This window comes from Mustela nigripes, chromosome 7 (genome assembly GCF_022355385.1).
Source record: "Mustela nigripes isolate SB6536 chromosome 7, MUSNIG.SB6536, whole genome shotgun sequence".
In the NCBI taxonomy this organism is placed as follows: domain Eukaryota; kingdom Metazoa; phylum Chordata; class Mammalia; order Carnivora; family Mustelidae; genus Mustela; species Mustela nigripes.
In genome coordinates this window covers 53,444,815-53,505,762 of record NC_081563.1, presented here as the reverse complement: position 1 = coordinate 53,505,762, position 60,948 = coordinate 53,444,815, and the positions used below count along the sequence as shown (strand labels likewise).

At 38.7% G+C, this 60,948-nt stretch overlaps 2 protein-coding genes across 2 annotated transcripts; both read left to right on the top strand.

The window, feature by feature from the left end:
- The first annotated feature begins 1,832 nt into the window (after window positions 1–1,832).
- GMCL1 (germ cell-less 1, spermatogenesis associated) lies at window positions 1,833–41,687 on the top strand. The gene is made up of 14 exons (XM_059405925.1): window positions 1,833–2,334; window positions 8,152–8,275; window positions 10,074–10,170; window positions 11,289–11,386; window positions 13,960–14,072; window positions 14,707–14,772; window positions 16,887–16,971; window positions 19,897–19,987; window positions 21,702–21,839; window positions 24,503–24,572; window positions 27,558–27,633; window positions 32,120–32,265; window positions 34,866–34,953; window positions 40,423–41,687. The coding sequence occupies exons 1-14, from the start codon at window positions 2,075–2,077 to the stop codon at window positions 40,549–40,551; spliced, it is 1,581 nt and encodes a 526-aa protein (XP_059261908.1). The 5' UTR covers window positions 1,833–2,074; the 3' UTR covers window positions 40,552–41,687.
- Window positions 41,688–47,988: 6,301 nt separating this feature from the next.
- On the top strand, window positions 47,989–59,078 carry SNRNP27 (small nuclear ribonucleoprotein U4/U6.U5 subunit 27). Its single transcript, XM_059407775.1, has 6 exons — window positions 47,989–48,076; window positions 49,094–49,214; window positions 50,048–50,160; window positions 52,011–52,090; window positions 57,083–57,147; window positions 58,147–59,078. Exons 1-6 carry the CDS (start codon window positions 48,043–48,045, stop codon window positions 58,199–58,201), a joined length of 468 nt encoding a protein of 155 aa, XP_059263758.1. The 5' UTR covers window positions 47,989–48,042; the 3' UTR covers window positions 58,202–59,078.
- Window positions 59,079–60,948: the final 1,870 nt, after the last annotated feature.

The window sequence follows — 60,948 nt, the reverse complement described above, 5'->3', positions numbered from 1 at the left end:
CCAGCAGGAATAAAGAATAAGGTGAACTTCTCTTCTTTCTCTACCTTAGTTTCCTTCCACACCCAGCCCAAACTTAGCCAGTGTTGTAGCAGGAGGGAGCAGTGTTGTAAACGGGAGCAGGGAAGGTCTTACCTGACTGTTGTAGAGGATCAACACTGTTTAACAAAGGCAAGTATTTAACGCTGATTTTTAGGGGCATTCTTCTGGATTCCTTTATCAACCTCATCACCAGGGAACTACTCCTCTTTTGTTCATTTAGCAAGGCAAATGTATTCTCCTTTTCCAGCCCCTACGAACAGCAACCCCCTCAAGTGTTCTTTGCTGAAGTCAGTGTGTCCTTCCACCCAGTTCTCTAGGACAGAATCCAAGATGATCCGAGGCTGGCTATCTTCTGGTGGCCCACACTTCTAACATGGGAGACACTTGCACATCCTTTATGCCGACAAATTCTGGGCACAAACACTGATCCCCTTGCTGCGGACATTCTCTGTCCCTCTCTTCCCCACCTCCCACCAACTTGCCTCAACCAGCCTCTACCTTTCAGATTTCTCAGGAACGAGTCAGACACCCGTGCACTGGGGCCCCAACTACACATACTGCTGATGGGAGTATAAATTGGCAGAATCATTTCAGAGAACAATTTGGCAATAGCTAATAAAGTTGTAAAGTTCCTAGGGAATCCACTTCTAAGAATTTATTTGGTGAATCTTTGCACATGGTGTTAATTGCTACTCTGTAAGAACATTAAAGTAGAAGCAACCTAACTTCCAAATTATGGGTTAGTGACACAACGAACAGTGAAGATTAACTGGAGATTTGTCAATTGGATAAGTCTTGAAAGTATAATTTTGAGAAATGAGAAAGGTGCAGAATGATAGGTACAGTATGATTCCTCTTAATTACATGCCTAAATGTTCTAAGGAACGCATTTACTTACCGGTATAAGAACATTGCATGGGAAAAATGATACACACTTTCCTTAGGGTGTGGTTACAGCGGAGGAGAGACAGACTGGGATGGAGGAGGATCTCGTTCTCTATTTTATTTAAAAGAATGCAGTTTTAATTTTAAATTCCATCATACTTGTGGGTCCATAGGTGTTTACCGTGTTACTCTGAGTAATTCATTGAAAATACTTTATTTAAAAAGTAGCAGAAGGGAGTCAGGGAGTGAAAGCTGGCTGTCCAGAGTCCATAGCAACGGCTGTACACTCCAGACAGACAGCTGTAAATTTTGCTCGGGCCTCCCGAAGGCACTGTAAGCCCTGCGGGTGCCGGTACCAGACCCTACCCAGACGTTCCACTGCCGCTAGGAGAGAAGGTAAGGAGTGCAGGGAGCACTTGCCATAACCCGTCTAGGGCAGCAGAAGGCTGATGTTTAAGAAACACAACAGCCTAGCAAACTCCACCTTACAGGGCCTCCTCCCTGAGGAAGCCTGCCAAATCTCTGCAAGGCGTGATCCTAGCGAGTGGTGAGCCCTTCTAAGGAAGAGTCCAAACAGCACCGTCCTTTTTGTCCCTTGCCTAGCACAGAACCTACTAGGTTAGGTATTCGGAACTCAAGGAACTTTTGCAGAGTGAATCAATGAGGGGGGGGAGGGGCTCCCGGTCGGGCGAATACAATGGGGTGTGTAGAATAAGGCGAACCTCTAGGTTGGCCCCAACGTTCCCGGTAGTGTGAGTCCCAAGCTGACAGCACCACAGCAAGGGCCTACGCGATTCCCGGTTCTAGCGCGCCGGGTACTTTTCGGCGCAGCCCCACCCACCACGCACGCTCGCCTTTCCCCGCCCCTTCCGGAGGCTCGCCGTGCGCACGCGCCCTCCCGTCCGCGCTTTGTTGCGAAAGCAAGGGGGCGAGGTCCTGCGGTCCCGGCGCGCCGCGCGCATAGGCGCGGCGGGCGGGGCGGAGGATGGACGCGGTAGCGTCCGCTGCAACGGTTGGGGCTGCGCGTGAGAAGGTGGCGGTATAGGCACCCGGGCTGGTTGGAGGCCGGCGACGGCCTGGGCATGGCGGGAGACGGTCTCCGTTGGGCTCCCTGAGGTGCGCTCCCTGAAGTCCCGGGGAGCCGTGGTCCATGGGCTCGCTGAGCAGCCGAGTGCTGCGCCACCCGGGACGAGCCCGAGCCCAGCAGGAGCCGGGTTCTGGGGCGGGGGGCTCGACTCGCAGGCCGGAGGCTGGCGGCGATGCGGCCGGCCACGGCTTCTGTTACTGCCCGGGCAGCCGCAAGCGCAAGCGGAGCAGCGGGGCCTTCTGCTACTGTCACCCCGACTCCGAGACTGACGAGGATGAGGAGGAAGGGGACGAGCAGCAGCGGCTCCTCAACACCCCGCGCAGGTAAGTGCAGGGACGCGTCCGCACCTGTTGGGCGGTTCCAGGGCCGCGCCTGCGGATAAGCCCGGCGCCGGCTGCACTTCGGGGTGCGGTGCTGGCCAGCGGGTGAGGACCAGATGCGCCCTTGACCGGGAAGCGTGGGAGCCAGCCCGATGCGCGGCGGATGGGGAGCGCCTTAGGAGACGCCTGGCGTTCTGGATTATAAACCACAGAAGCTGCCCGAGTGGCATTACAGCCCCAGGATGAGACTGGTAAACGCCAAGCCTCATTAAACCTCAGACTGGAACGGCTGGCTGGCCTTTGTCCTGAGTGGGTGGCAGGAGAATGAGTTGTTTTGCATCCGGTTACCTTAAGCCTCCCCCCGCTGTCTTCCACCAGTGTAAAGGGAAGTGATCACATACATGAGGAGTTCTCTTTAACTGTAAAGGCGAAGTTTATCAATACTGTACATGTGTTCCTTACCAGGAACAAAGTCAGAGTCTCTAGTACTTGAACGCTGGCCGTGGGTGTGTGTCAGTCAGTGCTGCAACTTGCTTAACCTTTTTTTCAAAGAGTTGAAAAACAGGGTGTTTACTTGTGAATTAGAAAATCAGAATGTAGCTTATGCGTAGAATGTTTTCACATAAAGCAATCTGGTTGCCTTTTTTTTTTTTTAAAGATAATCATTGGGGTCACATAAATGTAATTTATTAAATGAAAGTTTAGAAAAATATTTTTAAAAGTTTGCTACACAAGTGTAACTTAACTATTGTAAAATAAAAGTATTATGGATTATGTCTGTTAATAGTTTGATATCTAAACAATCTTTTTCATAAGTTTTATATATGAGTGCTTGTATTTATTTACAAAAATGAACACCACCTTCACCTCCCCCCTCCCCCTTCACCCCCACCACCTTTGTGGAGAGTCAGTCTAATATAAGGAGCTCAGATTCTGAGTTCTAGTCTGGACTCTGTGCTTAATAGCTTTAATTCCTCATAAGTAAAGTGGAGTTGATAATACTTGGCTTTTAGGGTTTGACGAATACTTGATTGTGTATAATGCGCGGTCCCTGATGTTGAAGCACTCAGTAAATAATTATGTCTCCTTGATAATTTGGCACCCTTTATCATTACAAAATGTCTCTCTTTGTCCCTAGTAAATTTCCATTATTACTTTCTTTTGATAAGTGTTTAAAAGGTACATCTTTTCCATTTTCCTTTTTTACCTGTATCTTTATAATAGATATCTTGGAGAGAGCATGTAATTGGGGTTTTTTTTTAATCCTTTAGGATAATCTCTGCCATTTAATTATTTTTTTAGACCACTTATATTTAATGCCATTATTGAAATCTATGTCAGGATCCATTCAAAAAAGAAATTATGCTGTAATTTGAACAGGGAAATTTTAATATAACCATTATTTGCAAGTAACGGGGAATTAACTACTGAAGGTAAACTACTGAGGTAAAGAGATCTCTAAAAATATACAGGAATAGAGGATTTAAAGGTGCAATCACAACTTCTCAGACTGAAACAGAATACCCAAGAAAGAAACAAATTTGGAATATAGCCATCTTTCCCCACCAGAGATTCAGATACTGGAGATGGTATGGCTATAGCCCACACTAGACGGTAGAGAAGTTTGCTGTGATGTGGTAGGCCAAGGTGAGAAAGCAGGCAGCTGCCTGTTGGGATGCCAGCAAACTTGCCTGGAGCCTTTCTGGCCCACAGAGCCAAAAATATTTACTCTCCAGACCTTTATAGAAAAGCTTTGCCAACCCCTGAACTACGCGAGTTGGCTAGAATGGAAAGTCTTTAAAGCAAATACTTACTAGAAAATACATGGAGAATTTAGTATGTTTTGTTATCAGTGGAAGAGGCCTGGTTATTCAGCCTGGCATGGATGAGGAGTGTAAGAAAATATTAAGACCTAGAAATATGTGTGTTGGCACCAGTTATGCTCCCTGAGGTTGTCTGATGCACTCTGCCATCTCAGCCAACTACACCATGAAAAACTGTGGCTTCCAAGCCAAACTTCCACTTCATTCACACCTTTTGACAACTGTATTTTTTACTTTTATGTTAGATAACTATTAAAACTCGGCTGTTCTGTACCCAGATCTTCTGTGTTTGCTGTGCCTAGACTGTCTTTAAATTTTGAAACCAGTAAACAGTATTTGTTGTTAGAATTATGTAAATACTGTTCACCTCAAAGTCAAATAGTGTGATAGGATTATAAATGATACCTTCCTGGGTGCAGTGTCAAAACTCCTTGTTTTTCTATTGGAGACATTTTCTAACCTCACGTTTAAGTGCCATCTTTTTTCTACGTTCCATCAAGTGCTCAAATTCAGGCCCTGTTTTCATTTGTATCTTATTGCAATAGTTCCCATTTTCCTGGTTTCTAACTGCCTCCCCACTTCTCACCATTGACAAAAGAGTAATATTCCTTCATAATATATTCAGGTTTTCCTGTCTTTCCAAACTTAGTTTCATGGTGTTCTCCTCCAAACCCAAGACCCCTGCTCTTGAGTCCCTTCATCTTCCTGTTCCATTCTGGATCCATTGCTCTCCAGGTCTGAGCTTATCCTGGGACTTAATTTTACCACATCTCTAGGATTGGATCTACTGTTTCTGTAGTCTTTTTTTCTGTAGTCTTTTCTTTTCTGCGTCTTTTCTTTCTCGGTCATTTTAGAGAACTGCATCCTCCTGTATCTTCCTCAGAAGGATGCAAAAGGAGGTAATTCGGGCTTATCTAAATGTGAATTTAGGGGACGCCTGGGTGGCTCAGTTGGTTAAGCAGCTGCCTTCGGCTCAGGTCATGATCCCAGCGTCCTGGGATTGAGTCCCGCATCCGGCTCCTTGCTCGGCCACGAACCTGCTTCTCCCTCTGCCTCTGCCTGCCATTCTGTCTGCCTGTGCTTGCTCTCTCGCCCTCTCTCTCTGATAAATAAATAAAATCTTAAAAATAAATAAATAAATAAATAAATGTGAATTTAGACTTTCACCTTATTCATCCTTTGAGTATAGATATTTACAATAACTTCATATATAACTTCATACCATTGAGGACATTACTTCATTGTCTTCTAGCCTACAGTGTGGATGAGAAATTGGATTCTGGTCTAATTCTTTTTTCTTTGTAGGTGACCTTTTTTTCTCTGGAAATTTTGGGGTTTTTTTCTTTGGTATTTTGGAATTTAACTAGAGTGTGCTTAAGTGTGGGTTTTTTAATGCCTCAATACTTGGTTGATCCTTACAATCTGGACACTAGTTTGGAGAAATTTTCTTCCATTAATCTCTTCCATGATTTCCTTTTTCCTGTTATCTTTGTTTTTTCTTTCTTGTGGACTCCTCTTAACCAGATTCTGGGTTTCTTGGATTCTACCTCTCTCTTTTCGTTTTTTTTTTTTTTTCTTTTTTCTTTTTAGTTTTTTTTTTTGTTGTTGTTGTTTTATATTCTGGGAAATTTCCTTAACTTTCTCAGTCAGCCTCTGTTTTGGCTTTGTAATTTTAGTAACCATGTTTTTAGTCTCTAAGAGCTCTTTTTTCCCTTGTTTCCTTTATCGTAGTATCCAGTTGTTTTATAAATCTCAGATATTTAGCTACACTAATTTTAGAGTGTTTTAAGTTCTCTCTTCCCTGAATTAATATATTTCCTCTGGGGCCAGTTTCTCTCTTTTTAATAGTCCTCAGTGCTCCTAATTCTCTTCATGTTGTGTCATCCTTGCTTGTCTTTTTATATTTAAGAATGAAAAACGTGTGTGTGTGTGTGTGTGTGTGTGTTTTAATTGAGTAAACCTATTTCTACTAAGCCTTCCCTTTAAGTAGGAAGACTGACTACTAAATTGGATGATGGGGTGAGTGAGTTTGTTCAGAGCAGAGATTCCCAAACTTTTTTTGTTCACAGCACAGCAATTTTTTCCATGGTTCCTCTGGTCCTAAAGAAGTATCTCATAGTTAGGTTCAAACTACTGCTTAATAGTAGTAGATAGCATGGTATCTGAAAGATGCATTGCTGCCCTCGAATATAAAATATTCTACACGCATCCCTGAGTTTGCTGTGGTGCTCCAGGTGCTTCGACACATAGTTTGGGGACCATGATTCAGGGTGAATGTGTCAAGAGCTCACAGGCTACAGATTTCTCAAACACCAGAATGAGGATTGCTTTGTCGGGTGCCAACACCTACACTAAAATCTTGGCTTTTCCTGAGAGATTTGTCCTCTCCTTCTTAGAAGAGCCTTGGAATCTTTATGTCTGAATTATCTGTACTCTGGTTGTCTGTATTCTTTGTTCATACACTGTGGAAGAGGCCATTAAAGGAACACGTTTCCCCATTTTCAGCCTCACTTTTACCCTTTTGCTTCTCCTGAGACCCCTCCCCTCAACCCACACAGGCTTCTGAAGGGCAGATGGGCTTCAGCCTCCATCCTAGACCTTCATGATGCATTCCGGGCTGTGGCTTCTGCTGCTCTTTTCAGGTGATAAGCCCACCCTTACTTTCTGCTGTTATGGGCTTAATCCTTTCTGTTCTTTTAATCTTTTATGTAATTTGGGGATGGTGCCATCAGGGACTGGAAGCTATATTGCCCCATTTATTTCTCAAAGTAACCCAGTAAGGTGGTTACTACTAATATCTTCTTTATATCTGGGGTAACTGAGCTATGGTGGAGCTGGGACTCAAACCCAAGTCTCTCCACTACCAAAGCATGTGCTCTTTTTACTGTCTGTTGGAAAGACTTGTCAAACACATTGGTTCAAAATATCATCTGAAACACTTCATTTTCTTAAAGATTAAAATTTTTTAACTACCAAGAAAACTTGTCAGGATTGGCCAGGAATATAAAAAGGTGTTCATCGGCCTCTGCCTAGGGCTTTTCTTATTCATTGGACCATCTTGAACAATGATTATCAGACTTTAAAAAATATATAATTCATCTTTTAAATGAAATCTTAACGCAGAAATCCCTAAGTTGTGATGCTGTTCTAGTTGAAGTTAGGTGAGGATGCCCAGGGTTTGTTCCCCAGCTCTCCCTGGCGGCCCTGAAGACACTTCTCCATTGAGCATAGTTTTGAAAACCTTTTATGTAAGGCTGCAAATCATTGGTCTAACGGGGGGAAAAAATGTTGTTTAACTAGTTTAAAATGTTTTGGTACCAAAATAAGATTAAATCTAAATTATTCTAAAAATTACTTGGGTAGGTAAAATTTTTACTCTTGTTCTCAGTTTTGCAGTTGCATAGAAGTATCATTGTAGTTGTATTGAGATCCTCCATAGTACTATTCTCTAAACGAGGAGGTAAGCAAAAATCACTGTGCTGATCTACAGGTAATTCACTTAGTTCAACAATCACGATTTGCAAAAATGATGCACAATGAAAGGTCCCATCTAGCCATTAACCCTCTTAGGAATAGAGTACCCTATTAGATAACTACTGTTATTAGTTTCTTAGGTACTAATGTAAATTTGAATATTACATGCTTCTGTCCTTTTACGCAGAGGATAAGTTGGCTCTATTTCTTAGAAATTGAACAAAAGGAATATTTTGAGTTGCAGAATCAGTAAAACATTCAGTTTTACACATATATAAAATTTGCTTTTCGGGGCGCCTGGGTGGCTCAGTGGGTTAAGCCGCTGCCTTCAGCTCAGGTCATGATCTCAGAGTCCTGGGATCGAGTCCCGCGTCAGGCTCTCTGCTTAGCAGAGAGCCTGCTTCCCTCTCTCTCTCTCTGCCTGCCTCTCCATCTACTTGTGATTTCTCTCTGTCAAATAAATAAATAAAATCTTTAGAAAAAAAAAATTAAAAAAAAATAAAATTTGCTTTTCTTTTAACAGGAAAAAATTAAAGAGTACATCCAAGTACATTTATCAGACATTATTTTTGAATGGTGAAAATAGTGACATTAAGATTTGTGCTCTAGGAGAAGAGTGGAACTTACACAAAATATATTTATGTCAAGTAAGTATTTTATTTTTCTGTTTGAGTAAACAAGGTAGTTACTTAAAAATAGCTCAAACTCTTTCAAGTCATGTTCTTTCTAATTGCATTTCATAGCAGTCTCTTTGTACGGACAGTAGTTGTTTATAAGTCCTGTCATCTGATTTCAAAATCTTGTTTTATCAGAAATACAGCACACAGTTAGTATAGTCTAGAAAACAGATTTTGAATTTTCCTTGTCAACCAGACCAGCAAATATCTTTTGATCATTACTACAGTAAGGTTCTTATTTTGGTACCTTTTGTTGACAAAAGGGAAAAAAGTTAGGGAAAAATGTCTAAAGTTAAGATGGCTGAATTTTTTTTTAAATGTAATTATTTAAACTAGATGAACTTAGCCAAAATGTTATTTTGTAGATATGGTTGAAAATTAATAGAAAGTTCTTGACACTTACACTTCTTTCCTTCTGGAAAATGCAGTTAAATTAAAGACCTAGCAAATACAGAGTAATTCATTTAGCTGATATACCTATTTGGTTTGTGTGCTGAAAATATTACCAACTTTGGTAATATTGTCACCCCAATTTAAAGGTTCAGAACTCTGAAAATGAAAGAAAATTTTGCTCTATTGGCTCAAATATTTTACTCATTTATTCTTTCATCAAATCTATCTATTCTTTCTTCAAATCATTGTTCTAGGCACTGGGAATAGAACAGTGAACAATTCAGTTTTTATCCTATGGAGTTTATATTTTCTCTCTTCTTCACCGTTTGACAGTAATTACTGGTAAGACAGTATAGTATAAGATTTTCAGTAGAAATATTTTAAAAGAACTTTTTCTATAAGAATTTAATCATAGCGGTTTTTATTTAATTTTTTTGAACAAGTTTACTTTGGCTTGAAATATATAGCTCAGGGAATATATCAGAATATTGGTCTCAACTTGAGGATAGGGTACATAACTTTTTTTTTTAATCACTGAAAGCAGTTTTGTGGATTTAAGGATGAGAATGCCTCAGTGAAGGCTTTCCCTCTCAAGAGCAACTATATTGATTATAGTATAAACCACATGCTGAAATATAGTAAGCCCCTAAGGACAGAAACAATGTCTGTTTTGTTTACTGCTATATTCACAGTGCCTTATACATACTAAGTATTCAGTAAAATTAGTTACTCTTTGATGTATTCCAAAGTATTCAAATTATGGAAGGTGCTATCTAGAAGGTAACTAAAGGCTTCATCCATTCTGGTACCTTTCCAAGAATTTAGGTCCATTCTGGAATTTTCTGACTAGATTAAACTTTAGATTAATCCTGATTTCTGGGGATCATCCCATTTATAGCCACCAACAGTCAGGATTTAACAGTAGGAAGGTTCTTAGTCTTCACTTCTTCTCAGTGCATGATCTTGTATTTACATTATGTGTTGTCATAGGTTTATGAGAGTCTTAAATATATGCTGTATTTTCTAAGCTTAAATTTAGAATGCCATTGAGAAGGAAAACATACCTGTAATAGACTTAGAAATTGAACTAAGTAAAAAAACTAATGTAAGGTTCAAAAGTAATATAGGAATTCAGTTCAGATAGTAATATGAGAATTTGGTTTAATTTTCATTAAATTGATACTAAACAAAGTATTTTGACATACCTAAAATATCCTTAATTTCATTATCCTATAGACAAATTTAGCTATTCTTTTTCTCCTAAAATAATATGGATTCATTTTGTTAGAAGAATTACTTGGAATTAGAAATGGGAAAATAATTTGGAAGACACAGAAAGTACTGGATAATTGGGTGTTTTGTTTTGTTTTTTAAGTCTGGCTACTTTTCTAGTATGTTCAGTGGTTCTTGGAAAGAATCCAGCATGAATATTATTGAACTGGAGATTCCGGACCAGAATATTGATATAGAAGGTAACCATCACTATAATTACTATTATTTAAAAATTATAACATAACCTTTTTATGCTTTTGGTAGAAAATAAATATTTTCTTCCAACCTTATAGGCTAGAAGAAAGCTTCATTTAATACCCCAGAGTGTCAGCTTTGTATTCATTTTCTCAGCTCCATAGTTTTTACCAATTCTGTTCTATCTGTTCCTAATCTACTTGTAGGCCTTATCAATCTGTTTACTGTTTACTGTTCATAATTATATTTGCCTGGGATACGGAGGATGTAGGGTGAAGGAGGGAAGAGTATGACTCTTTTTAAAAATCACATAGAAAAGCTGGTTAAAAAAAAAAAAAGGAAAGAAAAGAAAAGCTGGTATATAGTGTTTATTGATTATTTCCCATGTATGAAGACTTTCTCTGGGAACAAGAGGGTATGAATCATGTAATCAGTGTTTAAGAGCTCTGAGTTCTTAGATGAGGAAGCTGAGAGGCCCAGAGGATTTAGGGACTTATTTTAGGCCTCAGCAGTTTAGTGAGCCTCAGTGGTCCTGTCACTCTCCTAATTCCTGTTCCACTTCTCGTTCTCTGCTCCCCTCTTTGATTGCCCAAGTGTAAGTACCCAGTACTCACAACATAGGCAAAGAGAAAAGTTAAGGATATTTATAAAACACATGCAAGAGTGACAGTGGAGAGAAGGAAGGACAGGCCTAGATAGCTGTGGTGGCTCAGGGAGAGTGTTTCATGGAGTGGACCAGGTGCTATTCCCCACTCCCCAAGAAGGAAGCACTGAAACATCAGGGTTAAGATCATCATGGGGTCTGTGTTGCTTAATGATTGGTCTACTCAGGGTATCTTTATAAAACTTTTTCCAAGAGTATCTTAATATCAAGATTAGTTGTAGAAGAATTCAACTCTGTTAGGTAGAATAAATGGCAATTTGTAACATTGTTATTAAATTAGCACCATTAATCAGTTACCGTTCCTAGCATTTTAAATAGTGATACTTCTCTTAACCTTTTATGTATATACTACATTTTGATATATGTCTTCAAGTATAAAGATGGTCATTATTGTTATTTTTGTAATACTTTTATAGATGTCACTGTTATTTCATTCCCTGGGTCTACTTTGGCTTTCAGCACTGCAGGTTGCCTTTGGGTCGCTATATAGAGATGATGTCTTAATAAAGCCCAGTCGAGTTATTGCCATTTTGGCAGCAGCTTGTATGTTGCAGTTGGTGAGTATGCACATTCTTTAAAGAAAGGATCACAGTTGGATCTTTGTTTCAAAGTATATATTCTAGGGGCACCTGGGTGGCTCAGTGGGTTAAAGCCCCTGCTTTTGGCTCAGGTCATGATCCTGGGGTCCTGGGATCAAGCCCCGTGTCGGGCTCTCTGCTCAGCAGGGAGCCTGCTTCCCTTCCTCTCTCTCTGCCTGTGTCTCTGCCTACTTGTGATCTTTCTCTGTGTCAAATAAATAAATAAAAAATCTTAAAAAAAAAAAAAGTATCTATTCTAAAAACAAAAAGCTTAGCTTTTTATAATTTTTAAAAATAAAAATGAAATGTGTAAATATGTCATTTGTGATAAGTCACTTAAAATGCTTAACCCCCAAAAATATAAAGTAAAATGCTCAGTGAAAACCGATTTATTATAACTCAGGGGGTCATCCCGTCTGTGTAAGATGAATGCAAGCTATTTCAGTGTAGATACCTTAGAATTACTATAATGTAAGAGTTTACTTGTTTAAGTCCATTTACATATCTCTATTCATTAATGATTTATCTTGACTGTTATTAAGCAGATCACTTACGATTACAAATTTATTTAGGTCATGGGTTTGAAAAACATTGAGTGCCCACTTTGTCAACTTTTTCTTAATTATGAAATAATTGTGGTAAACCACGTAAATATATATAATCCATTGGTAGAATGACAGATTTGTTCTTTCAACAGAAGTATATTGAGCAATGTGTCAAACTAGGCATAGGAATTTAAAGGTAAATTAAGACATAGTACCCGCCTTCAGGAAACTCACAATATAATGTGTGTGTGAAATGGGGGAGGGAGTGTTGATAAATAGACCCAAAGATAAAGTGAGAATTGCCCAGTATTATAGATACGATAATAAACATTCTGTAGGATTTAGCAGATGAACAGAGGGAGTGGTTAGTTTAGCTTGGTGGTACAAAGGAGGAGGTTGAGTTTTGAAAACTGAAAACGTATTTATCTTGCAAAAAAGAGGGGAAGGAAGCATTTTCTACAGAGCAAATTAATACTAAGAGATGTGAAACAGTAGAGGATCAGAGAATCTGAGTGGAACATGGCTCTAGCACAGAGATAAGAAGCTCCAGCACAATAAAAGAAGGGTTGCAGAGAGCATAACAGAGGCCAGACTGTGAAAATCCCTCTATACTTTAGACTTTATATGTAGGTACGCAAGTGAGGGATGGGACAGAGGGAAGAGAATCCTCAAGCGGACTCTCTTCTAAGCACAGGACCCCATGGGGCTTGATCCCATGACCCATGAGACCATGACCTGAACTGAAAACAAGAGTTGGACACCCAACCAACTGAGCCACCCATGTTCCCCTTTTGGAAAAGGGGAACAATCAAAAGTTTTAGATCAAATCAAAAAGTTTTAGAAAGTTTACTTCAGAAGTTTTAGAAAGAATGCTTCAGAAATAACGTAAAGGATGTATTGAAGAAAAATGAGTACATTAGAGACAAAATCTTATTGCAGTAGTCCAAGTGAGCGTCTAAAGTAGGGCAGTAGCAATAAGCATGGGGAGGAAAAACGGGATCAAAGAAAGATTAATCAAGGGTAATCCACTGGACTTGGTGACAAGGTGTTAAGAGGAAAGTGGAGGAGGTTAAGAGGGGAGTAGTCTCAAATAACTTTCAGGTAAGTTTAAAATCCTTAAGGTCGGTCAGTATTTTATTTTGATCTTTAGAAAAAGTTCACTAAGTTTCCTTTTCTGTGACATTTGTATACTTATTTATTTGAAGTATTAGTAAATAGCTTGCTCAATATACTTAGCTGGGATCATTTAATTTTTTAAATTTGTCATCCTTTCAGTACTTATTTTTAACAAGTACACTTTATTTTCTAACATTAGTCCTTTTGGTTTTATCATAAACCTATTTTCTGCATCATCTTTATGACTTAACGTACTAACTTAATAATATACTTGCATGATGAATATGTTTCAGAAGTTTAGGTAAAAAGTGACATTCTTTCCATATATTGAATAAAATTAGTTCATTTGAAATCTTACATATAAACATTTCAGATTAATATTTTAGTGTAAATAGTAATGTATTTGTTTTAGGTGCATCTCTTAGAAGTTGATAAGTATTTTATACTTTAATAAACACTTTCTGATGATTCATACTGTTTACTTGTCTATCACATGGTCACCTGAGTATGTTAAAAGATCTTAATTTTAAAAGAACAGGCAAACCAGACATAATGCTGCTTAAATTTGCAAAGTTCCCAGAGAGGGGAAGAATAAAAAAGAAAGAGAATAGCAATATTCAGCTCTACTTTACTGCCTTACTGCTTTTACCCCCTCCATTCTGTTTTTCAATTCCAAGTATTTAGTTGAATACTTGCTGGATTTTTTTTTTTTTCAGTATTTTTATTGGACTTAAAAATTTAGGCTTGCTGCACTTAATGAGTTTTCTTTCTTTTCTTTCCTTCTTCCTTTTTTTTTTCTTTTTTTTTACTTTTTAATATGTAAAAGCACATATTCAGAGCTAATTTTTCCCACGTGAAATGGGCCTTTCCAGTGCTTATTTATATTTACAGGATGGTTTAATACAGCAGTGTGGTGAGACAATGAAGGAAACAATTAATGTGAAAACTGTATGTGGCTATTACACATCAGCAGGGACCTATGGATTAGATTCTGTAAAGAAAAAGTGAGTTACCTTTTTTATTTTTCCTCCCATCCCACTTGTGGGAATTTGGCTGCTTTCGTTTCTTAAGAGAATGTATAGCTATAAGAAAGAAAAAAAAAATAGGGGACTAGAATTTTGTTATAAAAAGTTCTTTTTTACATTTGGATGAATTAGTAAATTCCTTGAAAGTGTTGTCTTTGTAAATGACCATGGGTAGGTTATACATGCTTATACGTGGCTTAGAAAAACTCTGGTCACTCCATGTATTTTCTATTAATAGTTTTTAAGTAATAGGCATCATAGACATATTTATCAGCACACCTACTGGCAATGTTTTTAACTCCTGAGTATTATAGTACCCATTTTCAAATTAGAAAGAAAGTAATAGAAGTGTGAAGGCCCCTGCATAAATGATGTAACACCAACTTGAAATGTTTTCTTAATTAGAAATGCTCTTATTAATATAAAGAGAATATTTCCTTAATAACTGCTGACAAAAACAATACTAAATTTTTGGTTGTTAAATTTAAAAATTTGAGCATGTTCTGGCAAGACTAATTGTTTTTATTTTAACTGTAAGTCCTACTACATAAGACATAAACACAGGATTTTTTTTATGTATCATGTAATAAATAATGCCATGTTTTAATTTCAGGTGCCTAGAATGGCTTCTCAACAATTTGATGACTCACCAGAATGTTGAACTTTTTAAGGAACTCAGGTATTTTAATTTTTAATAACATTGTAATTAATCACGCTAAAATAATGGTTATTTGTTAAAGTATGCATTTGCTTTATACAAAAATATATTACTTACGAAAAGTGAATAATTTCATGAAAGGTATCTTGACATCTATGAACTGAAGAAATGCTTCATGAATTTGTCATAAATAATATGTGTATTATGTCTACTATTTTAACTAATTTTGATTGAATAATTCACTGTTACTATAAAACTATAGAAAAATGTCAAGTGTTACCTTACCTTTGCTATGCTCTGAGAGAATCTAAAAGTTTGTTTTTTGTGTGTTTTCTTTTGTTTTTTAAAGATTTTATTTATTTGACAGAGAGCAAGAGAGACAGCCAGAGAGGGAACACAAGCAGGGGGAGTGGGAGAGGGACAAGCAGGCTTCCTGCAGAGCAGGGAGCCCAACTCAGGGCTCAATCTCGGACCCTGGGATTATGACCTGATATAAAGGCAGCTGCTTAATGACTGAGCCACCCAGGTGCGCTGAGAATCTAAAAGTTTAAAAACCTTCTTTACCATTTCAAAATTTAAGTTTTAAAGATTTTATTTTTAGTAATCAGACCCAGTGTGGGGCTTGAACTCAGAGCCCTGAGATCAAGAGTTGCATGCTCCAACTGAGCCAGTCAGGCACCCCTGCAAAATTAAGGAAGTTGTTTTAAACTTTCTGCTAGGCCTGATGAAGTCAAATTCACAATGAGGTTGGCCTTTTGAATAACATCGGCTGATAATTCCTTCCTGCCTTCCTTCAACAAACACTTCTTGAATGTCCGCTATATACGAAGGTACTCTGTTAGGTGCTGTGAAGGATGCAGAGGTGATTATGTCATGGTTTCTGCTCTCGAAGAGATGAGTCCTGTGATGTCAACTTCACTGATTTGTTGGGGTTTTTTTTGTGGGTTGTTTTTTGTTGTTGTTGTTTTTCTTGCAAGGGTGGGTAGGGAAGTGGTGGGGGAAAAGATAAACATTTTTACATTTAAATACAATATGGAATAGAGAGAATTCAAGTTTCTTTGAGCTTTAAAGATGAAATACAAGAAATCATAGAAATGTTATTTTTTTGGCTAAGACCCATTTCCTGGATTCCTGGGTCCTTTCCTTTCCTCTGCCCTTACGAGGTAACGGGTAAAAAAGTTTGAGAAGTATTTTTCTGCAAAAAAAATCATTACCTAATAATGGCAAGGTATAAACAAAGCTCTGCATTATGTTTGGTTTGAAAATCATCAGGGTACCTGGGTGGTTCAGTTGGTTAAGTGTCTGCTTTCAGCTCAGGTCATGATCCCAGAGTCCTAGGATCAAGCCCCACATCTGGCTCCTTGCTCAGTGGGGAGGCTGCTTCTCCTCCCTCTGCCTGTCACTCTCCCAGGTTGTTCTCCATCTCTCTCTCTGTCAAATAAATAAAATCTTAAAAAAAAAAAAAGAAAGAAAGAAAAGAATTGGGAACAGTTTAATCTTTTTCCTTTTTTAAATTTCTCATTGAGGTCTTTCAAAAAGAAGATAAATTGTAGTGGCCATCTTAAAAACCTAGAGGTTCTTCTGGTTTTTACGGCTTAAAGGAAGGGGGAGAAACAGCTGGTGATACCAAGTTTAAACTAATACATATTTCTTGATATTGCTCTTTAAAAGTGATGAAAACATGCTTTAAGACTAAGCAATTCTCTTAACCCTCAATGTTAAAGGTTACTTTGAACATACAGATGTTTCAGTGAATTTTGATGAATGCCTTTTTTTTTTTTTTTTTTTTTTTTTTTTAAACAATGAATGGGCCGGAAAGGCAAAATAGGAACACTGCCACTCTATCAGGGCATAACAAAAGATACCTCATTGAGACCTTTTTTTGACTTGTTTAATCAGCAGATCAAAGTTCTTTGTTTTCCTGTCAGTTCAAAGAAAGACCTTTCAGAGGATTCTCTCTGAATTAAAATATCCTTGTGCTCAGATAGGTTATTTCTGTCTAAGATTCTTTGTGTTGGGCAAAAAGACTGATGTCATTTTCTTTTCATAAGAAAGACTTAAATTTTTTAGTTCCACCAAGATGTTTTAGCCGTGCATGAGGATAAACTCACTATACCTCTCTTTTTCTTTTCTAGTATAAATGTCATGAAACAGCTCATTGGTTCATCTAACTTATTTGTGATGCAAGTGGAGATGGATGTGTACACAGCTCTTAAAAAGGTATTGACATAATAGTATGTAAGGGCATCACCTCAGCATTACTTATAATAGTGAAAAACTGGACACAGCTGGTGTCCAGTGATAAAGGTATGGTGTAAATATAAGAAATGCTAAAGGAAATATGCCAGAATGTTTAAAAAAAACTTTGTTTGCTAACATGAGTGATTTTAATTTCATTCTTTATACTTGTCAACCTTTAAAGTACAATAGCCAGTTATTTTACCAGCAAAATGGATTTATTTGGGAATAGTAGAGCAGTTGGACTTTGGGACATGTAAGCTGTAACAAACCATAAGCAAGTCCAGACCTCAAGGGAGAGGGACACTACTTTATCAAGAGAAAGAGGAAGTTGGGAGGGGCTGCTTTGAATGAATCAAAATCCCTTGGAGAAAAGCTAGAGTTGCATGTTGCCTGTATCTTCTTATTGACTGAGCTTGTTGCTGGCCAAGAAGAAATTCTTCCTTTCTCCTACTAGAATGGTAGAGTTGGCTTCTTCCTATTGGGAATGCAAGGTACCTCTCTTACTGTTGGGTCTGCAGTTGATATCAAGCTGTGGGCCATGAGAGCTTGCATCCTATTTCCTTTGCTTGGTTTTACATACTTTTCTATTCTAGAAGTATGTTTCTGTTTTTTTCCCACATGTTTTTCAACAACAAGCATGCTGTTATGTTATTTACATAGTCAGAAATGTTAAATGTTTTATATGGTTTTCAGAAATGTTTTCAAAGTTGAATTAATGACTTCATGATGAAATTTTCACTTTTTCTAGAAAATGGTAAAATTCTTTAAAGACCTTATTTGCACTTCAGGCATATGTTTCATTTCATACTTTTGTATCATCCTTTTTTTTTTTCGTTTTTATAAATTATTTTTATTAACATATAATGTATTGTTTGCCCCAGGGGTTACAGGTCTGTGAATCATCAGGCTTACACATTTCACAGCACTCACCATAGCACATACCCTCCCCAATGTCCATAACCCAGCCACCCTGTCCCTAACCCCAACCCCACAGCAACCCTCAGTTTGTTTCATGAGATTAAGAGTGTCTTATGGTTTGTCTCCCTCCCGATCCCATCTTGTTTCATTTTTTCCTTCCCTGCCCCCCCGCAACCCCCTGCCCTGCCTCTCAAATTCCTCATATCAGAGAGATCATATGATAATTGTCTGAAAGGTTTTAACATCTTTAAAGTGATTTTATTTTCACAACTCTGAAGTGACAAATCAGCTATCTTTCTTGTTCTGTAGATGATAGGACTTAGAACTCTTACAGTTACTAAGTGGCAGACTTGAGGTAGAACCCAGGTTTGTGAGTCCTAGTTCATTGCTTTTCCCACTGAATAATTTTGCTTTTAGCCTTTTGTCACCAGCAACAGAGTCTCCATTTAACACAGCTTCAAAATCTGAGAATGAGGGACACCTCGGTGGTTCAGTGGGTTAAAACCTCTGCCTTCGGCTTAGGTCATGATCCCAGGGTCTTGGGATCAAGCCCCGAGTGTCGGCTGGCTCTCTGCTCAGCAGGGAGCCTGCTTCCTCCTTTCTTTGCCTGCCTCTCTGCCTACTTGTGATATACTCTCTGTCAAATAAATAAATAAAATCTTTTAAAAAAAAAACTGAGAATGAGACACGTTCTAAGTTGTATCATTGCAATTGCTTATTTTGTGGTTGAGATGACATTTTATTAATGTTGTGTTTTGGGGCACCTGGGTGGCTCAGTGGGTTAAGTCTCCGTCCTCGACTCAGGTCATGATTTCAGGGTCCTGGGATCAAACCCCGCATCGGGCTCTCTACTCAGCCCTGCTCCCCCGCCCCCGCCCCCCACCTGCTGCCTCACTGCCCTCTTGTGATCTCTGTCAAATAAATAAATAAAGTCTTTAAAAAAAAGAAGAAAAAGGTTGTGTTCGTCACATCCCACCCCCACCCCCTACCCGCGCCGCAGGGGAGTTTAGTAACTGAGTTGGAGGGGTAGACAGGCCATTTCTGTCTCTGAGCCAGTGGTGGCATTCATTGTTTCCTATTGTTGTAATTGCTCTTATGCCAGTAGTGATAAGTGCTTACTGTGTGCCAGGCACGATCAAAGTAAGTTACACATAATAATTCTTTTAATGTCCTATGAGGTATCATGTTCATTTTATAAATGAAGAAATTAAGGCCCAGAAAAATCAAGTAATTTGCCCAGCTGTAATTGGCAGGGGAAGGATTTAAAAACCCATGCCCCTAACTGGTCTGTATACTACCTCAACAGTAATAAAACAATAAGAAACTCCTTTTTCCTTTTTAAATAAATTATTATCAAATTATTTATTAAATTAATATTAAGTAATTAGGATTATTTTATAACCTTAATGATACTTAGCAAAATTGAGTTAATAGATGAGTAGAATAAATGAGTGTAAAATCACTAATGTAATATATATTAAATCTTTAGCATTTTAATTGTGTAACTATACTGCGTTTGAGGCCTTAAATACTTCAGGAATTCATTTATTCTTTATCACACAGTTTTAGTTTTTATCATTGGACCACGACTAAAACGACTAAAGGACTGTGGAACTTTGGACCATGATGAAAGGGAGTGAGGGGCAAAGGGAGAGCGAGGGAGAAGGAGCGAGGAAGAGAGAGAATTTAAGCAGGCTCAATACAGTGTGGAGCCCAATGTAGGGCTCAGTTTCACAACCCTAAGATCATGACCTGAGCCGAAGTGAAGAGTCAGATGCTTAACCAGCTGAGCTACCCAGGTGCCCCAGAGCTATGATGAATTTAAAGCTTGTAAGCATTCATAGAACAGTCCTACTTCTTTCAGTTTCATGTACTAGAAATTAATTTTTTTAGATATTACATTTTAAGGTGGAAGCAGTATGAATGTAAAATCGTAACATGATGAAATCTTATAATTTCTTTCTTAAATTTGCTTTTTTAACGTAGTGGATGTTCCTTCAACTTGTGCCTTCATGGAATGGATCTTTAAAACAACTGTTGACTGAGACAGATGTCTGGTTTTCTAAGAGGAGAAAAGGTATGCTTGAAATTTTTATTAAGCACTTATTTTGAGAGTCTTTTTAATTGAAATTTATTAAAATCGGGTCCTAACTTATTGGTAGACCTAGAGAATTTTAGATCTGGTGAAGACTTCAAGCAGTTATCTAATTCAGCCCCTAATTTAAATTGAGAAAAGTAAAGCTGGATAAGAAAAAAAATGCCTTGCATGTATTAACTGAATTATTATTCCTTGAACTAACACCATAGTTTGACTCCCCAAAGTATCACCTTTCCTATTTTATCACCAACAGGTGTTTGTCCACACTGAATTTTTTGTAACACATTAACCCTGTCTATCAGGCAACAGTTCTTAACAAAGGGGGGGTCCCATCTACAGGCTTCAGTTTGTAACTAACCCCCAAAAGTGTATGCAGAACTTTATGTGTATGCTTGTGTTGCATCTGTTTTGCAAGGTGAGAACTTCTATAATTTTTGTCAGATTCTCGGAGAAGACTGATCTGAATAAATTCATAAAGATCTACTGCCATTAAATTCTTACTGGGATAGAGGTGGAACATGCAATGTATTTATTTTTTATTTTGCTAAAACAGATAATAGGGAAGGAACTTCAGGTGCAAAGAAGTGGGTAAATCATAATCCTTAGTTCATGATTTTCTTAGTTCACAGTCATTTTTAGCCCATGCATGGCTACATTTTTTTTTTTATTATTTTTAGTAATATATTGAACCCCTACAAACTCATCTTCAAGGACTAGAACATTTGTAACTTCAGTCTACTCCTGTGCTTCTTTCCTGTTGTGTCTCTCTGACTTTCCCAACCACTATCTTGAATTTTGTGTTTATTATTCCCTTAAAAAAAAAATGTTATTGCATAACGAATGTATGTCTTAATATACTGGTCTCTGAAAAAAATAATCCCTGATTTGCAGCGTTTTAAAATTTCCATGATACAAATTCTCACAGTGTGGCCAGTTCCAAGCTACCACTATGACATTATTGGCACTGAATGCCTAGTTGAGAGATGAAATGCACCCATCAGCTCCTATAAGCCAGTGCAATCCATCTCCAGCATACCATTAGACAGTATATCATTCGATTTTAGTTGGTATATTTTAGTTGCTCTTTCAATACATATGTTGCAGATCAATGGCTATAGTGTCTTTGCATCTTATTTTGTATTTTAAGAGAATTAATGTATTAGCTAGTAGTGTTTATCATAAAACAAAAATTAGATGAACCCCAAGAGACAAATCCATGTCCTGCGTAATCTTATGAAGACCATTATATTTGGCATTTGAGCCCTGGAGTTTCACTGGAGTGTTCAGTCCCTGGGAAGAGGGTTTCTAGAGAGATACTGTAATCCTAACTACTGTTCTCAAACCATCCTTTCCCAAACCTGCGGCACTGGAAGCTCCAAACCCCAGAACTAGGTGTACACCTGAATTCCTAGCCCAGAGGCCACTTGGGACCAAAATTAATTTCCTGGGGCTTCTTCCTAAATCTCTAAGTTTTTATCCATATACCACAGGTTTATATAATCTTTGAAAACTAGTTTATTTGTGTTCTAATCGACATACATGTGTGTATATCTGTGTGTATGAGCATGTGCTTGCACGTGTGTGTGTGTGTCTGTGTGTGTCTGTGTGTGTATCTCTCCCTGCCCATAAAAACATTTAGGAATAAAATAGATTTGAAAACAATGCCTATTGAATTTAAACTGTTTTTTAATAGATTTTGAAGGTATGACCTTCCTTGAAACCGAACAAGGAAAACCATTTGTGTCAGTATTCAGACATTTAAGGTTACAGTATATTATCAGTGATTTGGCCTCTGCAAGAATTATTGAACAAGATTCTCTAGTACCTTCAGGTAAGAGAACATGACTTAATTATGACTTTAAGTATTATCTTTCTGATTATAATAGTAATACATGTCATAGAAAAGTGTAAAAAGAGAATAGAAATTACCTTTAATCCCAAAAAGATTACACATTTTTGTACCAAAGTGAAATCATACTACATAGGTAATTTTCTGTGTTCACATTCTATATTGAGTATTTTCCCTTTAGGCACTACCGAGGCTATTTAAATGACTCTAGTTTTTGTGATACAGTTTTGTTTTGTTTTAAATATGAGCAAAGAGAAACTAATCCCATCATCTAGAATGAGTATCTTGATGAATTCTTCTAGTCCTCTTTATTAATATGTATACATTGAAATAAAAACAAAAGTATACTATGTACCAAGTTTATATATTATTATGGGTGTTCTTTAATCTGATTAAAGTGTAATAGTACACTATTTTAGACCAGACTTTTACTTTATTTTTTGAATGGGCCATATGCAGTTTATTAATATGCAAAATAAGTTTGATTTATTTTCTGAGATGCTTCACTAGGATTGTTTTGGACCCAACTTGACTTTCCCTTCTATTATTTTTTCTGGATTTTTACCTCTAGACCAGACTTTTTTAAAAATGAGTGTTGAGGGGTGCCTGGGTGGCTCAGTGGGTTAAAGCCTCTGCCTTCAGCTCGGATCATGATCTCAGGGTCCTACGATCGAGTCCCGAGTCAGGCTATCTGCTCAGCGGGGAGGCTGCTTCCTTCTCTCTCTCTCTCTGCCTGCCTCTCTGCCTATTTGTGATCGCTTTCTGTCAAATAAATAAATAAAATCTTAAAAAAAAAAAAAAAGAGTGTTGAAGTATTTCAAGTATACTTATACAACATTTGGTTGGGAATAAGTAAAAGAAGAAAAATAAATACGGTACTGGGGCACCTGGGTGGCTCAGTGGGTTAAGCCTCTGCCTTCAGCTCAGGTCATGATCCCAGGGTCCTGGGCTCGAGCCCCTCGTCAGGCTCCCTGCTTAGCAGGGAGCCTGCTTCCCTTCCTCTCTCTCTGCCTGCCTCTCTGCGTACTTGTGATCTATGTCTGTCAAATAAATAAAATCTTTTTAAAAAATAAAATAAATAAATATGGTACTAAGCCAAGTCTACCTATATTATTAATAAATTTCTTTAAAATTTCAGTTTTACATAGACTTGTGCAAAAAATGGTTTGCTTTATTAAAGGAAAAAAATTATAACTTTTATTCCATTTAGACTGAATTAAAATCTCTTTTTAATATGTTGCCTAAATCTAATATGCCAGAATTATTTTTTAAAGAATTATTTATTTTAGAGAGTGAGCTAATAGGCAGGAGGGCCAAAGGGAGGGGAAGAGAGAATCTCAGGCCGACTTCACGCAGAGTGCCAAGGTAGAGCTCTCTCTCACAACCCTGAGATTACAGTCTGAGCTGGAACCAAGAGTTGGATGCTTAAACCAACTGTGCCATGCAGGCACCCCCCAAAATTATATTTTGAGTGTGCATGATATATCTGATAATTTATCTCCCACTAATTAGATAATTTAATAAAACAATTTATTCAGTTTTCTATAAAAGTTACATAAAAACTGAAAATATTACTTTAGGTATGTTTCTTATAAAAATTAATATGATCTATGAAAAGGAAATGCAAGAATCTACTTTTAACTAAAAATTTAAGTCCTAATTTGTATGCATGTAATCTGGGGCACCTTGGATGGCTGAGTAGGTTAAGCATCTGCCTTCGACCAAGGTCATGATCCTAAGTTCCTGGGATCGAGCCCCACATTGGGCTCCCTGCTCAGTGAGGAGCCTGCTTCTCCTTCTCCCTCTGTTGCTCTCCCTGCTTGTACACTCTCTACCCCACCCCACCCCTGGTCAAATAAATAAATAAATAAAATCTTTTAGAAAATAATAAATGCATGTAATCTAAGTAGGGTTTATCCTAAAGGAGAGCAAAATAGCCTTTACCACACTAAAATCATTAAGCCCAGGGACGCCTGGGTGGCTCAGTTGGTTGGACGACTGCCTTCGGCTCAGGTCATGATCCTGGAGTCCCGGGATCGAGTCCCGCATCGGGCTCCCAGCTCCATGGAGAGTCTGCTTCTCCCTCTGACCTTCTCCTCGTTCATGCTCTCTCTCACTGTCTCTCTCTCAAGTAAATAAATAAAATCTTTAAAAAAAAAAAAAAAGCAATAAATAAAGCTGGTAGTTTTTATTTTATAAAATGCTATAACAATATGGGCTTAATGATTTTTTTTTTTTTTTAAGATTTTATTCTGGGATCATGACCTGAGCCGAAGGCAATCGTCCAACCAACTGAGCCACCCAGGCGTCCCTATTGCTATTTTAAACTTGAGTTTAGAAATGGTCGGGGCGCCTGGGTGGCTCAGTGGGTTAAGTCTCTGCCTTCGGGCTCAGGTCATGATCTCAGGGTCCTGGGATCGAGCCCCACATCGGGCTCTCTGCTTAGCCAGGAGCCTGCTTCGAAGCCTCCCCAACCCCTCTCTGCCTGCCTATCTGCCTACTTAGGATCTCTGTCTGTCCAATAAGTAAATAAAATCTTTTTTTTAAAAAAAAGGGAACAATTTTATCAAGTTCTTAAAATTTTTAAATGCTTTATGTTCTTCAATATTTATTATTATTCTTTTATGCTTATTTTTCTATTTTAGAATGGCTGTCTTCAGTGTACAAACAGCAGTGGCTTGCTATGCTCCGGGCAGAACAAGACAGTGAGGTGGGGTAAGTATGTTCGATCATAACACTGTTGGTAAAAAGCAAACAAACCCCAAACAGGGATTTTCTGCTGTGAATTTTTTTTTTTTTAAGATTTTATTTATTTGACAGACAAAGATCACAAGTAGGCAGAGAGGGCAGAGAGAGAGAAGAGGAAGCAGGCTCCCTGTGGAGCAGAGAGCCTGATGTGGGGCTCAATCCCAGAACTCTGGGATCATGACCTGAGCCGAAGGCAGAGGCTTTAACCCATTGAGCCACCCAGGCACCCCTCTGCTGTGAATTTTTAAATGCATTTATTATATTGAAAAATTAAGAGATGTTAAAGTAGAAAGAAGATCATTAATCAATTTTTATTCTTATATTTCTATAACATGATCAGTATTATTAATAATCTTTCTGGTCAATTAATGGAACATTTGAATAGTCATTTGCTGTATTTGTAAAAATTGAGTAATTCATAAACTGTTTCACCTAGTGTTGTATAATGATTTTCTTTCAACATATGGAAATACAACTTGGAATAATGCTTCCACCAAGCCTGATTTTCATATTTCTATGTAGGTAAAGCTACTTTTATTTGTGGTAGTATTATAAAATTCTAATTCTTATTAATTAGCTAATAAGTGTTTTGAAGATCTTTGAGTCTGAAATGAGTTGACATAATCCAGTTATAGATGCCCCCCCCGAAAAAATATTTCTGTGCTTTTTTTCATCTGAAGGGAAAGCAGATTATCTGTTCTTTTGATGTGCTTTGCAGGTCACAGACGTGCTTCCACACTTATTATTTGATCTATATACTGGCTCCTTGGTATAGACCGTGTGAGCAGACAGTCCATCCGAGAGTGTATGTGACATTTTTGCCCCAATCTCTTTTTAACCCATTTTTATACACCAAAAGACCTGCTAAAATATATGACCTGTTATGTTTATATCCAAACAGTGACTGTATGAAAGTGTTATATAAACTCATGGTAATGATTATGAGGTTATTTTCCAGGATTCTTGGTTTCTGCTTTATTGATAATTTATTTTCGATCTTTTTCCAAATATATTCACAGCACTCTTATCCTACATAAATATAGTAAGATTGTTGAAATAGAAATAATAAATCAAAAAACAACAAAAAGAAAGTTAATTATGTAATGAAATTCAGATATGAAGCCTTTTGTAATATATGAAATATTTTCGAAATCATCCTCATTCTTTTATATATTCAGTTTTTAGATGTTAGGTGTTCTTATTTTTTAACCTTTCCCTTATCTGTATCTATGAACTGAACATAGAATCTGACTAAGAAACTGAGCTGGACTGAGTGGGTTTCGTCCCCTCAGAAGTGTATGTAGGTGTATAGCACTGCGACAAAGTGCTCTGTTTCATAGATACTGAGCCCTTCCTCATTGCTGCAGGGCTACTAAAGCGAGAAAGTGTGTTTCTGGGGTGTTAGGTTATAATGTAGTGAAGTCTACATCCAAGGTTCTCCTCTTCCATGCTCTTCCACACTGCCGACAGGTTATCTTTCTGAAGCAGAAATAGAATTGTGTCACTTCCTGGCTTAACTGTGTCTCAGGATCTGATGATAGGGACAGTTGTTATTCTTTGTGTGTGATCTAAGCATTTTTAAAAATTCCTCATTCTTAAGAAATTCATACTGAACTATTTACAGATTAAAGGATATTTCTGGAGAATTAGCCTCCAAACAGTCAGGAGGGATATGGGGAGAAGTGGGCTTAGAATAAAACTGAAACAAGATTAATGAAGCTAGATGGTTAGAACATTAAGCCTATTATACTGTTTTATCCACTTTTAGGTTTGAAATTTTTCGTAATAAAAAATGTGAAAGTAACAGAACTAATGCCTGGAAACTCTCTACCATCTACAGGAAAAGTTGAAACTCTTATTAGCATAGCATGAGGGGCCCATCCATAGTCCATCCCAAATGTCTTTCACTTCATCCCATCACGTGCTCATCTTAGGCTCTAGCTGTACTAAATTCTTCATACATTATTATTTTTTTATGCTCCAGATTCTTCTTACCTACTATACCTTCTATCTGGAATGCCCTTCACCTGCATAGAATCCCACCCTTGACCTCTACAACAACAATCTCCTTTTCAGGCACAAGTAACCCTCCTCTGTGATGAGCCCCCTCTAATCCCAGGCAGTAAATCTGCCTTCTTTGTGCTCCTAACATCACAACACTCTCCACATTATTTTAATTATTACTTATATGTCTAGTTCTCTACTAGACTAAACTCTTGGGTATCAAGGACATGTTTTATTAGTTTTATATACATTTATGTATTTTTTATATATTGTATTTCAGTATTTTAGTTTGTTGATGATGATGTCCCCAGTATCTAGGCACTTAATAAATGTTGTATATGATGAATATATTGTATTGCTTTTATCATTTGGAATTCCAAGCTATAATAATAATAATGCATTTTTTGTTCTCATAACTTGAAACAAAAGTGCTTTTCTAGATTGGTTTCTAGATTTTTAAAGTAGGGAACCAGTTCTTCAGCTGTTTCTATTAAATCTTGAGTTTGCATGGTTATACTACGTAAAAGATGGCTTGGATATGAAACAGTAATGTCCAATGGTAGATGAAACTGTCACATCTTAAATAATAGATTGAAACTGTCACATCTTAAATAATAGATTTTAACTTACGTTACTTAGTAGTTAGAATTTTGAGTGTTTTATTTCCTTGATCACAGTTTCTCATAGACATTTTTCCCCTCTTCTCTGGTTTGGCCAAGCCCTAATAAAAAGTATTCTAGAAGTCAGGGCAATAAGTGAAACGTTAATTTTTTTTTAAGCAAAGGCAATAGGCTAGATTTAATCCATGTATTTGTATTATATCTATAACACAAAAAGGTATTTTTAAATCTATTAGCAAGTTTTTCTGTTCTTTTAAACTTAACAATTATTTTTAAACTATTAGTTGCCTATTTTCTATGAGATTTCACATTTTATGTGTATTTCTAGGCCTCAAGAAATCAATAAAGAAGAACTAGAGGGAAATAGCATGAGGTGTGGTAGAAAGCTTGCCAAAGATGGGGAAGTAAGTATGGGTTATGACTCTTAACATTCTCATGCAAATTGTAATACTATTAGTGCAAAATACACTTTCAGTCTTTCAGTAACAATCATGACACCTGCCATACCTTAGAAGAGCTTTTTTGGTAGTTTCTATAGCTTGATCTCCTGGACAGGAAGTTAGGTGCTCAGTTGTGTTGCATGAGGCTGTTGAACTTTTTGTGACCCACTACGAGAAAGAAGAAGAAGATCCCTTAGCAATCCAGAAATTAAGATAAGTAAGAAATTATATGGGAGCTATTACATAGTTAAAAATGATTCTTTCTATTTTACAGTTACCTTAAATCAAAGACATTCAAACCCTTTGCTACCCACATTTAGACTTCTGTTTTTCATTATCACCATATATAAATGTATATAAGTGAAACAAAAGTACTGTGAAATAGTGCTTAACTGTTGCTGTGTCCAAAGGTCCCATTTTGTATTTAATTTTTTTAAAAAGCTTATTGTGACTCATTAAATTGATTTTAATGGGACATGAACTACATTTTTTAAAATCCCACTCTAATTGTAGTTTTCATCTTAAAAAATAATTCAGCCTGGGGTGCCTGAGTGGCTCAGTCAGTTAAATATCCGACTTGATTTCAGCTTAGGTCATGATCTCAGGATTGTGAGATCAGGCCCCGCATCAGACTCATGCACTAGGCATGGAAACTGTTAAGGTTCTATCTCTCTTCTCCTTCTGCCCCCCTCCCTTTAAAAAATAATAATAATTCAGCCTAATTTAAACAACCATTATTTTTCTCCTAAGTTTTCCCTTATTGTAACTTCTTTGTTTTTAGAAGTTAATTATGTTTGCATTCATAATTGTGATAAATGTTAGCAGCATCTGAAAGGGGAATATGTAGGTGTCTTCCTTGTTGCTGCTTCCACAACTTGTTCCTCCCTCACCCTTCATTGAGCCACAGCTCCTTTGAAGCACATGCTTCTGCTACACCAGTCATGACCCTTATTGTAGCCATCATTCACAGGACTATCTGTATTTATCACTGTTCTTGTCACCAATCTTGGTGATTTCAGCATCTCTGTTCCCTGACCTTCCTCCCCACAGTGATCTTCTGCTCTACCCTACTTCCAGTACCCATTTCCTAGACACAGATCCTCAGTTTTTGCTCTACTAAGTAATACATCCCCTTCAGAATCACCATTTCAAGCACATCATTTTCACACTCTACTTCTTTTTCCTTCTAGTACTCTTTCTAGAACCTGGACTCCCAGCAATTTTTTAACTCCAGTGGGGTGCACAATACATTGTTGTTCTTACCATTTTCCCATTATCCTCTCACCACCTTGCTACTTCTTTCTTTACTTGACTTATATTTTATGTTCCATCTTAAAATTGGTCCCTGGCTAATACTCTTAACTTCTCTTTTTACTCTCATCAAGCTCAGCTAGCTAAACTCCAATTCTTATTAAATCCTGACTTGATACGCACTCCACGTCTGCTTCCAAACAGATGGCTATGACTAAAGAAAAACAGTGTACCCCTCACCAGGTGTTACTTGAATGTAACTGTAAACTTCAAACAGGTGCTGCATGGGGATCCTCCTGTATTTCCCTAGTGAATTCATCGGCCAGTCTTTGAGTACCTCTCAGACCATTAAAAGGGACAGTGCCACCACCTTCATTCTTATCTATGACCTTGTTTCTTTCATCACTCAGAAAATGAAAGCAATACGAAGAGAATCTACATATCCTTCTACCCAGCAGTTCTGCCAGTCTACCTGCAGTTATAGCTGTGTGTCATGCTCTTCCTCTTATTAGAATGGATGAACCATCTGCTACTGTCCTAGTCCATCCCCTCCCCTCATAAAAAAATTCCATCCCTTCTCACCTATTCAGAAGCTTTGTTCCTACAGTTTTCACCTCCCTGTCCTGCATCATCAGTTTTTCTTTTCTACTTGGTCATTCTCATTGAGCATATACCATACCATACCACCACCCATCTGGAACCACACCCCGACTCCACGTTCTTCTTTAGCTACCACTCCCATTTCTGTGCATCTCTTTTAAGCAAAAAAACTCATTGCAAAAGTTACCCATATTTGTCTATACTTCCTGTTTTCTGATGCTCTCTTGAATTCACTCTAATTCATTTATCACAGTAAACTCCAGTGAAACTGCCATGCTGTTGTCACCAGTGATTTCCACATTGCCAGGTCAGGTAGTTAGCTTTTAGTCTTCCAAAATTTCTTGGTGACGTGATACATCTGTACTCACTCTTTTTTTTTTTTTTTTTTAAGATTTTATTTATTTAGGGACGCCTGAGTGGCTCAGTTGGTTAAGCAGCTGCCTTCGGCTCAGGTCATGATCCCAGCGTCCTGGGATCGAGTCCCACATCCGGCTCCTTGCTCAGCTTCTCCCTCTGCCTCTGTCTGCCATTCTGTCTGCCTATGCTCGCTCTCTCCCTCTCTCTCTCTGATAAATAAATAAAAATCTTTAAAAAAAAAAAAAAAAAAAAAAAGATTTTATTTATTTATTTGACAGAGATCACAAGTACGCAGAGAGAGAGAGAGAGAGGGAAGCAGGCTCCCTGCCGAGCAGAGAGCCCGATGCGGGGCTCAATCCCAGGACCCTGAGATCATGACCCGAGCCGAAGGCAGCGGCTTAACCCACTGAGCCACCCAGGCGCCCCTGCACTCACTCTTTATTAGAGATTTTCTTCATTTGACTTCCAGGACAGCATATCCTGCTGGTTTCCTTCCCAATTCAGTGGCTTGTAAGTCTTTGTCTAGATCCTTCTCTTTCTCAGCAAATGTTGGTATGACTAGAAGCTCAGTGCTTGGACTTCTTCCTTGTGGAAGCTCACTCCAAAGTGATATCATCTAGTTCCCATGACTTCACACTGATGACTTCTAACTCGAGATTCACATATGTAGCTACTCACTCAACATCTTTCTTAGAATCCTAGTGGCATCCTGAATAAAATAGTCCCAAGCTGAACTCTGATTTTCATCCCCAAACTTTCTCCTTTCCAAGTAATTCTCTAACCCATAAATGGCCCCTCTGTTCATCATTGAATAAGCTCCAAACTTCGGATATTTCTTTCTTGAATACCACAACTGGTGTTCATAAAAAATTCTTCCGGGCTCTACTTGTGAAATCTATTCTTAGCTTGTCTGCCACTACCATCCAAGTCCAAGCCAGCATTATCTCTTGCCTGGGCTATGATAATAGCCTCATAATGCTCTCCCTGTTTTCACTTTTGCTCTCCTACGTGTTTTCCATATAGCAGCCAAGTCATCTTTTTAAAATGCAAGTTAGATCATGTTACTTCCCTCCCTAAAACTTTCCATCAGCCTCTTACTGCACTTAGAAGAAATGCATGCTCTTCCTTACTTTGGAGTTCTAGGCCTTAACATTTTCTGACCCCTGACCGACTCTGAACTTCTGTCCACCCACGTGACTGCCCTAGTCACATAGCCCTTCTTATTGTTCTCTTTGCCTAAGTCACCCTTTTCCCAGATAGTTACTGGTCTGCCCCTTAGTTGACTCAGTGCCCGGCTCACCTAGTATCTCCATGGAGAGGCTTTCCCTGACCACCTGTCTGAACCAGCAGGCTTCCTAGCTAGGTCCTTTTTCCCTATCCTGTCAATCTCTCTGACATTTTATTCTGTTTTGTTCTCTTCCATTCCATTCCATTCCATCTATTCCTTCCCAAAACAAACATATACACATATTAAAATACACATTCTACCAGGGCAAAAACTTGCTGTTCTTCTATGCCTAGAGCAGGACTTGGCACATACGTTGTAATTCAGAATGTCGACCAAACACTTGAAGCTCTAACTTTCCTTTACTATACTATACCAGCTTGCTTAATATTGCATTAACTATTGGGTGATAGATGAAACAAACGTGTGGACCCCATGTTGGTATTTAAAATAATTCAGTTGTTAGGTGCCTCACAGACTCAGAAGAGCATGCAACTCTTGATCTCAGAGTCATGAGCCCCACATTGGATATAGGGATTGCTAAATAAACTTTAAAAAATAAAGTACCCATGTGTATGTGTCAGTTAGTTATTTAAGGAATTTAGAGTATTTTTAAAGCAAGGTGGGTTTTAGTGGGACTTTCTTACCTCCTTATAGACTCCTAGCCCCCTAAGTTATACCTCCATAGAGTTGCAGTGAAAAGCCTTATTACTTACGATAGAATTGGGTGTGAAGACATAACAAAACATCACAAAGAGGTGATAATAGGAAAATACCTTAAAGAATGTCGATCATAAAGGCTGCTTTTCTGGCTCTGAAATGTACTGTACCCATGTGGTAAACCTTTATATATATTCACAAATATATTCTGTGTGGTAAGCAAGCCCTAAGGGAAAGGTAAGCATGAGAGAGAAATATTTGAAGTGAGTTAAAGAAAGAGAAGACATTTTGAACTTTTTATCTTTGACTTGCTAGTATGATAAACTGAAGTAAATCTTTCTCTTTTGTATTTCTTAGTACTGCTGGCGGTGGACAGGTTTTAACTTCGGCTTTGACCTGCTTGTAACTTACACCAATCGATATATCATTTTCAAACGCAATACGCTGAATCAGCCGTGTAGTGGATCTGTCAGTTTACAGCCTCGAAGGAGCATAGCATTTAGGTAGGATGAAATTTCCCTGCCCCACGCCTCCTCACTCCAGAAAAAAATACAAGAAGTAAAATAAAACCTGATAACTTATGCCAGCAGCAGTAGAGTTTTGGTAAGATACAGTATATGTGAAAGTGCAGGAAAACAGTAAGGTTCTTTTCCTGTGAAATGTTAGTAATAATCAAAATCAAAAAGTCTGGATCTAGTGTGTCAGAAAGAATAGGCTGAATATAAATGATATAAGATGGATAATAGGCTTGACGCTGTTGCCTTGGTGCTGTTCTTGCAAATTAAAGGTCCAGAATGGAAAGACAGCAAAATATTTTTCTAGGAAAACATGTCTGGGATTGTTCTTCACTTTCTGTGGGATTTCATTTGTCCAATTTCGCCTGGTGGTTGAGCTGGCTATCTTACTGGAGAGGATGCTGACAAGTTGGAAAATAGCTTTATGAGGAAATTTTTTAAAGTCATATATTTATTTATACTTACCTTACACCATATGCAAAAATTAACTCAAAATTGATCAAAGACCTAAACATAAGAACTGAGACTATAAAACAACTCTTGGAAGAAACATAGGGGGAAGCTTTTTTTTTTTTTTTTTTTTTTTAAAGATTTTATTTATTTATTTCTTTGACACAGAGAGACAGAGACAGTGAGAGAGGGAACATAAGCAGGGAAAGTGGGAGAGGGAGAAGCAGGCTTCCTGCGAGCAGGGAGCCCGTTGTGGAGCTCCATCCCACAACCCAGGGATTATGATGTGAACCGAAGGCAGATGCTTAATGACTGAGCCACCCTGGGGGAAAACTTGACGTTGGATTTGGCAATGATTTCTTCAGTATGACACCAAAGCATAGGCAACAAAAGGAAAAAAATGAATTGGATTTCATCAAAATGTAAAACTCTTGTGTATCAAAGGACACTATCAACAAGAGTAAAAAGGCAGTGGAGAGAATGGGAGAAATTATTTGCTAACCATGTATCTGATAAGGAGCTAATATCCTGTATACCTGGAGAACTCCTGAAACTCCACAACAAAAAAGCAAACAGCCTCATTCAAACATAGGCAGGGGATTTAAACATTTCTCCAAAGAAGATCTGCAGATGGCCAATACACATCTTTTCAAACATGAAAGGATCGTTCTTGAAAAGATACTCAACATCACTAATCATTAGAGAAACGCAGATCAAAGTCACAATGAGGTGCCACTTCAAACCCATTAGAATGGTTATTATCAAAAACAAAACAGGGATGCCTGGGTGGCTCAGTCAGTTAAGCTACTGCCTTAAGCTCAGGTCATGATCCTGGTGTCCTGGGATCGAGTCCCACATTGGGCTCCTTGCCCGGCGGCGTGCCTGTTTCTCTCTCTGCCTCTGCCTGCCATTCTGCCTGCCTGTGTGCACTCTCTGTCTCTCTCTCTCTGACAAATAAATAAAAATAAAATCTTTTAAAAAAACAAAAAGTGTTGATGAGGATGTGGAGAAATTGGACCTTTGTTCGTTGCTAGTGAGAATGTAAAATGGTGTATCTTTTGTGGAAAATGAAATGGCATTTCCTCAAAAAATTAAACATAGAATTACCATATGATCCAGCAATTCCTCTTCTGGGTAGTACCCAAAAGAATTGTAAGAAGGGGGGCACCTGGGTGACTTAGTTAAGTGTCTACCTTGAGCTCAGGTCATGATCCTGGAGTCCCAGAATCAAGCCCCATGTCAGAACCTCGCTCAGTGGAGAGTCTGCTTCTCCATCTGCCTTTGTGCCTCTCCCTGTGTGCTCTCTTGCTCACTCAAATAGATAATAAAATCTTTAAATAAATAGATAGACAGATAGATAGATAAAAGAATTGTACGGAGGGACTGACAAAGATATTATTAGTACATTCATTTTTGCAGCAGCCTTATTTAATGGCCAGAAATTGAAAGCAACCCAATTGTCCATCAAGGATGTCCATGTAGATATTGTCTGTACCTACAGTGGAATTTTATTCAGCTTTGAAATCGAAGGAAATTCTTACACATGCACCAACATGAGCCTTGATGACATTATGTTAAGTGAAATAAGCCAGTCACAAAAGAATAGATGCTACGTGATTCCACTCATGCAGTACCTCGGGTAGACAAGTTCATAGAGAAAGTAGAATGGTGGTTGTCCCAGACCAAGGAAGGGGTAATGGGGAGTTTGTGTTTGCTGGGTACAGACTTTCAGATGGGAAGATAAAAAAAGTTCTGGAGGTGGATGGCAGTGAGATTTTAGAACAGTGTGAATGTATTTAATGCCGAGAATTATACACTTAGAGATGGTTAAAAGGGTAAATTTTATGTATATTCTACCACAATAAAAAAGACACAGATAAATTAATCCCAGATATGTATAATAGCACACCTTACAAATCTCTAAGGGGATCAGTTTAGAATTGGAAGAGACTTATAAAATCTTTTATCAAATTAAAGTATATGGAAGAGAAAAGTAAATATTAAAGTGAGGGAGGTCTTGTTTAAATTAATCTGTGGTTCAAAAATCATATGTTTAGGAGTATGAGATTCTTGATCTTTAGGTTGTGGGTTTGAGCACCATATGTCTGTTTTTTAATTTGTATTTTTTTTAATCCTAGATTACGTTTGGCCTCTTTTGATAGTAGTGGAAAATTAATATGTAGTAGAACAACTGGCTATCAAATACTTACACTTGAAAAAGATCAGGTATGTTTGATTACTTTTTTTTTTAATTTTTTATAAACATATATTTTTATCCCCAGGGGTACATGTCTGTGAATCACCAGGTTTACACACTTCACAGCACTCACCAAAGCACATACCCTCCCCAATGTCCATAATCCCACCCCCTTCTCCCAACCCCCCTCCCCCCAGCAACCCTCAGTTTGTTTTGTGAGATTAAGAGTCACTTATGGTTTGTCTTTCTCCCAATCCCATCTTGTTTCATTGATTCTTCTTCTACCCACTTAAGCCCCCATGTTGCATCACCACTTCCTCATATCAGGGAAATCATATGATAGTTGTCTTTCTCTGCTTGACTTATTTCGCTAAGCATGATACGCTCTAGTTCCATCCATGTTGTCGCAAATGGCAAGATTTCATTTCTTTTGATGGCTGCATAGTATTCCATTGTGTATATATACCACATCTTCTTGATCCATTCATCTGTTGATGGACATCTAGGTTCTTTCCATAGTTTGGCTATTGTAGACATTGCTGCTATAAACATTCGGGTGCACGTGCCCCTTTGGATCACTACGTTTGTATCTTTAGGGTAAATACCCAGTAGTGCAATTGCTGGGTCATAGGGCAGTTCTATTTTCAACATTTTGAGGAACCTCCATGCTGTTTTCCAGAGTGGTTGCACCAGCTTGCATTCCCACCAACATTGTAGGAGGGTTCCCCTTTCTCATTTAATGCAATTCCTATCAAAGTACCATCCATCTTTTTCAAAGAAATGGAACAAATAATTCTAAAATTTATATGGAACCAGAAAAGACCTCGAATAGCCAAAGGGATATTGAAAAAGAAAGCCAAAGTTGGTGGCATCACAATTCCGGACTTCAAGCTCTATTGATTACTTTTCTATTGTATGGTTATAAGATTTGTCTTTCGAATCCTCTTTTAAAAATTCTTAAGTAGAATTAACATTTGATTTAAAGATTGAAAAGTATTTTTTTGTTGTTTATTTTTTAAGATTATTTATTTATTTATTTGACAGAGAGAGAGAGAGAGATCACACGTAGGCAGAGAGGCAGGCAGAGATGGGTGGGGGAGCAGGCTCCCTGCTGAGCAGAGAGCCCGATGCGGGATTCTATCCCAGGATCCTGAGACCATGACCTGAGCCGGAGGCAGAGGCTTAACCCACTGAGCCACCCAGGTGCCCCCAGATTGATTGAAAAGTTTTTTGAAGGTAGAAATGGAAATACCATGTTCACATATGCATAATTTGCCCCCATTTTATTAGAAGTAGAGCTAAGACAAAAAAAGAAAAAACAAAATATGATTTGAGGGGCAGGGAAAAACTGATAATTGGTAAATAATTGTTTATCCTGAATAACTTCTTTAAAAAGTTAGGAATCTTAATTGTTTTATCCATTGTGTTCATAAGTGCATTTATTTATAGATTAATAGCAAACACTTTGAAGATAATCCAGTATGTCTGCAATAGTTCCTGAATATTAAAGAGAACATTGTCCTCTAGCACAAAAGATTTCTAAAGTAGCAAGCATCTGTAATGTTCCCAAAACACTCTCTAAAGCTGTTTATTTAATTTGTTTCTTCATATATCACATGCATGCTGAACTTCCAAAATGTCATAATGAGAAAAGAAACCATTTTTGAAAAGAAATGTGAGAGCTGTTAAAATATTAATGAAGTGTAAGGGCACCTGGGTGGCTTAGTCGGTTAAACACCTTCAGCTCAGTCCTGGGATCAAGCCCCGCAGCCCCTCCCTGCTCAGTGGGCTGTCTCCTTCTCCCTCTGCTTCTCCCCGATGCTCCTCGGGGGAACACATGCTGTGTCTTGCTCACATGAGCGAGTGCTCTCGCAAGTTTCCCCGCCCCCCCAAGTAAATAAATAATCTTTTTTTTTTTTTAAGATTTTATTTATTTATTTGACAGAGATCACAAGTAGGCAGAGAGGCATGCAGAGAGAGAGGATGAAGCAGGCTCCCCGCTGTGCAGAGAGCCTGATGCAGGGCTTGATCTCAGGACCCTGAGACCATGACCTGAGCCGAAGGCAGAGGCTTAATGCACTGAGCCACCCAGGTGCCCCTAAATAAATAATCTTTAAAAAATATTAAGGAAGTTTACTTCTATTAAAACTAATCATTATTCCAAGGGACATACTGTTTTAGTAAGGCATTCAGAGCCCATAGTTCACATAAATTATTAGAAATTAGCTGTTTTCTTTAGACCAAAGAGCCTCTGACAGAATATCAGAATTTAGCACTGCAAGGAACCTTGAAGTGATAGTTCTAACCTCACATAGCCTGTATGAGAACTCCTTTAATCACATTCTGACAGAGGATCCTCCACTTGTTGCAGTTCTAGCAACAGAGCAGACTCTCTCACATGGTAGATAATATTTGAGAAGGTAGATATATATAATAAGAAAAATTCAAATCTGCCTTCAGTAGAACTCTGTGGTTCCCCTGGCACCCTCTGGAACTGCATGAGCAATGGCTGTCTTTACTTCTACCTGGAACTTCATAAAAAGTTCTGTCATGGCTCAAAGCAGCTAGAGACTTGGAAACACCAGGCCAAGATAATAGTTGTATTTCAAGTGTTTCTTGAGTTATTCATTCAGAAACATTGGAGTCCCTGCTGGGTGGTAGGCTCTGTGCCACCCAGGCACCCCTGATTTTTGTATATTTTATGGCTGGCTGTCTTACAGAACTATGTAAACTAGATTTGCATTAGATGAAGGATTTTAGCAATGTGTGTGAAGGATTAGAGACATGGTAATAGGTGAAAGGTGATTTGAAGCTATTGCTATAATCCAGATAAAGGATGAAAACCTTAATTTAAGGAAGGTAGCAGTGGGGCTGAAGACATGTTGATGGGTTCTAGAAATAAAGCAGTGCAGTTGATAGAATTTGGTGCCTAATTGTGTGAAGGTAAGAGAGTAGTTAAAGATAGTTCCTAGGGACGCCTGGGTGCTTGGTTGGTTAAGGGTTTGCCTTCAGCTTGGGTCGTGATCCCAAGGTGCTGGGATTGAGTCCCACATCGGGCTCTTTGCTCAGCTGGGTGTCTTCTTCTCCCTCTGCTGCTCCCCCTGCTTGTGCTCTCTCTCTGACAAATAAATAAATAAAATAAAATATATTTTTTTAAATGTTCCTACTGTCTTGATTTATAGTAGTTTTTCCTTTGATTTGAATTATAGGAAGGAAAATGAACATTTCCAAGTATGGGTGAAAAGATGATGAATTCGGTTTAAGCCATATTTAATTTGAGGGCATTGAGGTAAAAGTGTGTTTGGTGGGGGATAAATGCTTCTGGGGTTTACAGGCATTGCCTGGGGAAGAAATAATGACTGGATGAGATACCTTCTAGGGAATACGTAAGGGCGTCTAACAGGTCAGAAACATAGGGGACACTGGTACTTGAGGGATGGGCAAAAAAAGTAACCTGGTGAGACATTCAAGAGTTAGGATGGGGAGTTAGAGTCAAATTGCAAGAGTGAAAGTAGAGATGACCCGTAAAGAAGAGGTAGTAGCCAGTAGCTGATGATTTGAATTGGAGCTGCTTTATAGCTAAGTGAAGACTTAGAGTGGAGAGTTACGTGCATAGATCCTAGAATTCAGACCTAGATGAAGCATGTGGAGCAGCAATGGAGCTCTAGTACAGAATAGGTGGTGAGCCTCAGAGAAGCAGGGATTTGTGAAGATGGAGAAGTAATTAGTCTGGAAGTAGAAATGGAAACCTAGGAAGATGCTGCCACTCTGTCTGATGCTGTTGTCTGTGGGCTTCTCAGCTTCCACTCTGTCGTGGAGGAAAGAAAATGGAACTTAAGGTGCTTCAGTGCGAACATAAACTGAGCTCTCACGTGGAATTAAAGGTTTAGTAAAGCCAAGATTAAATCTGTCTAGTTTGGGGATAGGAATTGGGAATTAGTACAACCCAATACTCAGAAATCAGTTTGTCCTTCCAGCTCTCAAGTAATGTCCACATGGCTCCCCTCTTATCCAAAAGTTGGCACTTAGACCTACCCCTACCCCCAGCCCTAACTATATTGAAATACTAGAATCTTCCTAGGAGTTTTTGTTTTTTTGTAACACTGAATCTTGGTTTTTATCATCAAATACACAAATACACAAATTGACAAAACAAATGTCCTCAACAAATTTTGTAAGTGGGTCTTCACCTGGGTTGTAGCTACAGACTTTGTCTAGGCCAGGCTGACTCAAGGTTCTAAAGACCAACTATGTTTGACATCATTTCTCTCTGCTAACCCTGTTAATACCATCAGCCCAGGTGATTGCCTCACTTGACCCATCATCTCACCCTTTTCATTCACTAACATTTTTTTTAAAACACCACTTTCCCTGTTTGGGGGTATATGGAGATACCGCGCGTGTGTGTGTATGCGTGCGCGCACGTGTTCCTTACACTCTTTATCCAGTTTATTTTGTATATGGAGATACCACACGCACATGTGTGTGTGTTCCTTACCTTCTTTATCCAATTTTTCTTGCTTTTCCCCCAATACAGAAGTCATATCCAATTAAGCCTACATCAGTCATTCACATGTTCCAGTGTGTTAATCTCTCTCCATTGCAGGAGCGTCTTCTGTAGTAAAAAATAAAAAACAGTGTTTAATATTTAATAGTGTGTTCTTCAAAATACATAAAATAAGGCAAAACTAATGTAAATTGCTGCAGAAAATGTATCTAAGGATTCAAAAAGTAGAAGTTCCAGTGCTGCTCCTTTTACTCTAAAGGCTCACTCTTTTCACCAAATGCTGTTCATACAGGGTTCCAAATGGAGATCTGTAGAATGAGAGTTGGTTATATTTGTGGCTCTCAGGTATAGGATCAAATCCTGTCTCCGTGAGATTTCAGGGCATTCTCTTGTGCACTGATGTAACTGAGCCTGAAAGTTTTACAGGATAATGTATTTTACATTCCAAGAAACAAATCATATGTTTGCATTAGAGACAGTGGAAAATCTCAGACAAGAGTGGGAACATGAGAACCATGCTTGTTGGTGCTAATAATGGCTTCCCACCTTCTTTCCATTTATTTGCTCTACCTAAAGGCCATCAGGAAATGAAGCCAAATTGCCATTTATTTCTTGACTATATCTGTTCATAAAATATGTAGGTACTTGATAGAAATTTTTCAGTAGTGAAAATAATTTCCATTACTGAGTATTTCATACTTGGCCAGCTTTGCTGAGTCCTCTATGTGCATTGTCTCATTTAATTCTCACTATAATCATGTGAGATGGGTAGTTTTATTTATTTTATAGTAAGGAAGCTGCAGTTGACAAGTCATTGACTTGCCCAGTGTCACAGCTACTTGATGGGAGTTTCAAGATTAGAACAATGACTTTGAGACTTGAGATGCAAACTCTTAACCACCATGGGATCTCCTGCAGTTTACTAAGTTCAACAGTTTGGTGTTCTGTTTTCTGTTTGTCTTGTCATTAAAGCTATACATTTGTTTTATAGGAACAAGTAGTGATGAACTTGGACAGCAGACTTCTGATCTTCCCTTTATACATCTGCTGTAACTTCTTGTATATATCGCCAGAAAAAAGAACTGAAAATAATCGTCATCCAGAAAATGCAGAAAACTGAGGATCTCATCAGTTGGAAACAGTAGCACTTTGAAAACTTTTTTGGCCAGCTTTAATTTAATGGCCCTACTGATATTCACATCTAAGGTGACTAACAATGACAAAGGCCTTATGAACTGTACAGATAATACAGAAGACTATTCTTATGCTCATCACATTTCTATGCATACATGAAAAAAACATTTTAAAGCCAAGAAAATATCTGTTGAACCATTTGTAACAAAGATGTTGACTCATGCTTTTAATTTTTAAGCATCAGTAGAAAATTGCTGTAGGTAAATTCACATTGCAGCCTAATATAGGGTTAATTTTTAGTTTAAACCTTGATCCTGCCTAATGTTAGTGAATGTCAGTTACCTATCTGTAAATTTATTTTTATTTGGCTAAAAGAACGCTAAAGGAACAATTGAATGGCAAATTATAAATCCTCTTTCAGTTGGTGCATTCAAAGCTGTCCTTTAATTTTTTCAAATGCTCTTTATGATTCCTCCTCATATTCTGATATCCCTCCAAGCTGTACTTATTTTTAATCATTAAATACTTTTTTGTGGTTTTGGAGACAAAGCTGGGGAATTTTTTATTTAACGTAAGCATTTTCATGCTATTTTATTTTGCTTTTAATTTAGGTTTTACAGGATTTTTAACAAAATCAGCTTTAGACTTTCAAATGAACTTGAATAGGGGAGAAAATCAGTTGGAACCTGAGGATATTTCTTTGCCTTACATGGTCTTTTTTTTTTTTACATTCTGTACTTTATTCTTAGGTCATGGATTATTTATGTATCAAATACTACACTTTAAACATATTCATATTCTCTAATCTTCAGAATTATTTATGTTCAAATTTTGGTTGGGAATCCTATTTCCCACTTAAGCTCAGGACCTTTTAACTTCTGAATTGAGTGCCTTTGAGTTATACATGCTAATAGAAATTTCAGAGTATATGTAAATAAGGTCAGAGGATCTCATATAGAAGCTTACAGTAAAGCATTAATGTAAAAATAGAACTTATTTTTGTCACAAATGGGATGTACACTTGTCATGATTTATGTTTCCTTCTTGTGTTCACTGCTATTTTGCAAATAGCCATGCTCCTCTTCTTTCCAGTGAGAGTAAATGCTTTTTGTGGTTAATGTATATTTGTAGTATGTTTTTAAAATTGGGAATCATTTCTATGTGTCTGTACAAATAATAAATACCCATTTGGAAAAAGAATAAATAAGCTCTTATATAAAATGGACCAAAAACAAACAAACAAACTTCTGTTGAAAACAGAGTTTTTCTCTTTCTAGTTAGATTTTTTTCCCAATTAGATCTAACTTCTAGAATTTGATAGTTTTTCATCCTCAGTAATTTGCCCATAGGTTCATAAATTGCCTTTCTCCTTTCAAAATTAATCCTCTTTGACTTAAAGGAAACTTTTAAATGCCTCTCCCTCTCCCACCCCCAAACTGTAGCTTAAATGTTTTATTTTATTATTTTATTTTTTTAAAAGATTTTATTTATTTGACAGAGACACAGCGAGAGAGGGAACACAAGCAAGGGGAGTGGGAGAGGGGGAAGCAGGCTTCTTGCTGAGCAGGGAGCCCAATGCGGGGCTTGATTCCAGAACCCTGGGATCATGACCTGAGCCGAAGACAGACGCTTAACAACTGAACACCCAGGTGCCCCTTAGTTTAAATGTTTTAAATACAATAATTCAGCTATATCAAGAGGCTGCTTTTCTTGTTTTTATATTTGGCTGTAACGTATCTTTCATGAGATGCTTTTTCTCTGTCTTATTCTAGCATCAGAGGTTCCTTGCTAAAAAATATAAAGAACCTTAATTTGAATTATGTGGTTATTTGAATTTTATCCACAAATAAGAGCTATTTCTTCAGTCACAAGTAGGTTGTGTTCTCATCAGAGAAATTGATAATTTGTCAGCTACTGATAGTAGAAATTTGCTTTTGTTTTTATTTCCTTAGCAGCAACTTTTCATTCTTTTCAATAGGCATATTTTCCATAAAGTATTAATAGTATCAGCTGAAGTATCATATAAACCATTATATGAAAGCTTTTGTTTGACTGCCTTTTGTCTCATAGCCATTGCCAGATCTTTTTTTTTCAGTTACTAAGGCTAGAAAACTGTATTTATCCATTAATAATTATTATCAGTAAATTGGTTTTTAGCATCAGTTTACTCAAAGTAAAATAGCGGTCCTTAAGAGAAAACATTCTAGAGCCTCATGCTAAATTATCAAAGAGGAATATGAAAATACCTTTTTTTAAATGGATTTCCCTTGAAACTTAGCAAGGTACAGTCAAAATTAAATGAACAGTGGTAGTCACTAGTTTTAGTAACTGTTCAGTGGCTCACATTTTATCCCATTTTAAGTCTTTCAATGGGATTACCAGTATATATCCATAATTTTCAGTATCAAGTGCAAAAGTGAGGTTACCAAGGATCACTCTGGTTATTTTTTAAAATTTATTTAAATTCAAGTTAGCTAACATAGAGTATAGTACTGGTTTCAGGAGCAGAACGTAGTGATTCATCACTTGAATAGAACATGCAGCACTCATCCCATTTTTAAGGGCTTGAACTCAAGATCCTGAGATCAAGACCTGAGCTGAGATTAAGAGTCAGATGCTTGACTGACTGAGCCACCCAGAAGCCCTTGTGGCTATTTAAGTTAATAAAAATTAAATAAAAGTTAAAATTTACTTCCTCAGTATACTAGGTACATTGTGCTTAGTAACCACATGTACCTAGTGACTACAGTATCAGATGGGATAGATATAGAATATTTCTGTTGTTGCAGAAAGTTCTGTTGAATAGTTGGTCCAGAATATTGAACTATTTATGTTGAAACTATGTCAAAAGTTATATTCCCTTAAAGACGAACCCATGTTAATAATAGCTATTAGAGCCGGGGTGCCAATGGTAGATCAAATACTTGAAATGATAATGTTGGTTCATAATTTCAAGCAACGTGAACCTAAAAAACACAAAAGACCTGGTACAATTCCTCCTCAGCCAGAGAGTTTGACATTTTTCCCAGGGTCCAGATGCAGGGATATAAAAGCAAAAAGCCTCAAACATCATCAATCACTGTTAAGTAGAGGTCTGACTGCATCTAATTTAGGGGGAAGATTATTGACTCAGCGGCATGCACCCACATGTAATGATAAAGTACAATACTTTTGTAAAAGCTGGTGATTTTTTAAAAATAGGACTAGCAAAGTAAAACAAAATTTAACCAAGGCTAGAGAATAGTACATTTGCGTACAGTCACAGATTACTAATGTTGGTTCTTATGTAAGGTATACACATACTTTAAATACAGTTTGCCTTTATTGGAAAACTACTGGTTGGGGAGGGAACTTAAAAGCAAGTGTGGTCACAAGTGTTGATCCTACTCCACTTGAATTCCATTAAAATGGAATGAGGGTACCTCAAACTGTTTATCAGAAATATAAAGGATTTTCTTCCAGGTACAGTGCTGAGAGATACACAGTGCTGGGTAACCTACATCCTGAGAGAAGGCAGTTTGATCAGTAAGTAAGGAAGCCCTAGCACAACCCATTTCTGTCCCACAATTTAAAGGGGAAGGAGACTTTTGGAAACACACCATTTCGTTTCCCAGATAAGGTTTTGGTTTTTTGTTTCTTTTTTTTAAAGATTTTGTTTATCTATTTGACACACACAGAGAGAAATCACAAGTAGGCAGAGAGGCAGGCAGAGAGGGGGAAGCAGGCTCTCCACTTAGCAGAGAGCCCGATTCGGGACTCAATCCGAGGACCCTGAGATCATGACCTGAGCCAAAGGTAGAGGCTTAACCCACTGAGCCACCCAGGCGCCCTCAGATAAGGTTTGATCTCCTTTAGGGAACTTACTCCTTTGGTTTTTCCCTTTCTCTTCTGTATCTTTACTTCTTTTCTGACTCATTCATACCAGTATTTAAGATTTTATTTATTTGACAAAGATCACAAGTAGGCAGAGAGGCAGGCAGAGAGAGAGGAGGAAGCAGGCTCCCTGCTGAGCAGAGAGCCTGATGCGGGGCTTGATCCCAGGACTCTGAGATCATGACCTGAGCTGAAGGCAGTGGCTTAACCCACTGAGCCACCCAGACACCCCTCATACCAGTATTTAAATGTGGTTAAGTTTCTCAACATCTTTGAAAAACCTTCCAACATTTACTTCCACCCACTGCCATATTTTGCCCTGCGTCAGTTAAACTACTCATAAGGGTTCTCCAAATTCTGTCTCCACTTAAAAACCCATGCACAACTCAACTCCACTAAAACTTGAGTCAACAAAGACTTTGTTGCTAAATTCTATAGGTTAGATGAGGGTTTTTTTTGTTTTGTTTTGTTTTGTTTTACTACTTTCTCCTCCTTAAAAAGCAGCCTTCTGGAGCGCCTGGGTGGCTCAGTGGGTTAAGCCTCTGCCTTGGGCTCAGGTCATGATCTCGGGGTCCTGGGATCGAGTCCCACATCGGGCTCTCTGCTTGGCGGGGAGCCTGCTTCCTTCTCTCTGCTTGCTTCTCTGCCTACCTGCGATCTCTGTCTGTCGAATGAATGAATAAAATCTTTAAAAAAAAAAAAAAAAAAAAAAGCAGCCTTCTCTTAAACTTCTCTGACTTCACACCTGGCTCATTCTGTTTCTCTGTCCACTCCTTAGTGTTCTTTTGGTGACCCATCTTAGTCTCTTCTGGCTGTCTCCGGGCCCTTTTTTGTCCTGAACCTGCACCAGGAGATTTCATGTACTCCAATGGCTTCAAATGAACATCTGTATTCTGATGATTTTCTTTCCTTCTTTTTTTTTTTTTTTAAGATTTTATTTATTTGAGAGAAAACACAAGACAGGGAGAAGCAGACTCTGCACTGAGCAAGAAGCCCAACATGGGGCTCAATCCCAAACCCCTGGGATCATGACCTGACCTCAAGGCAGACCCTTAACTGACTGAGCCACCCAGGCGCCCCTCTGATTGATTGTTTTTCTGTAGTTCCAGCCTGGATCTCTCCAGTGAGCTTCAGATACACATCTAGTTGGCATCTTCTCCTGAGTGTTCACAGAGGCACCTCAAATTAGCATGTCCAGATCTGGACATCATCTTTCTCCTGAATTTTTCATGTATGTCTTAATCTTAGCAAGTGATGCTACCATCTAGCTATTCAATTTTAACGTCATTCTTGAATCTTCTAATTCTCCCATCATCTGTATCCAAAATCATCAAGTTTTTCCCATTTTAGCAACTATTTCTCAAATAGAGCCACTTTCCACCTTACCTACGGATACCATTTTAGAACATGCCAGTAATTTCCAATCTAGATTATTTTACCAGCCTCCTATTATATCCCCCCTCTAGTCAAGTATCCACATCAGTAGTTCTCTGAATAAACTCAAATCTGATTCCCTCCCATCCTTGAAAGCCCTCAAAGACTCCCTGGTGCCTTTGTCTCACAATAACTCTTCACCACAACCCCAGTTTACAAACCTACTCCAGCCTCTACATTTCCTTTTTCTTGCTTCTTGTCTTCACACATTCAGTCTCTACCTGGACGATCTCTTCCATCTCTCCCCACAAATGTCACTCCATTCTCCTGGCTAATTTCTACTCCTTCAGGTCTTGTTTGGTCATTATTTCCTCATAGAGACTTCTTGCCAATCCTCCCCCTCGAAACCGTTAGGGACCTGTCCTGCAGTATCTAATTCTTACCCTATAGATGCACTTGCACGCTATTTAGGTGTGTGTAGCCCTCGCTGGACTGCAAATTACTCAGGAGCAGACTTGTGTTTTTTTTCACTGATTAATCCTCTGGTATATAGGTGTGCAACCACCTTCTTTATCAAAGTTTCACAAGCCAAGGCAATACTGCTCTGCTCTAATGACCCCAGGACCAGGTACCAAACAACTCGGGATAGCCCCTATGTCCCAAAGCACACTGAAATTTTTCTTACCTCTTAAATCTCTTACCTTGGGGTGCCTGAGTGGCTCAGTCAATTAAGCATCCAACTGGATTTTGGCTCAGGTCATAACCTCAGTGCCATGAGATGCAGCCCTGCATCAGACTCAGCTGAGGGCTGGGCACGGAGCCTGCTTGAGATTCTCTGTCCCCCTCTTCCTCTACCCCACCCCTCCCTCTCCCTCTCTAACAAACAAAACCTCTTAGGCTTCCCCACCTCTGCTATTCCTGCATGCAAAAACCACAATAAAGGCTCTCACCCATGTTTTCCCCTTGCTCCTTCTGACCCCCGATCCATCCTAGCGCTTCCCTGTATGGACATAAACTTTGTGTATGGTATGTCTAGAATTGGTTTGGTATAAAATATTTTATGGGTGTGGGCAAGAACTAGAAAGAAAAATGGGAAAATGAGAACTGTATCAGGGTGGAGGATATACAGCTTTTACCAGGCCTTTATATAATATCAAGTAGCACATTTATTTATTTATTTATTTTTAAGATTTTATTTGTCAGAGAGAGAACAAGAAAATGAACACAAGCAAGGAGAACAGCAGGCAGAGGCTGAAGCCGGTTCCCTGCTGAGCAACAAGCCCGATGTGGGCTTTGATCCCTTGACCCTGGGATCATGCATGACCTGACTCAAGACAGACGCTTAACCAACTGAGCCACCCAAATGTCCTTCAATAGCACATTTTAAAGCCCATCATGGACGCAAAGATGGGAAGCCACTGGGAAAGCGGGGCTAGAGGAGCAGAGATGATAACTCTGTTCTCACCAGAATCTTGTTACCAAAATGGAAGGTTTTGTTCTTTCTTTTTCCTACTCAATACCGTTTGCCAAATAACGAAACAGTATTTGAGGGCAAGCAGGTAATTTATTCAGTAGCTAGAGAATAGAGAAGGGGAGCTCGTGTTCTATAGGCACGTTTTTCCTATTAGGTCTCATGGTCAGCGTTTTATGGGGTTAAGGTACTTAAGGGGCTGGTAAGCAAGTGGACCTTGGGGCTTTTGAGGTGGGGGGTGTGGAGAGGAGACGTCTCAGAATGAGTGCGCCAATCTTTTCTTCCCTTAAAATGGGTGCAGTCAGATCTATCATGGCACTGATAGCTGTGTTCTCTGTTACTACAATTAGATGTCAGTGAGCCGCAGGCTATGGGGAGGGTTAGCACGTGGCTGAACTGAACCAAACCGGTGGAAAACTGTGTCAAGGGGTCTTGTTTGGAGTCTATGGCTTCTGGTATCTGGCTTTAGTTTCTGGTGGCAAGCAGCATCTGCAAGCAGGACTCAAAAACTGGGCTATGGAGCTTGTATGGCGCTTGTTGGAGAGTCTCAGGTGACAACGTCCACGCTCAGACGTCGTGGCAGTCCGGCAGACTGCACGATTCTAGGCGGGCTCAGCCCAGCCTCCCTCCTTTACAACCGGAACTGTCCAGAGTCGTGTCTACGTTTTCCAGTCGGCGATAAAAAGCTCAGTACCCGATCTTCCCGGAAGTTGTTGCGCAGTCGCTTCCGGGGCAGGGTGAGGCAAAGGAAGATTACGAATGGGTCGCAGTCGCAGCCGCTCCCCACGGAGGGGTGAGTCCAGAAGGAATTTGGCTGGTCTGGCCCTTGGTCAGAGGCGTGGCCCCCCTTCCCTTTTCTCACCCCAAGTACGAGCGCAGCGGAGAAAGGGGCCTTATTCTCCTGAGGAGGAGAAGGGGGGGGGGGGGTACGAAGACTTGATCCCTGTACTTTTCAGCCCTCCGGTGTGAAGGCAGTTTTCCCTTCTCTGAGTTAAGAGTTTCGCGGACTCTCCGTCAGACTCATACAATAACCTGTTTATACTTGAAGGATTGAGAATCAGACCATGGTTCCCTCACTTAATTTCTGGGTGGCTTTGTGCAAGTCATCCGGCCCTTCTGAGGCCAAATGACCGTAATTAGACATGGGGGTAGTACTACCTATCCTTAAAAACTGGCCTGAGAATTAATGTCACATTCCATAACACTCAGCGTCTGGTAATGGCTAGTTCTTGAATGCTCATCGTTCGTTTCCTTCCCAGTTTATGTAATAGGGAAAGCGATATTTAGAATTTTGCGTCCAGGGAGCGTATCTCGTGATATCTTCTGGCACCCACCCCCATAAATAAGGCAGTGGGAAGTAAAGAACAGGACTTCGGTCGGGAGATCTCACTTAGACCCTCTGTTCTTCTTCGTCTGGTTGGTTTTTTATCACTTTCAACTAGTCAAGACTCCAAAGTTGAATGAGGCCACGATCCACATACTGCTATTGAGCACTTAAAATGTGCTCAGTCCGAATTAGGAACTGCTGTTTTTAAGTATAGAATACACTCCAGATTTCCTATTAAACACACACACACACAAAAAAAAAAGTCATCTCAGTAATTTTTATATCGCGTACATGGCGAAATGAGAATAGTTGGGATATATTGGGTCAAATAACAAGATTAAAATTAATGCTACCTGTGTCTTTTAATTTTTTCAATGTGACTCCTAGAAATGGCTGGCATTATATTTCCATCGGACGGCGCTGCTCTAGAAATTTGAAGTAATGTTTTGCCTCTGCAAAAAAGATTTTGTGTGTTTGTGTTAGAGCGCAGGCGGTCCCGGTCCACGTCCCGTGAGCGAGAACGCAGGCGCCGAGAAAGGTCCCGGTCCCGGGAGAGAGATCGGCGAAGGAGCCGCTCTCGATCCCCACACAGAAGACGCTCCAGGTGAGTGCAGAAACAACCCAGAAGTTGTACCAGCCCCAAAGAAACTAGTCGCTACCCTTAGTTTTGTTTTTATCACGTACACGGAATTTACAGTTTGATGAAATGAGGGGAACTTAAGCCCACCTTATTTTAAACTGAACATTTACATTGGTAAGACGGGGTTAATCACACACTATGCCATAGAGTTGCCTTGAGGAGGCAGTGAGAAATAATACATGAAAAACACTAGCGTGGTGCTTGGCAGGAGTAGGAAGTAAAGGTTTTGTATTTTGGGGTTTTTTGGTTTTAGGATTTCTTTGGTTTTGTTTAAGATTTCATTTTTATAAGTAATCTCTATACCCAGTGTGGGCACCAACTCGCAGTCCTGAGATCAGGAGTCGCATGTTCCACGGACTGAACCAGCCAGGTGTCCCTGTTTCGTTTTTACTAACTTTTTGGTGATGATGGTTTACTCAAATATATAAACAAGAATGTGACATCTTGAAAGAACCTTAGAAATGGACTGTTGATTCTTAAGTATCAATTGCTGTTTAAGTCAACTTTTTTGTGTGTTTGTAATTGTTGGAAACTTATTTTTCTGCCTTATAGAAAATTTTTTCAGCCCTGGCTGCACTGAGACTGATGATTAAAGCAATAAATTACACTTTTGGCTTTTTGTTAACAGTGAGGGCCTAGGCAGAACCTTCTTCCTTGTTCTGCTATGGGGAATGGAATTCTCGGAACCTGGCTTTTGTTCAGCCTTTACCTTTTTGGAGCTCATGTACATGTTTGCCAGTCAACACTAGTCATCAGTTATATCTCTGCTTCTGATATCTTTACTTATTGAATATTAGGTCCCCAAGACGACATAGATCCACATCTCCTTCCCCTTCTCGACTGAAAGAAAGAAGAGATGAGGAAAAGAAAGAAACAAAAGAAACAAAGAGCAAAGAACGCCAGATTACTGGTAATGTTATTAGATAAATAACTGTAGGAAAAACACAGCTGTATTCATATAACTTTAGTCATGATAAAATTATAAAAGCATAATTTGGGGACATTTAAGTATTAGTTTTTTTAGTGCTCATTGCATATGGTATTGAGATTTTGTTATTATTGTACCTTAGTGAGTTACTGGTTTTCTGTGGTGCTCTTGATATAAGAAGGACAGTTAAAAATGAGAATATTCTATTTTGGAAGTACCTTCAAAAGTAGCGTTGTATCTGACATTAAAAGTGGTCCTGCCCAAAGGCTCCAAGCATGTCCTTTTTTTTTTTTTTTTTTTTTTTTTTTGAAATATTTTATTCATTTATTTGACAGAGGAAGCAGGCTCCCTGCTGAGCAGAGAGCCCAATGCAGGGCTCTATCCCATGACCCTGGCACCATGACCTGAGCCAAAGGCAGAGGCCTTAACCCACTGAGCCACCCAGGCGCTCCAAGCATGTCCTTTTTTAAGCATTCTCTTCTGATGGAGGATGGAGAGCATATTTCCTCTGGGCATCTTAAGTTACACTGTGTCCAAACTGAGGAGGAATTTTTTTCCAATTTCCAGGTCTTTAGCTAATTTTTTGTGTGTTCTCTGCTGCTGAGGTGGAATAACTTTTTTTTTAAAGATATTATGTAATTTTTGAGAGAGAGAGAGTGGGGGGGGGGGGGACAAGCAAGAATATGAGCAGAGAGGAGAGACAGGGGAGAGGCAGAAGCAGACTCCCCGCCTAGCAGGGAACCCTGCCAGGCCATGACCTGAGCTGAAGGCAGAAGCTTAACCAACTGAGCCACCCAAGCACCTTGAAATAACTGTTAATCTGTTGCCACCACCCTTTTTATACAGGTCATGTCCCATGTCATTGGCCCCTACCCCTGGGTACAAAAGTTGAACTTTCCTATGAAACCTTTCCTAAGCTAAAATGGCATAAAGCAAAGAGTCATGCTTTTTGAAAGTTTGTGGTACACCACTTTGCTTTTACAAAAGACCTACATTAGGGGGCGCCTGGTTGACTCAGTTGTTAAGCGGCTGCTTTCGCCTCAGCTCATGATCCCAGGGTCCTGGGATCGAGCCCTGCATCTGGCTCCTTGCTTTTCCCTTTCCCACTCCCCCTGCTTGTGTTCCCTGTCTTGCTGTGTCTCTCTCTGTCAAATTAATAAATAAAATCTTTAAAGAAAAAACAAAAAAGACCTACATTAGTACAGTAATTGCTTTTTTCTTAAAAATAAAAATCCTCTTGGGGCGCCTGGGTGGCTCAGTGGGTTAAGCTGCTGCCTTCGGCTCAGGTCATGATCTCAGGGTCCTGGGATCGAGTCTCGCATCGGGCTCTCTGCTCAGCAGGGAGCCTGCTTCCCTCTCTCTCTCTCTCTCTCTGCCTGCCTCTCCATCTACTTGTGATTTCTCTCTGTCAAATAAATAAATAAATAATCTTAAAAAAAAAAAATCCTCTTCACATTTCTTTTGGTTAGCAAAAAAACGTACTAACATAGGTCTTTTTTTTTTTTCTTTTAAAGTATTTATTTTAGAGAGTTGTGTGTGTGCAAGCAAGCACAAGCAGGGAGGGGAAAGGGAGAAAGAATCTGAAGCAGACTTCACACTGAACGCAGAGCCCGACATGGTGCTCGATCGTACAACTGCAAGATCATGACCTGAGCCAAAACCACGAACTGGATGCTTAACTGACTAAAACTGACTAAGCCACTCAGGTGCCCCTAATGTAGGTCTTTTCTAAAAGCAAAGTGGTATACCATAAACTTCGGGAAGGTGGGATGTCTATATATAAAGTGATAGGAGTTAAAAAAAAATTTTATTTTTGTGTTATTTTTTTGCAGAGGAGGACTTAGAGGGCAAAACAGAGGAAGAAATAGAAATGATGAAATTAATGGGATTTGCCTCTTTTGACTCCACAAAAGTAAGTAAAACATGTAGCCAGTTAAACATTCCAATTTGAATTAATCCGTTCATACTGCCACAAATTTCCATATTATTTTACTGTTGCTCATAATTTCTTCCATTCACTCAAGTTTTTTCCTTTAGAAGACATGAAGTATCTGTGTGAAGAGCATTGAGAGCATAGAGAAGGAAGCACTAAGCTGCCATTAGAATTTGGGGAGTGTTTGCCTGATGTTTATCTTCAGGGTGATCAGATGAAGAGGAGGAAGATCATTTGAATAGAGGGAAGAGCTCATGAGAATGTATGTAGGCATGAAGGAGCATAGTGTGTTGTGGGAATTTCAAATTCAGTGACTAGTAAGAGGTGCTGATGGGCTAGGAATGAGGTTAGAAAGTGGGATGGGGGGGGCGCCTGGGTGGCTCAGTGGGTTAAGCCTCTACTTTTGGCTCGGGTCATGATCCCAGGGTCCTGGGATCAAGCCCCGCATCAGGCTCTCTGCTCAGCGGGGAGCCTGCTCCCTCCTTTCTCTCTCTCTGCCTGCTTCTCTGACTACTTGTGATCTCTGTCTGATAATAAATAAATAAAATCTTAAAAAAAAAAAAGAAAGAAAGAAAGTGGGATAGGGAGCAAATTGTGGAAGCTTTTGATACTCTCAGCCATGCTAAGAAACTTAGAGTTGATTCTTTAGGTGCTGAGGAACAGAAGCAATGATGTGTGCATTTAGAAAGATGGGCCAGGGGGCACCTGAGTGACTCAGTGGGTTAAGCCTCTGCTTTCAGCTCAGGTCACGATCTCAGGGTCCTGGGATCAAGCCCCGCATCGGGCTCTCTGCTCGGCAGGGAGTCTGCTTCTCCCTCTCCCTCTGCCTGCTTCTCTGCTTACTTGTGATCCCTCTCTGTCAAATAAATAAATAAAGTCTTAAAAAAAATAAAAAGAAAGAAAGATGAGCCAGGACAACTTGGAGGACAGATAGGAGACAGGTTAGGTTGGAGGCAAGGAGAACTGCTGGGTCATGCAAATGAAAGATGATGAAGGCCTGAACTGAGGCCTGAATATTGAATCTACTCAGGAGCCAGATTTGGTGGTGGTGGTGGGAGTGAGTAGTCTTTGAGGACTCCAAAGTGACAGGCTGAAACACTAGGAAATGGGATTAACCAAGAAAGGGTTCTAGGACAGAGAAATGCTGTTAAACAAGAATGAAATTCAGCTGCAGAGGAAGATGACATTGGGTAGCTGTATATATATCTCAAAGCTCAGAAGAGGGGAGAATTGGAAAGTGATTTTCCAATCACTAGGAAATTTGCTAACCTTGATCATAATACTGAAGAGAATAAGGAACTGGGGGAGGAAAAAGAGGGAGGGTTTTTGAAGATGATGATGAAGAGAAGGGATTATAGGTTGGGGGTGGGGTAAAGCGTAGAAAGAGATAGGGAGATGGGAAAGAAAGAGAAATGGGGGGAGGGGAGATAGAGGATGTGGAAAGAGGAGAGGAGAGAGAAGAAGCTAGTAAGAATAGAGAGTATGTGTGGAAGGAATATATATTTTCTTTGAGAATATAATTTAAAAACATTCTCTAGAATTTTAAGTCCATTTAGTTTTGTAAATGGAAATAGGTTCTTAAGAAAAAAATGTCAAAAATAATCCAAATCTTGTGAATGGATTGGGATAATCTCAGAATCTGTAAAAGTTTCTCACTAATGGTTGTGATTGTGTAGAGCTCACATTTTTTTTTTTCAGTTTTTATTTTTAAGATTTTATTTATTTGACAGAAATTGCAAGTAGGCAGAGAGGTAGGTAGGCAGAGAGAAGGGGAAGCCGGCTCCCTGCCGAGCAGAGAGCCTGATTTGGGGCTTGATCCCAGAACTCTGGGACCATGACCTGAGCCAAAGGCAGAGGCTTAACCTAATGAGTCACCCAAGTGCCCCTAGAGCTCATAAGTTTTTAAAATGACATTGTATATATAACCTAAGAGGAATACCCAGGCATGACTGTTTTGAGGTAAGAAAATTAGGAGCTCTTGTTCTCACAAATGGTTATTCCCCATTTTGGAATTTAATGCAGTTTATGTATCTGTTTTTTTTCCTTGAGTACACCAAATCCTTATTTGTTTTGCCAAAGAGTAGTTTATAAGTGAAATGGTTTATTAATGTGTACACTGAGTGAACAAAAATATCTCCAAAGTAAAGCAACTGTAATTTTGCTGTTGTTAGAAGAATAGGGAGGGGAATCTATCAGAATTATTTTTGGGGGGCTGGGGCTGGAGCAGAGGTTTCTATTGTTTGATGTTAAGTTTGAAATTCTGAGAATCAGATGTGAAACTGGAACCATACTTTTTTTATTTTTTTAAAGATTTTATTTATTTATTTGAGAGAGAGAGAGCATGAGCCGTGGGGAGGAGCAGAGGGAGGAGCAGGCTCTCAGCTGAGCAGGGAGCCCCCCATGGGCCTCAATCCCAGGACTGTGGGATCATGACCCTGGAGCCATACTTTTAAATGTAGTCTGTGCTGAAGGTGTTTATTTATAAAAGAAAAAAATAGGGGCGCCTGGGTGGCTCAGTGGGTTAAAGCCTCTGCCTTTGGCTCAGGACATGATCCCAGGGTCTTAGAATCGAGCCCCACATCAGGTGCTCTGCTCTTCCCTTCCTCTCTTTGCCTGTCTCTGTCTGTCAAATAAATAAATAAATAATCTTCAATAAAAGAAAAAAATAGGTGAGAATTCATACATCCCATAAAAATAAAGGCTTACCATGAGAACAAATGATGTCATTTGTTTCCTTAAGGACATCTACAAGGATGTTAATCTAGTTGATATGCAGTTAGTTTCACGGCTATCAGTTGTAAAGCTTCTCTGTTCATTTGCCTTTCAGTAATGGTGTATCTTGTGATATTTCATCATAGGTCTGTGCTACTTTTTCATGTACCAGTGTGGTCACTTACTTTCCCTTAAATTTTCACATTCTAGAATGTTTCAGAGTTCGGTTATGTTTGTTAATGGGTAATTTTCTATTTCAGCATGTAAATCAAAACACGCTAATAATGTACAACTCTTCAAATAGTTTTCAAAAACCGATAATCCTTTAGGAATTGAACTTAATAAAATAGTTAGAATCATTACTTTCTTTTCTAAGCCAGTCTTTTGAAATCATGCCTGCTTTCTCTTTTTGGGAAGGTAAAATTATACACCTCAAGTAATTTACCCAGTATTGTACTCTCCGCACCCTCCCAAGAATATAGTGAAAACAGGAATAGAAAAGTAAGACCAAATACATGTATTTATTATTTTTTAAGATTTATTTATTCAGTTTTGAAGAGAGTGCAAGCAGGAAAGTGGCAAAAGGAGAGAGAGAATCTCCAACAGAACCTCCACTGAGTGTGAAGCCTGACACAGGGCTCAATCCCACCACCCCCAGATCATGACCTGAGCCGACATCAAGAGTCAGACACTTGATCAACTGAGCCCCAAGTGCATTTACTTTAGCTCCACCTCAAATATATACCCGACCTGTGCATTCCTTTAGGGCAGTGGAAAAGAATTCTTTTTTTATCCTAACAGAGATACCTAGTAAGTGTGCTATGCAGATAGGGGATACTCCCATGAGTAATGGGGGGGGAGGGAGGGAGGGAATTGGAGGTCACATGTGTATGAAAGAGATGGCATTGATTTCTGGTGTTCATATATTTAACAGTCATTTTCTGAGCACTGCAAGTTCAGTGGCCTAGGGTGTGAGAATGCAAAGGTAACTGATATCCGTATCTCTCCATCAAGAAGCTTTCAGTCTCAGAGAAAGTAACATGTATATACATCATGAAAATGGAAGGTAGAAAATGGAAGGTATTAATGAGGGAAGCACAGTTAACAGCCTGGGGAAGGGTAGAGGGTGCTTTCTGTCAGCTGAACCACTGGAATTGGCCCTTGAATGATGGATAAGAACTAGATGGTTGCGGTTCTTGGATGACGGTTGAGAAGGCAGTTTATTTTTTTATTTTTTTTTTTTAAAGATTTTATCCATTTATTTGACAGACAGAGATCACAAGTAGGCAGAGAGGCAGGCAGAGAGAGAGAGAGAGGAAGGGAAGCAGGCTCCCTGCCTAGCAGAGAGCCCAATGCGGGGCTCGATCCCAGGACCCTGGGATCATGTCCTGAGCCGAAGGCAGAGGCTTTAACCCACTGAGCCACCCAGGCACCCCAGAGAAGGCAGTTTAGACATGAGAAACAGCAAATGATGAGTTAACTTGGCCAGATCAAAAGACCCATAAAGGAGTTAGTGAAAAAGAAGGTAGATGCCACATAAGAAGGGCTAAGATAAAAGTGACACTTAACATTAACACCTGTTATTCTGCATTCTGGGTTTTTTAAAGATTTATTTATTTATTTATTTATTTTAGAGAGGGGACGTAGGGAGAGGGGCACAGGGCGAGGGAGAGAATCCCAAGTAGACCCTCAGCCGAGTGTGGCTATCTCATGACCCTGAGATCATGACCTGAGCCAAAACCAAGAGTTGTATGTTTAGTCAATCGACTGAGCCACCTGGGCACCCCTGTATTCTGATTCTTGATTGAAAAATCAAAATTTCAAGGCCTGTGCAAGAAAGGAGATCTGAATGAATGGTGACTGTTCCAGCTCTGATTTGAGCTGTGAGCTAAGGTTACAAGTTAAATTTTCCTAGGGAAAATATCCATAAGTGGTATTTGGTTTCAAAGAATTCTTGGACCAAAAAAGGTTAAGAACCTATTTCTCTGTATGCCTTGCATAGAAATATATATATATATACCATGAATGTTTGTTGGCTTGGATATTTGAATATGTTAGATTATGTGTGACTGTAAAAATGGGAACAGAGTTTTAATACATGGGAGTTCTTGGAATATCATCAGTATCTGAAAATTCTCTCATTGGGCTTCACCATTCTTAAATGAATTTTGCCATTTGAGTATGTTTATAGGATCCAGCTCTTTGGGGCATTTAATATATCCTTCCCATTTTTTATATTTGTTTATTGCTTTTCTCTAGGGGAAAAAGGTGGATGGTTCTGTAAATGCCTATGCCATAAATGTGTCTCAGAAGAGGAAGTACAGGTATGCTTAGCTCCCATGACTATGTTTGAACTAATCATAAAAATTAGGTACTTGGGAAAGAATTTATTTATGAGATAGTTGTGTTTGTAGGAAATGTAGCAGTTTCCATATAGTTCCTTGTTTTGATCTTTGCTTATATTCTGGTGTGTTAGAATAATTTCCAATTTACATGTGAACTAATTACAGAGTATTAGTTCTATTACAGAGAAGACTGTTGGCTTAAATTTTTTAAAACTCAGCATTGTTCTTTTTTCAAAACATCATATTCTCAAGTCTTTGGGCTTTAATTTTACTACATTTACAGATTTAAATTGGATCCCGCCTGAATTATTAACCTAGAATGATTGTGTAAGGATTTCAGCTACAAAAGTATTTTTCTGTTGAGTATATTAAGTATATTAAGGCATATTTTATCAGTAGTACAGAAATAAACAATCCATACCTGAAATTTCACTGAATTCATAATGACATCTTCAAATGCCTTTCTCTCAGCCTTTACCAATGATAAAAGATTAGTATTCCAATTAGCTTAGAATATGTATAATGTGATCTAAGAATGCTGTGAGTTAAGGTTAGGACAGGAATCATCATTAACGGCCCTTTGTAAAATTATTTTCAAAGAAAGTCTTAATGAGGAGAACTAGTACAATATGCAATCAGATTTACATGATGGGTACCTATTTTAGAGCTCTTCTCTATTTCCTTATTATACCTATAAATAAGGATTTTAAACCTTTTTTTTTTTTTTTTAAAGTCTGTAGAACCTTTCCAAATAATTTTGGAAGTATTATTTCTATCCTTCTCTTTGGATTTTAAAGAAATCTGAAAGGCTTTAGGTTATTTTGAAAATGACATAATATCCTTAATGTGCATTAAATAACCATGAGTACTTTTTTGCCCTAGACTTTGCCAATTTAAAGATGATTTATATTATTTTTTTTTATAAGAGGAGTCCAGAATTTTTTTTAATACACAATGAGTTTTCTCTTCTCATCATAGGCAATACATGAATCGAAAAGGCGGATTCAACAGACCTTTGGATTTCATTGCATGAAAACCGAAATGATAAAGAATAATTTTTTTCCTTTACCTTGTTCAGAAGAGTGGATTTTGTATTTCATATTTAATATGCATAAAAAACAGGATCACAGTCCTTCCTCCTTGTAAAGTAAGAAAATTTTTATTTATGATGTATGCAGTTCACATACCCTGACTCACAAAAAGGAAAGTTAAATACTGCATTTTTTTCTTTTAGGAAATATCATTTGGGGCAGTCAGCCCCATTTTTTTGTTCTTATTATTGTGGAATCTGTATATGTTTTCTTGAGTGCACGTTAGGACTTTTTTAAACACATAAAAGTAATTTGGATGTAAGTTTCTCAAATAAAGCAATATTTCTACCCTTTTGTATTTGATAAATATTTGTATTGCTGTATAAAATTTTCCCCCTACACAGTTTTCTTCCGCTACATAGATTTAGATTTCATTAGTAACTTAGAAATAACGGGGGGGGTTTTTTGCCCCAATTATTTCCTCCATTTATTGTTTTTCCCATTTTAAAAACCATATATGCTTATTATATAAAAACTTGGGAGAAACCAAAAAGCAAAAAGAAGAGCCCAAAATCACCTATATCTATCCCCAGAAACAATATTTTGGTATATATCTTTCCAGCCTCCTATGGTATATATTTATTGTCCCTACCCGTTATATCAGAATTTATATGCTGTTCTCCTTTGCTGATCTTTTTTCTCCCATGTACTGTGAACAGTTTTTATTACTTATGTGTTATTTAGAAACTTAACTTTTAGTTAAATTTAGCTACTTGGTTGTACCATAATTTATTAACTGATTTTATGAGCAAACATTGGCTTCCCTCCCATGACTTGCTGTTTTAATTAAAACTGTGAGTAGTATTCCTGTTACATACATCTTTTTGTACTTGTTGCATTATTTCCTTAGGTTCCATTCTTAGATGTGGCATTGCTGGCTTTTGATATATGTATGGCTAGAAAGGTAACAGCCATCTCTCACCAGTAAAGCATAAGCATTCCGATTTTCATATGTGGGCACCGGTGTCAGGTGTAATACTTTTTAAATTTCCAATCTGGTAAAATAGTATTTGGTTTTAATTTGTTCAGTTTCTAAGGAGGATGAACATTTAAAATGTTGGTCACACACACACACACACACACACACACACACATATATATATACATTCGTGTGAAATGCTTAAATGCTTATTCCAAGTCTTGGAGTCACTTCTTTTTTTTTTTTTTTTTCTTAAAGATTTTTTAAAAAATTTGTTTGACAGAGATCACAAGTAGGCAGAGAGGCAAGAAGAGAAAAAGAGGGAAGCAGGCTCCCTGCTGAGCAGAAAGCCCAATACGGGACTCGATCCTAGGACCATGAGATTATGACCTGAGCCGAAGGCAGCGGTTTAACCCACTGAGCCACCCGTGTGCCCTTTGGAGCTGCTTCTTTTGGCAAGCTTTTCTTTTTCTTAGTTGAGGGGAACCCTTTTTATACCAAAGATAACAACCACTACCCATTCTGTTTCTTTTTTTTTTTTTTTTTTAAGATTTTATTTATTTATTTGACAGAGAGAAATCACAAGTAGATGGAGAGGCAGGCAGAGAGAGAGAGAGAGGGAAGCAGGCTCCCTGCTGAGCAGAGAGCCCGATGCGGGACTCGATCTCAGGACCCCGAGATCATGACCTGAGCCGAAGGCAGCGGCTTAACCCACTGAGCCACCCAGGCGCCCCCCCATTCTGTTTCATACCTTGCTGATATTTGAGGTTCTGTAGTTAGATTTTATTTTACTTTATTTTTGAGTAAGTAATATAAACACATGGAACACAATTCAGACAGAACAAAGGGTATATAGGGAAGAGCTAATTGTGTATCCTTTTAGAGATATTCCATATATACACAAACGTATATGTGTACATATCTTTGTTATTCAAATATAAGCAGACTCTACACACTATTCTGCACCTGTCCTTTTTTAATTTACTAGTACCTCCTAAAATTATTTCTTTTATCTTTTATTTAAGTGGGCTTCCTGTCTAGCATAGAGCCTAATGCAGGCTTGAACTCACAGCCCTGAGATCAAGACCCGAACTGAGATCAAGAGTCTGGCACTTAACCACCTGATCCACCCAGGCGCCCCAGGATTGTTTCTTACCAGTGCATGTAACATTGCCTCTGTTTATTAAGGGCAGCAGTCACAGCTCATTATAGGACGGACTATAGTAGTCCCTATTGATGGGCACCCATATAAGTCTTTCGCTGTTTTTAAAAATTTGGGGGCACTTGGCTGGCTCATTCAGTGGAGCATGTGACTCAGGGTTACGAGTTAGAGCCCCATATTAGGTATAGAGATTACTTTTTAAAAAAAACCTTTAAAAAAGGATTCTATGATCACCATCCTTGTATGTAAATAATTTTACAAGCATTTTTAGCTGGATTATAAATCATTATTACATCTAAGATTTGATCACCTGTTGTAGTTCTTTAAAAATTTTCCTGGCAAATTCATTTCCTGCAAAGAAAATAATAGTAGTGTGACTGCACTGCATAATACAGTGCACAGAGCACCTTGGTTTATTTTATTTATTTATTTAATCCGTAAGAGATAGAGCAGGTACTGCTATTTCCATTTCCCAGATGAGAAAGCTGAGGCTCTTCAAACCATAAAAGCAGGAAATACTAGAATTTACGCTACATCAGTTGCACAGTTTGTAATACCCATTGCAGGAATGTTCCTTCCCCCAGGTAGTTAGATTATTTTGCTTGGAG

Coding starts and splice junctions, on each gene's coding strand:
- GMCL1 (XM_059405925.1), top strand. CDS start 2,075: ATGGGCTCGCTGAGCAGCCGAGTGCTGCGCCACCCGGGACGAGCCCGA. Junction 8,276..10,073: donor ACAAAATATATTTATGTCAA/GTAAGTATTTTA, acceptor TTGTTTTTTAAG/TCTGGCTACTTTTCTAGTAT. Junction 21,840..24,502: donor AGATTCTCTAGTACCTTCAG/GTAAGAGAACAT, acceptor TTTCTATTTTAG/AATGGCTGTCTTCAGTGTAC.
- SNRNP27 (XM_059407775.1), top strand. CDS start 48,043: ATGGGTCGCAGTCGCAGCCGCTCCCCACGGAGGG. Junction 48,077..49,093: donor CAGCCGCTCCCCACGGAGGG/GTGAGTCCAGAA, acceptor TGTTTGTGTTAG/AGCGCAGGCGGTCCCGGTCC. Junction 50,161..52,010: donor CAAAGAACGCCAGATTACTG/GTAATGTTATTA, acceptor ATTTTTTTGCAG/AGGAGGACTTAGAGGGCAAA.